Genomic DNA, 70,955 nt, shown 5'->3' with positions numbered 1-70,955 from the left:
CGCCACCTCCGGTGGCACGTCCAGTGGCCACTGGCCGTGATTTTTGGTGGGAAGGTAGATCTGGTAATGGATAACTCAACAGGACCAGTGGTGAGGTAAACGGTGGCTGGAATAGGGAGAAATTTGGGTTTGAAGAATCGACGCCGCTGCCGAAAAAGCCTCGATCCAGGCGCGTCGACGGTCGGTTGGTCGTGATTTTTGGCTGGCCTGTCGGTTTTCAGGTGGGCTTCAAGGTGAGGTGGTGCGTGTACTGTTCCAGTGGCTAGAAATGGGTGAACGACAGTGGCTGTAACACCCCGTCCCAAAGTATAACGAAAAATTTTCAACTTTGACCGTTGACCAAGGGGTCAAAAGTTGACTTTTTGTTCTAGTTGGAATTCCAGGTTGACTAAGGTACCGTTACGAAGTACACGTTGGCACGAGTTCGCAGACTAGTAGCACGTCAAAAACAGAGCTACGGTTTGAAAGTTATGGGCAAAACAAGTTGAGGTCCAAACTATCCAAGGGGTGCCGGAGTTGACTTTTTATTCATGCAAAGTTCTTTGACTCATGCATGGTTGTGAAGTACTAGTTGATACGAGTCCGTAGACTAGCGGCACGTCCGATTTGGACATGTGATTTGAAAGTTACGGACCTGTAGAGTTTTGAAACACCGTATTATTTTAATATTATTTTTGAACGTGTAACGATATGCGACGTGTGACTAAATAAATATGACCATGTGTCACCATGGTGAGGTGCCACATGTCAACCATGTATAATATCATATTATTTTATTATTATTTAATATAATATTGTTTTTATTATTATTTAATTATTTTTATTTTATTTTATTTTCCTTTTTCTTTTTCTTTTTCTTTTTCTTTTCTTCTCCCCACGTGGGGAAAAAGGTTCAGGGACACGGGAGGAATTCTTTTTCTTTCTTCTTCTTCTTCTTCCTCTTTCTTCTTCCTTCTCCTTCATTTTCTCTCCCTCCGGCCGTCTCTCTCTCTCCCGTGTTTATCTTTCTCCGGCCACCATAAGCTAGACGCGCTGGCCACCGTCCAAGACCACACGCCGGTGAACTCACCAGCCAAATTTGGCGACTGGTCGGCCGGCGACGCGCCCAGATCGGGCCTGTGAAGTCGGCAACGGCGGCTTGAAATTTTCCGGCGATTCTCGCCATTTATGGCCAGCCCAGTCCAAATTGCCACCCCTCTCCCCCTATTTTGGGTCCTCTGAGTTCAAAAATGGCCTCCAATTTCCAAAATTTGAAGTGGTTTATGAGATGCGAAGGAATCAAAACCGACCGAAGCTTTCCGGCCAAATTTCGGCCACCTCCGGCGGAATTGGGGTCGATGGAGACCGATAATGCGATCCTCGTTCCACGAGCTTCAATTCGGTATATTATTCGATCATTTTGGTTAACGTTTGTGTTTAACCCCCCGGGTACCAGGTATTATTTACCCGAATAAAATATTAATTTTTTTGACTGTGTGTGAATTGTGTTCTAGGAGCACGGGTGAGTCATGGAATTGATCTCATGGTGGATCTTGGATTAATTGCGTGCTCCAAGTGAGTGACCCACCTTTGAAAATATTTTTGGGGTAATTAATTATATTTATGTCGTGTTAATTTGATATCGGCAGTTATGCTCATGTGGTGTACTTTAAATATAATCGGGAAAAATATTATTTTATATATATTTACCCATTGGTGCTAAATGGAATTTTAGGGTCATTAAGAAATTCCTGATTATTATTCTATTGTGATTAAATGGTATTTATTATACATGAGCAAGTATTTTCAGCAATTAATTGTATCTGGATTTTATATTATTTTTGGGCATAATTGGTTTGAATATTTTGTGAAAATATTTGTTTAAAGTGGTGGTTTAATTTTTATAATTATGCCCTTGGTATTTTATTTGTCGAACCTTGTATTATGAGAAAAATTGTTGTTTTACTGTTATCGATGTTTTCGTACCGGGTTGTTAAAAGGAAATGTGGGATGGTAAATTTGAAATTGGTATATTTCCCACGGTAATTTTGGAAAGAACGGTACGGTTGATTTAATAATTATTTTAGACGCACTCATACAGTATTGGTGTTCTGGTATATATGTGGTTTAGCGCGCAAGTATTATGTCTCCCGTGAGTTGCCATTGGACCGTGGGCAGGCAGGTTTGATATAGTGCACATAGCCGTCCCCCTCCTTGGCCGGGATGACGGTTTCAGGAGCGGTACTGTCGGGACGCCGAAGTGCCGTTTGCAAGTTTCTCTCTTTAATCTCCCCGCTAGTCGGTGCTCGGGATGCTGGGTATCGGAGGGCATCACTGGTATATGGTGTGGTGCGTCAAGTACAAATTTTTCGGATAGAAATTTCAAACCCCAAAAGTGTTCAAAAATTATTTATTATAATTTATTACATTTTATTTATATTTGGAGTATTTATTTATTTATCCGTTGTTTATTAAATTAATTGATCCCTTGGTTTTCGGGAAGTACAAATAGCGGATTTTGTGAAAATGTTTTAAAAGGGAAACATTTCCAACGGAGTGAATAGTGAGGGTTTTGAGAGAAATTATTACCTCAATTGTTTATTTATTTATTTATTTAATTATTCGGTATTGATTAATTAAATCCCTTTATTTGGGCTATTATTAATATTAAAGGTGTTCAGTAGATAGGGTCACTCACTGAGATGATTAGCATCTCACGTTTTTAAATTCCGTTCCCCTAGGTCCAGGTTGGGAGACGTTGATCATCCAGGGCGAGCCCGACGTCTTAGTTCGTTGCCGAAAGTCCAAGAAGTATTTCTTCCCTTTTCCTCTCCATCTTCTATTACTTCTTTATCTGTCATCATATAAATTCCACATTCATTTGTATAATGCTCTGTATACTATATTGGACATGTAGTTATTATTTATGCACTGAGTTGTTGTTATTCTTTGAAGTGCTGTAAATTTGTGGATACAAATTGTAGTATTGTGGGAGGAATAAGGGGATGAATATAGAAGTGTGTTTTCGGTACAGATAATTTGTGGTAAGTCCTACCCTTAGGGGAGGTGCTGCCGGATTTTCCGTTGGAAGGTTTGGTGGTATTTCCCTGGGATCAGGGCTTGTCTAGGGTTCCGGGGAGGAATCTTGGACCGGTCCTGACAGTGGCCGGTTGGTTTCTCTCTCTAGCTCTCTCTCTCTCTCTCCCCCCTCCCTTCTTTCTCTTTCCTCTCCCCGGCGCCCGTGTTTTGCCAAAATAAAAGCCACCCGTGGGTGATACTGTTCACTCACGGGATTGGCTGAAATTGCGACACATGGCATATATTGTTCACTCAAGCCATATATATTAAAATAATATTGTATTCGGAAAACTTTGCATGCCCATAACTTTTTAACCAGATGTCCAATTTAAGCATGCCACTAGTCTATGAACTCGTATCGACGAGTACTTCACAACCATGCATGATTCAAAGCTGAACTTTGCATGAATAAAAAGTCAACTCCGACACCCCTTGGACAGTTTGGACCTCAACTTGTTTTGCTCATAACTTTCAAACCGTAGCTTCGTTTTTTACGTGCTACTAGTCTACGAACTCGTGCCAATGTGTACTTCGTAACGGTACCTCAGTCAACCTAAAATTCAATCCGAGTCAAAAAGTCAACTTTTGACCCTTTCGGTCAACGATCAACGGTCAACGGTCAACCTCGATCAAAGTTGGAAAATTTCCGTTGTATTTTGGGACGGGGTGTTACATTAGACATTAAAATTTAAAACTTTTGACATTGGACCTTCAATTTACAATTTATTTCAAATTAGTTCAATTCCCAAGTTGATTCGTAAGTTGATTTTAAAATTAACTAACAAAATATTTGAAAATATTGAGAAAATTGACTAGTTTTTTCATTAATCAATTTATTAATAATCTTATTTTTAAATTTAAAAAACTAGTCAATTTTTCAATTTTTAAACTTTATGTTAGTCAATTTGGAAATTAAATTAATGTGAAACAAATTAAAAATTAGAGTTCTATTATGTAGCGTGTTAAAGTTAAGGGCCTCATATGCAATATAATATTCTAGCCAAAATACATGATACTAAAATACTATTAACATATGCATCTTTCTTTTTTTTTTTTTTGGTCACTTCTACTTCAAATATAGAATGCTGTTATTCTCAATCTGATAAATGAAAATATAACTGTATTAAGTTTTGTTATTACTCACCATTGGTACTCAATAGTAATGGGACCCATGTTGCTTTTTTTTATAGTAGAAATATAATATCAAAAAATAAACCCTTTTTGGGTTGTTATAGGATATATAAGTTCCATTGGTACTCCGTCAATAGTGATAATAGTTATCTCTATTGGAATCATCTAGTGGTAAAGCCACTCTTTCATTGAGCAATAATCTAAATTCAAATCTTTCCACTTTCAATATCTATCTTGAAAAATAAAAAAGAAAAAGAAAAAAACAGTGATAACATATAGCATTTTTCAATTGGTTTATATTTGTGAACCAAATAATTATAAAAAGAACATTTTGGACATTTCAAAGCCAACCTTTTTTTATGAAAACATGAAAACTACAACTCTGCTGCCTTTAGTGGTACACAGATGAATAGTACTAATTAATGACTCACATTCTAAAAAAATTGTGCCAAAATTATTGCAATGAAAACGACTACCCAAATACAACAAATTAATCGACGTTTGTTCTTGCGAAAGTACTAGAAATTGTTGTACATAGTCGGAAAAATGAGTGGGAGGAAATGGAATGAAAAATAGGATTTGCTCCTTTATTTACTATAACATTAGATCATGAGACAAATAAAAGTTATACAGCAAAAATTATTCCTTTAAAATTTTAGACAATAAGAACCCCCTTCTTTTAGAAGAAAGGTAGACAAAGATGAAGAAAGTAATATTAATCCTAGAATCTAGGAGAAAACACACTTCCATATAATTCCTCTTGTCTTTGTTATTATGCAAAGTGAGATTACAAAGGTTCAGGGGCGGAGCCAGAATTTTGGGACGATGGGGGCAAGAAAAAAAGTATACTATGATAAAAACTAATATTCAATTTCGATATATCATCAACAACAAATTTATTTTTTTAAAAAGAAGGGTAAAATTATATAATAATTATATAACTTAGCGTATTAGAAAAAAAAATTATATAACTTACTTTATGTAAACAAATGCTTATTTGCAATATGAAAAAGTAATTTTTAATTAAATATATAAGACTATACAATAAAAGTAACTAAAAATTTAAGATTTTTTTTTTTAAAGATGTAAACATATATTAATAAAAATATCATTTAAATTCAAAATAAACATAAATAATTTTAACAAAACTGAGAAAATCCGAACCCAAAGAAAGAAAAGAAACGAAAAAGAAAAACAAAGAGAGAGAGAGAAGAAAGAACTCTGTTTAGTTTTCTGGAAACTTCGATGCAACTATTTTCATTAACTATATTGATATTTATACAAGAGACAAAATTGTATATGTTGTTGTTTCTTTTTTTTTTTTTTTTTATTAAACAGAAAGTGGTTACTGTTCATGCCATATCAGCAGAAGCATTTTGACGTGGCTACTTCTTACAACATTCCCCCTTCAAACTCTTTTTTTTTTTAACAAAAGAAAAAAGGAGTTTGACAAGACAAAAAAAAATATTCCCCCTTTGATTTAAACAACCTAAACACCATTTACAACTTTGAGTCTGGACTTTAAGTATAAGAACCTTGCTGTGCCTAAAGCCTTTGTGAAGACATTTGCTACCTGCTCTTTAGTTGGTACATATCTGATTTCAATAGACTTGTTCAGCACCTTGTCTCTAACAAAATGTATATCCAGCTCAATGTGCTTTGTTCTCTGATGAAGAATAGTATTTGAAGCTAAAGCAGCAGCACTCAAACTATCTGTCCAGATCAAATGTGTCGGCAATGTAACTTGCAATTCTATAAGTAGATTTTGTAACCAGCATAATTCTGAAGTTATATGAGCTAAGGCTCTATATTCAGCTTCGGTACTTGAACGAGCAACCACAGCTTGCTTCTTAGAGCTCCAAGAGATTAAATTGGAGCCAAGAAAAATTCCATAACCACTGGTGGATCACCTATCATCCCGATCACTAGCCCAATCGGAATCAGTAAAACCACGTATAACCAATTTCACAGAAGAATATAATTGTAAACCATGATCTGCTGTACCCTTTAAGTACCTCAACAATCTTTTACAAGCTTCCCAATGAGAAGAAGTTGGTGCATGAACAAATTGACTAAGCTTATTAACAGTAAAGCAGATATCAAGTCCTGTTATAATAAGATATTGAAGACTTCCAATGGTACTTCTAAAAAGTTCTGGATCAGATAAAGGATCACCTTCAGCTAAAGAGAGAGGCTTACTAACAATAATAGGTGAAGGATAGGATTTTGCACCATCCATACCTGTTTTCTTAAGAAGATCACTAATATACTTAGTTTGAGTGAGTAACATGCCTTTGGAGTTCCGCTTGACTTCAATGCCCAAGAAAAAATGTAAGTCACCCAAATTCTTCAAAGAAAACTGAGAATTAAGATCTGAAACAAGCTTTTGAATGATAGATCCATTAGATCCAGTAATGATAATATCATCGACGTATGCCAACACTAAAGTATAAGCTGATTTTGTTCTGAGAACAAACAAGGATGAATCTTAAATGGAATTTTGAAATCCTTTGACTAATAAAACCTGTTTCAGTTTATCATACCAAGCTCTTGGAGCTTGTTTTAACCCATACAAAGCCTTATGAAGTTTACACACATGAGTAGGAAATTTCTTACTTTCATAACCTTGTGGTTAAGAAGATAAACAACCTCATGCAAATCACCATTAAGAAAGGCATTTGTTGAAGTCCAGCTGTTTCACAATCCACCCTTGAGCAACAGCAAGACTAAGCACTAGTATTATTATAGTAGGCTTGACAACAGGATTGAAAGTCTCATTAAAATCAAACCCAAGTTGCTGATGAAATCCTTTTGCTACCAGTCGAGCTTTATAGCATTCTACAGAACCATCAGCATTTCTTTTAATACGAAACACCCATTTATGACCAATAATATTCATTCCTGAATAATAAGGCACCAAGGACCTGGTGTTGTTTTTAATGAGAGCTTCATAGTCTTTATCCATTGCATTTCTCCACCTAGGATTTGACAAAGCTGCCTGAACAGACTTAGGTTCTTTTTCTTCAACACCAGCACAAAAAAAGGATTGATGAACATTAAAAACTTTTGGTTTCAAAGCCCCTGTCTTTGATCTAGTTTGCATAGGATGAAGAGAAACCAACGTTGATTTTTGAGAAGAGAGTGGTGGTAAAACAACATCAAGCTGTACACCTGGTATAGTGGAAGAACTCGAAACAACAGGCACAGAGGCAACATCAACAGGCAGAGAACTTGTGGACTCAAGATGTAAAGAATCATTAGCTGTAACAGCCTCATCCGAAGACGATGATACACCATGAGTAGAAACTAATGGAGCTGTAAAGTTCAAACAATCTGATGAAGCAAATGTACCACCCAAGTTAGGGAGAGATGATGAAGAATTATGAGAAGTATGATCACCAAAAGAAGAAGACTTCAATAATATCAGTGGAGTATTTGATATTTCAGAAGCTGGAGGTACTGACTTGGACAGATGCTGTAGAAAACCAGTAGAGAATGGAAAATCCTGCTCATTGAAAATAACACTCCTAGCAATATAAATCTTACCGGTCTTACTTAAGCACTTATAGCCCTTGTGATAAGCACTATAGCCAAGAAAGACACACTTTTCACTATGACACTAAAACTTGTGCTGCTGATAAGGCCTTAAAAATGGATAACAGGCACTGCCAAAAACTTTAAGAAAACCATAATCTGGAAGTTTGTGAAACAACATTTGATAAGGACTTTTAGAACTAAGAACAGTAGTAGGCAACCGATTGATGATATATAATGCTGTACTAAAAGCTTTCCACCAATATAGTAATGGCATATGAGCTTGAGCAAGTAAACATAAACCCATTTCAACAATGTGTCTATGTTTCCTTTCAGCTTTACTATTTTGCTGATGCATATGAGGACAAGAATGTCAAAACTGAATTCCCTGACTTTGCAGATAAGGAAGAAAAGATCTATATTCGCCACCCCAGCCAGATTGCAAACACTTAATCTTAGTATTAAACATCCGTTCAACCATCAAATGAAAATTCTTAAAAATAGAAATAGCTTCAGATTTTACAGTCATTGGGTAAATCCATGTATATCTTGAATAATCATCCAAAAAATGAATGTAATATCGAAAACCACCCTTGGAAATAGTAGATGCAAGACCCCAAACATCAGTATGAATCAATTCAAGAGGCTTAGATGCTTTAGAGTCAGATGCAGGAAAATGACAAAGATGACTCTTACCATATTGACAAGCATCACAGAAAGAAAAAGTTTTATTAAGTTCCAAATCTGGTTTGTACAATGATACAACTTTGTGAACAATAGGTGCTGAAGCATGTCCTAAACATTGATGTAAAACATTAACATCAACAGCCTTAGCAGCTTTACATGCCAAACTAATATCTGAAACACTTGAAGAAACAAAAACTGTATGCTGATCTGAGATAGAACAAGAAGCATTATCACCAGAAGTACACGGATGAAATACACCATTCTGCTTATCATCTAAAAGAGAAGAACAAAGGACACTAGACAAGACACACATTTCCTTTTTTGGTACTGAAGATAGAATAGCATTATTAGAAAAAGAGAGCTGTCGAGCCAGGCAACAAGAATTCTTGTTCAGTGAGGCTTTATACGGCACTTGAAGTTTATAGAGTCCATCCCCAAGTACTCCTTTAAGAACTACCAGACCCGTCTATTTGTCCTTAATCAAGCAAATAGTAACATCAAATTCAACAATAACACTGTTGTCACAAACTAACTTTGATATGCTTAACAAATTCTTAGCAGTAGAAGGAACAACTAAGACATTCTTTAAAATCAAACCATATTTAGGATGGAAAATGGAATATATCAATGCATTACCTATGCTTGCAATGTCAAGACTTTGACCATTTCCAACAAGAAGCTTATTACTCCCATTATATTCTAGCTTCTGCAAAAGGTTATCACCATCACTAACCACATGGTTAGTAGCACCACTGTCCAAGTACCAGTTAGGATCATCCATTAGAACAGGAGTCATTGCCATATTAACAAATGCTGAACCATTTAAAGAAGACCTGTTAGCAGCAGAAGTATGAGTGGGAGAGAATATTGGACCACTGGGAGTATGACAGCCTGAGGAACTTAACAGAGGTGAAGCAGCTGATGATGAATATCCTGCAGCAACGGGAAACATGCCTCCACCACTTGGACAAGAATTATTAAAACTAGCACCAAACTGAGGAACAGTAAAACCGTACACTCCAGGTTGCAACATGCCAGAAAATGGAGTTGAAACACCACTAAAAACAGACAAAGGATTGTAAAACTGAGAAAAATTAGCATTCACACCAGTATGTTGAAATGCAGAAGGAAAATTAGCCAGAGCAGTGGGAGGACCAGAAAAACCTTGAAAGACAAAACGGCCAGAACTGGAATCACGATAATAGCACACATTTACTAAATGACCATAAATGCCACAAATTTGGCTTTGTGGTTTCCAAGATCTACCACTGCGACCTCGACCTCTTCCTCTGCCATAAAAACCTCTATTTCTACTATCATCTTACCTTCCTCGTTCACCAAATTTACCAAAACTAGAATCAACATTACAAAAGTATGTAGAAAAGAATGACCACTAGTAGCAGAGTGACCAATATTAGACAAATGAGAGGAAATGTGAGAGCCTAACTGCAACTGATTATTAAAGGCACTAGCAAGATTTGTAGAATTAAATGCATTCAGAGTAGTATTTTGCTCAAGAGTTGCTTCATAATGTGAAAGATATGTCCTTACCTCCTGTAAGCTTGGTAATGGAGGCCGAATGGTATAATTGACACGAATGTGTCTCATATTCTGGTCCCAATCCCATTAGAATACACATAATCAATTCCTTTTCAGACACAAAGAAACCAGCAGCACACAATTGATCTGCAATTTTCTTCATTTTCTTGTAGTAATCTATAATCCTCATAGATCCTTTCTTGGTGGTTTGCAATTGGTTCCTAAGTTGAAGCATTGCAATTTCAGATTGAGAGGCATAATTTTCTTCAATTGTAACCCAGAGTTGTCTTGAAGTTTTTAAGCCAATTAGATCTCCAAGTTCCTCAACTATAATGGCCGAAACCAACCAGCCAAGCAAAAATTGATCTTGCAAGATCCATAGCTGTTGTTCAGATGAAAATTTTGAAAGGCTGTCATCATTTACCTCCAGATCACCAAAGACAAAGTCGCGCATAAATTGAGGCTCATCAAGAAGAACAAATTTTTCAAGCTTATAACCTCTTAGAGTTGGTAGAATCTGAGACTTCCAGATGAGAAAATTTTCATCTGTCAACTTCAGAATACTGCTAGGAAACGGAGACACCGTAATCAACGAAACATCAAAACGATCCGTTATTGAATTGCCTAAAGAATCTACCATTTTTGTAGCCTTAGAGTTCACCATTTTCAGATCTATGGATCAAATATCAGCTCTGATATCATGAGAAAATTTGAAACCCAAAGAAAGAAAAGAAACGAAAAAGAAAAACAGAGAAGAGAGAGAGAGAGAAGAAAGAACTCTACTTAGTTTTCTGGAAACTTCGATGCAACTATTTTCATTAACTATATTGATATTTATACAAGAGACAAAACTGTATATTTTGTTGTTTCTTTTTTTTTTTCTTTTTTTTAACAGAAAGTGGTTACTGTTCATGCCATATCAGCAAAAGCATTTTGATGTGGCTATTTCTTACAACAAAAATACATCTTAAAATTTGTTTTGAGTGAAGAAGTTTGGAGATTTTTAAACATTGATTCCTTTTTTAAGCATTAGTTATGATTTTTTTTAGCATTAATTACATATCAATAATAATGAATATGATACTGCCTAACAAAAAGGAATCACTCTCCAAACAAAACTCATAAATTGCCTTAAAAAATAGGAATCACTCTCCTAACAAAACTTACAAATAGAGTAACTACAAATTTAAAATCTATTTAACATTTTTAACCTCGTTTATATGGAAGGTAAAACTTAAAATGTGGCCCAAAAAAGGTAAAATGAAAAAAGTTTCAAATTAAATACTAAGCTATACGTATAGGACTCCAAATTTGATGTGGGAGCAGCTACCCCATTGTCCCATGCTCAATCCACCTCTGGCTAGGCTTAAGACAAGAAGTTATAACCAGGTGATCATTCTATTGGTCAAGTTTCGACAACGATCCTTTTGTAGTTTCACCTACGAAAATTTGTTACGACTTTTTTTTCCTCTAAATAATAAAGTTCAGTGGATTTCTCACGACATCATGGGAAGCAAACCACCCACATTACCTCCATCCAAACACTTTATCGAACCATTCAATCGGTAAAAGTGATGGGCTGTATGTACAAAGGGCATGGACATAGTCAATGCGAGCTGATGACTCACGCTTACTAGAAATTCCTTGTTGAATACCAAAAATTACAATGATCTATCCCCATGACTATAAAATTTCAAAATGTTATAACTAAACCCTTCAAACTAATTTTGGAACTCCACGTGACTTTTCTTAACAAGATTGATTATGGACAGAAGTGATACTACAGATATTGTGTAGTTATTAAGTAATTTATCAAATTTATACGTGTTATTATTTAATTGGTTAATATATTTATATAACCTAGATTTGAATAAGTCAAATCCTTCAAGAGACAAATATAACTAAATATAAACCAATCAAATTTGACATATATATACTTAGTAGATAATTTAATAGAGTAAATGGTGCCTCTTGTATTATTTTTAGTACAAACTAACCACATTTAACATTCTAATAACAGTTGCACGCTAACAATATAGCTAACAAGCAAGGTCAGCCTTGGAATTTAGGAGCCTTAGGCCAACTTTATAGTCACATATTTTCTGTTACCAATTTACGTTGATTAAAATGAAAAGGAAAATAGAAATGCTCAATTGAAACAATTAAAATTAGGATTTTTTTTATAGTGATATCCAAATTTTTAGATATTTTTTAAATTGCATCTCGAAATTCACATTCGCCATTTATACTTTTAAATTTACAAGTTTTTTGCATCAATATCCCCAAGTGTAATTCTATCCACTTTGTGACGTTAAATGTCATGTGAATGTATGACATATGCTATATTAAAATAAGAATATTTTCAAAAGATCAAGTCATTTGGCACCATAATAGGGGGTGAAATGCACTAATGCTGCCCAAACTTTAATTATTTTTGTACTAATACCCCAAACTTTCTTACTTTTTCATTAAGACCTCCAATTTTAAGTAATTTTGCACTAATATGTTCAAAATTTTAAAATTATTGTAATAATATTTTCTTAAACATTACAACAAAATCAAATGAATTGATCTTTCAAAAATACCTTTTTATTCTAAAAAAACATATGTTATTTATGTGATATTTAATACCACAAAATAGACAAAATCATATTTAAAAGGATACTAATGCAAAAAAAAATATATAAATTTAGGGAGCATAAATGATAAATGTGAAATTCCAAATCATTTATAAAAAATCCTGAATTCAAAGTATCACTATAAAAAAGTCCTTTCGATATTTCAAACCTATTATATTCCAATCGTGGCTCAAATTGAGTCATCCTTACTTGACAACCTTACACTTTTAAAACATCTCCATTTTGTACATATTCATACAAAGCATGTATTGTTTTTAGTTTCATATATAATTATATATATAGGATTTAGTATTAATTATAAAAATGATATTTCATAAACTATGTGAAAAAATTATTGTAAATAATAAAAAATACAAAATACAAAACAAGATTAGATTCTAGGAAAAAGTGAAAGTCTGAAAGAGACTTATGTGCTGTATATATCATGAAATAAACATTTATTACACTAGAATAATACCTTTATTGAAGGAAAAAAAATGTAATTAAAAACTACTTAAAATATATATTTTTGAGGTCTAATCAAAAGTGGGGCCTGACGTCATTGCATATCAAGGTCAAAGTCAAGGTCAGCTCTAACGAGCTTCTGGCAGACTTTTAACAACAAACTAACGTGGCAACAAATTCATTACAAACATATGCTGATTTGCTTCGATGCTGATGTAGCCAAAACTTTATTATCTGTTTTTAATGAAAATGTTAAAGCATCGTCTAATGTATCGATATATTTACTAAAAACACACGTTTTGATGGATTAATTTATTAATGTAAAGATAAATAAATTTTTAAATAGATAAAAATTAATAAATATAAATCAATTAAACAATATCATGTTTATTTTTAGTATTATATATTAAGTAAAACAGATGATATTTGTAATATTTTTTTTTCTTTTAATATCTCCAATAACCTACCTCATCATCAATATGGTTTATTATCATTAGTAACTAATATAAATAAAACATATTCTTATATAGATATGTATATATTTATATACAGTCCGTTTATGATGTAGACGGTTCTCATGCGGATCACAATACTGATAACGGTTTTTCATAGTATTGGTGACGATTTTTTAAAAAACCATTGTTAATACTATGAAAAACCGTCACTAATACTGCAATCCTCATGCAGACCGTCCTCACCATAGAATTTCCATATATATATATATATATATTATATTTTCTCTTTTTTGGTGAACTGAATTAAAAACAAAAATAAAAATCAATTGACTATCTAACAGCCGTTTCGACTGAGCCTACTTCCTCATGGAGATCCGGAATGACTATAAAAGTCAACTTTTTCAGTTACAGTATGTATGTTGACCAGTTTGAATACGGAACCCACATGGTGACGAAAACCATATTAAATATATATATAAGATTAAAAGAATATATTCTTACCAAAAGTAATTAATAAAATAAGCTATTTTTCCCACATAGAATTAAAAAATTGAATAAAAAAAGAGCCATTTTAGTCAAATTAATCCTTTTATCTATCCATTACATGCATCAGGGTTCTCATCACTTTCTACACGATTTTTCAGCCACTAGTTCCTTCATCTACTAGTCTATAAATAAATCCTTTTTCTTCCACACCACCCTCAGTTTCTTAGAGTCCTCCATTAATGGCAATTGACATGGGGGAGACTTTGAACATAACACCAGTAGCATCATCAACCTTTATTTTTTCTTTGTTTTTGCTCCCACCTCAAGAATGCTATTCCCACGAATACTCTTCATTATTACCCACCCAAAGCCTCATTTCCTTTGCAATCTTCTTCGTTTTCTTTGTCACCTTTCTTGTCATCAAAACCAAGCTCATGATCAATATCTTTACCAAAAACAAGAGACTCCCTTCTCTTCCTCCAGGTTCTTCTCCATGGCCTATCATCGGAAGTGTCCCCGAAATGTGAAGGGACAGACCGGCATACCGGTGGATTCACCGTGTCATGGAAGAACTCGATACCGATATCGCTTGCTTTCGATTAGGAAAAGCCAATGTCATCGCTGTCAAGTCACTGGAAATCGCCAGAGAATTCTTGAAGAAGCATGATGCAGTTTTCGCCTCGGGACCTATAACCATCAACAGTGGTATTTTCAGCTATGGGTTTTTAGCCAAAGTAGTAACACCAATTGGAAACCGGTGGAAGAAGATGAGAAGGGTTTTGGTTCATGATGTATTCAACCATTCCAAATTGAAGTGGCTGCTCCAGAAACGGAACGAAGAAGCCGATAACCTCGTTCGCTACGTCTACAACCTTTGCTCCAATGGAGGACCTGCAGGGCAAGTGATTAATGTGAGAACTGTAGCACAGCATTACACAGCAAGCATGATGAGAAGAATGATGTTCAACAAAAGGTTTTATGGGAAAGGGAGTGAAGATGGAGGACCTGGTGTTGAAGAGCAAGAGCATGTTTCTGCACTTTTTACCGTGCTTTCCTACATGTATGCTTTCACTGTAGCTGATTATCTTCCATGGTTGAGGTTTTTTGATTTTGGTGGACATGAAAAGAAGGTGAGAAAAGCTATGGAGGTGTTGAAGAAATACCAAGAGGCCATAGTGAATGAGAGAGTACAACAATGGAGGGAGGAGAAGAAGATGGAGGTTGAGGATCTTCTTGATGTTTTTATTGCACTCAAAGATTAAAACGGAAATCCCTTATTGTCTGATGACGAAATCAACGCACAAATTACGGTTGGAATATCATCTTCTTCTTCTTTTAATTTCAATCATCCATTTTCTATTATCATGCATGCATATACACATGAAAAATCTCTTATGTAGCATGTTTATTTGTTTATTTATATATAGTAAGCGCCACTGTTACGAACTTGCATGCTCACTATGTTTCGGGCATAGCCAATCTCTCTATACCGAAACCTTAATTTATAACAATATCTTCATGCTAAGAAATTGATCTGCTGCCTATAATATAATGATTATGCTAGTTCACTGTAACAAAATTATAACAAATACAATCACATTTTGCATGATAGGGAATATATTTTATATATATATTTATATATATATATATATATATATATATGTCTCATTCAAGGAGGTTTTTATTTTGCCATTTTGAAAAATGTATATATATTTGGTCATATTTTTGGAAAATTTATGTGCTCAATAATATACAAAACTTGCATAGTATTGAAAGAACTATATATATATATATATATATGTTTAAAAATAACTACTCAATGATATAAGAAAACAGTGTTTTGAAGTAAGGAAATATCTAAGACGAAGATTGTGTTGGGTCCTGAGGACCAGGATGGCTGAAGATCAAAACCTAAATGTGTCAAGGGTTGATCATCGAAGCCAGGACAATAACGATGAAGGAGTTTGAGCCCTGATGTAGCTAACAGCCGCCTTCATAGTCGATTCATTAGGGTCATCACCATCTACCCGGAAGTATCCAGATATAAGAAAACAATAAATTTCCAAATATGTATTAGAAGGGCACACGATGACAACCATTTTTTTTTTCCTTTTTTGTTAATATTTTAATCCTTTTAGACATAATAATAATAATAATAATATTATTATTATTATGATAAGGCATTTTGCAAGCAAAAATGATAAATTTATATTTTATAAGTACTTCCACCTTAATATAATTTTGAGGGTCTGCTCTAATATATATCTTTGTTTTATGCGAAAGCAGGAAATTCTTCAGGCAGCAGTGGACAATCCTGCCAATGCAGCAAAATGGACACTATCGGAAATGCTCAATCGACCCAAACAACCTGAAAAAGCAGCGAAGGAATTAGATAGGGTTGTTGGCAAAGACAGGCTTGTCCAAGAACATGACATTCCCATTCTCCCTTATGTCACTACCTGTTCAAAGGTAGCTCTCCGTCTTCACCCGATTGCCCCATTCAATCTCCCCCATCTCTCCATTTCCAATTGCATTGTGGCCAACTACTTCATCCAAGCGAAGCAGCATATTGCTAAGCAGGTTAGTACTTAACCGGAACCCTAAGGTTTGGAAAGACCTTTTGAGGTTAGACCCGAAACGCCACCTCAAGGAAGGAATTGCTGCTAATCAACAAGTAAGCCTTGCAGAGCCGGAGCTTCGCTTCATTACATTCACCATCGGAAGGCGTAGCTACTTAGGCAATTGGCTTGGGACGACCATGACAGTGATGCTACTGCAAGGCCTCTTCAACGGTTTAGTTGGAACATGCCACCAGGTGTGGAGAAAATTGACCTAACTAAAGCCAACTCACTGCTAAAGGACACTCCTTTTCATGCTCATGCAAAATGTCGTTTGCCTCCAACTATTTATGATACGAACCTAGGACGACCTGCACCTAAACCCGTATTATATTAGCCCGGATCTAATTATGTTCAAGTTCTAATGGTCACCTTGACTCCTAACCAACCTGTGATTAGAAACCATGGTATATAATGAGAATGCCACAATAGGTGATGGAAATCCTATTGATAAGTCAAAACTAAAACACTCATTCACTAATGGTGTTTTAGGTGTTCAAAAGAACAACGAGAAATTCAATCTCACAAAATAAATTCTGAATATTATTAATGGTGTGTTCTTCCTAAAAAACAAGCCCTTTTATAGGCCAAGAGAAAACAAAATAAACCCTAATTACAATAGGTAAAACCGGCCATGCAATTAAGATTCCTAGTATGGCTGAAAGTCTCCTTCTTTCCTAATCTAATTTTGATTAATTAATTCCTTCATTTTGAATTAGGAATTAATTAATTTACAATGAAAATAATAAAATAATAATTTTTCTAAGTTGATTTTTCCAGTAAATAAATAAATAGAAACCAAATAAAAGACTAATTTCCTCAAACAAAAAGTTAAAATCAAATTAGGAAATTAGTTGACTAGTTTGACTACTAAGGTATCTTTGACCAATCTCCAGCTTGTTTGGTCTCCAAATCAGCTTCCATATGCCATTTAGGATGCCAAATATGATTAATAATGATGCCCACACGTACCCTTGATTGGAATAAGTCAAACAAGAAGAAAAGTCAAAGTCAGCGGCTAAACAATACATTTTCGGCCAAATTGCGATGCTGTCTGTAAAAGTCCTTTTTAGATGCTTTTGATTCTGCCTTGGCTGGATTCCATGTCCCCTTAATGATATTCATTGATTTCATGAAGTGTGGAACCATTCCTTGCTGCCCAGAGTTCAAATTTGCACGAAAATAGCTACCTGGGTCCAGATCGGTTTCCACCACTCAGATGCTTAGAATAGGCTTTGTATCTTCGGATATGAACAAACCCTCTTAAGAATGAATTAACCCCTAGATAAAGGCAGCAATGTTGTCCTGAATCTCTTAGCTTGAGCCCTAGTAATTGGCCCGGTCTTCATCCATATCGGATCAGCACCCCAGTGGGTTATCAGTTGTGCAGGCTCGGACGGATTCGCATAATTCCCCTCCTCTTGAAAATGATTTGCCCTCAAATCAAAGTCATCATCTATAGTAAAGGTAGATAAATCAATGACATTAAATGTAGCACTAACATTATACTCACCCGATAAATTAAGCTTGTAGACTTTTGCATTATTCCTCTCCAAGACTAGAAAAGGACCATCCCCACGCGGCATAAGTTTGGGCTTCCTTTGCTTGGGAAATATCTTCTTTCTTAAATGCAACCAAACAAAATCTCCTTGGTCAAATACTATCACAACAAATACTAGAAATGCAAGCTCATTTTGGCAAAAATCACACTTAGTAGTAGCAAACAATATTTCCCAAATTTTCAAATTTCCACTAAGTAAAGTTCTTAACAATATAGATAAAGTTCTACACAATAAAAACATCTTTAAATAAGCATATTTATAAATTATAACCAACATTGATTTCTTATTCAAAATTGCTTTGTTAACATCACCAAAACTTAAATAAAATTTTTATTTTTCTTTTCCTTTCTCTCTTTCCCTTTCTCTCTCTAGGCCACTACACATTCTTCCTCTCTCTTGGGTTTCTCACTATGCCTCTCAGCTTTCTCTATTTTTCTCACTCCACTTTCAGCTATCTCATGATTTTTCCATTCAATTTGTGTTTTAGAATGCTTACTTGGACAGCAAGCTCGGACTTACCTTCTTAGATGGTTGGTGAAGCCGTTACTTCCATATTAACCTTCTCCTTGAGTTTTTGGACCTCCCTCCTTTGTTGTATTTGTAATTGATCTCTATACACTTCCCTGGGAGTTAATGGCTCTAGGTTGACCTTCTTTCCTTTAAATCTAAAAGCAATACAATTTTCTCGACCATAATGAGTAGCATCTTTGTCAAATTGCCATGGTCTACCTAATAGAATATGTTCGACATGCATAGGCACAACATCACACAAAACAACATCCACATATTTATCTATGCTAAATTTTACTTTGGCTTGTTTATTAACTTTCATCTCACCACTATTATTAAGCCATTGTAATCTATACGGTTCTGGATGTTTAATAATTTTTAAGCCTAATTTATCAACCACAATGTTACTAATTACATTTGTACAACATCCACTATCAATAATCGTACTACAAATCTTACCTTGAATTTCACATTGAGTGTGAAAGATGTTCTCTCTTTGAATTTGTTCCTTATCTTTGTACACGGTTAGAACCCTCCTTGTAACTAAACTCAAATTAGCCCTAGATGCCTTGAGAGTTTCGGATTCATCATGCCCATTATCTCCAACTTCTTCACCATCAATTTCGGTTTCAGCAACACTTTTTTCACTTTCGGATTCTAGTTTACCATTACCCTTTAATACCATGATTCTTCTATTCGGACATTGGTTACCGATGTGTCCTCGTCTTTGGCACTTAAAACAAATAATTTCTCTAGATCCCAAAGGTTTAGGATCAGATTTTACCTCATTCTTTAGTGCTTGGACAGATTCAGCTTTGGACTCCCTTTTTGGCCGATTTGAACTTCCTTCTCCAACTTTTAGCTTTGGCTTGTTTTCAAAAGTAGGATTGTTTCTCCAGCCATTTGGATTTGATCTTCCGCTATTGGAAACACCTCCAAACCATAAGCTTACACCCCTCCTCTTGAATTGATGCTCCAATTTAATAGCCACATGCAACATATCCTTCAATTCCACATATTGTTGTAATTCTAGTTGATTGGCTATTTCACGATTCAAACTACTAAGAAACCTTACCATGGTTGCTTCTCTATCTTCATTTATGCTTAATCTCATCATAAGTATCTCCATCTCCTTATAATACCATGGACCTAATTCCTTGAGATAAAGATTGAAGTCTTTGATGCAGCAACCTATGATAATGTGATGGTATGAACTGCTTCCTCATGGCTCCTTTCATTTGTTGTCATGTAGTGATCAAGTCATCACCAACTCTTCTTTTGTTATTTTCCTCATTGGTCCACCATTGGAGTGCATAATGACCAAATTCCATTGTTGCCAATTTCATCTTCTTAGCCTCTGAATGGTTATGGCAATCGAAGATCATCTCCATAGGCTCCTCCCATTCCAAGTAAGCCTCCGGGTCACTTTTCCCCATGAAAGGTGGTATGTTTACCTTGATGTTGCCAAGATCATCATTTACCTCCTCTCTCCTATGCCTCCCACAACCTAGCCTCTCTTGGACAGCAAGTGTTTCATCCATTCCTTCCTCGAAATCATCTCCAAAATATTCCTCTTCAAACTCCTCTCTAGGTCGTCCACGACCTCTTCGACCTTGACCTTGACCTCCATGGTACTCTTGCCTCAAATACGATCCACCATGAGATGTTTCTATTTTGTCCATCCTTTGATTTATTTGGTCAAATTGAGCATTCATCCGCTGCAATTGTTCTAAGACAGCCCTCATGTCCGTTTGCTCACCACTCCCCGATAGCTCGGGAATCACCATGGAATCCTACGGATTCTTCTTCATTAATTCTTAGCGGTGGATCTCCTCTCCTCAACCTTGAATCTGCCATTTTAGTATAAATAGTACAAAATAAAATAAATTCTTATCAAAAATTACTCCCTCATGTGTTTCACTCAATCAAGGTCTTGACACTCGTATTTTCACACTAGTTTCGACTTTTACCCTCTTTTAAGCTCACACACTCTTGCCTTTTTCTTCTCAATAAATTATCTCAAAGTTCTAATTAAAATACCTACAAAACAGCAATTAGATAACAAGTATGATTTAATTTAACTTATCAACAAAACAGTAGCAAAAGCAAGCAATACCGAATGAATTGGCGAAATCTAGTTTTCGGCTTTTCTAGGCAAAATAAGGCAAATTAACAAGGAAAATTTCTGAATTAGCAAGAATTGGACCAGATGGTAAGAGATTAAGGATTCAAAAATAAAATTTAGGAAAAATAATTTCAAATACGAACAAGAATCAATTCGAACAAAATTAAAGAATAGTATTGGTTGTTGTTCTTGTAATTCAAGTTTTGTATCAAATCCTTTAACTAATTTTAATCCAAATAATTTAAGCACCCAAAATTCAAATATCCAGCAATAAAAATAATTCTCCAGCAGCTCTAAATATTGAATAAATAATCAACAAAACAGTAGCTCCAAGAAATTTCCAGCAACAAATTTCAACACCAAATTCAACAAACCGAAATTTTTATTTTTTTATTTGGCTTTTTCTTCTTCTTTTTTTTTTTCACTGAATATTAAATACAACTCCAGTAAAAAAATTAGCAACCAAATTGCAATTCCAATAGCAAAATCTCACCAAACCCGTGGCCTCCAACAACAAAAATACAATGTGCAGTTTTTTTTTTTTTTTTTATTCTGCAAACCCTTTTTTTTTTTTTTTTTTTTTACTCACAGATCATAAACAACTGTAGTAGCAAGGATCAATACCAAAAATTGCAATTCTAAAGCCACAAATTTACCAAACCCGAGACCACTTTTCAAACAAAAACAAATTGCACAAATTTTAGGTTTTAATGAAATATGCTTTCAAAACTCTCTCTTGGATTTTTTTTTTTTTTTAATTTATGAATGCAAATATTTAAGACTAAAACAGCAAAGAAAAAAAATCAAAAAAACCAAAATTAACAAGAACAATGATAAAAAAAACAACCAGCAAACTAGGAAACAAAAAATACTGTAAAACTAGAAAATCTAATTCAACTAGGAATGAATTATTATTTTTTTTTTTTGAAATATATAGAACATGTATGATGATAGAAGCAACCTTAACCTAATGCTAAAATTGTAGAATAACATAAAAACAAATAAAGCAAATAAAGATAGATCAAATCTGAACAAAATTCGGCTTTGATACCAAATGATACGAACCTAGGACGACCTGACCTAAATCTGTATTATATTAGCTCGGATCTAATTATGTTCAAGTTCTAATGGCCACCTTAACCTCTAACCAACCTGTAATTAGAAACCTTGGTATATGATGAGGACGCCACAATAGGTGATGAAAATCCTATTGATAAGTCAAAACTAAAACACTTATTCACTAATGGTGCTTTAGGTATTCAAAAGAATAGAGAGAAATTCAATCTCACAAAATAAATTCTAAATATTATTAATGGTGTGTTCTTCCTAAAAAATAAGCCATTTTATAGGCTAAGAGAAAACAAATAAACCCTAATTACAATAGGTAAAACCGGCCATGCAATGAAAATTCCTAATATGGTCGAAAGTCTCCTCCTTTCCTAATCTAATTTTGATTAATTAATTCCTTCATTTTGAATTAGGAATTAATTAATTTACAATGAAAATAATAAAATAATAACTTTCCTAAGTTGATTTGTCCAGCAAATAAATAAATAGAAATCAAATAAAAGACTAATTTTCTAAAACAAAAAGTCAAAATCAAATTAGGAAACTAGTTGACTAGTTTGACTACTAAGGTATCTTTGACCAATCTCCACCTTGTTTGGGCTCCAAATCAACTTCCATATGCCATTTAGGATGCCAAATATGATTAATAATGATGCCCACATGTACCCTTGATTGGAATAAGTCAAACAAAAAGAAAAATCAAAGCCAGCAGCTAAACAGTACATTTTCGGCCAAATTAAGATCCTGTCTGTACAAGTCCTTTTTAGATGCTTTTGATTTTTCCTTGGCTGGATTACATGTCCTCTTAATGATATTCACTGAGTTTATGAAGTGTTGGAACCATTCTTTGTTACCCGAAGTCCAAATTTGCATGAAAATAGCTATCCGGGTCCCTATCGACTTCCACCACTTGGATGCTTAGAACAAGCTTTGTATATTCGGATATGGACAAGCCCTCTTGAGAATGAATTAACCACTGAATAAAGGCAGCAAGTTTGTCCTCTAAACCTCTTAGCTTGAGCCCTAGTGATCGGTCCGGTCTTCATCAGTATCAGGTCAGCACCCCAGTGGGTTGTCGGTTATATGGACTCGGACGGATTCGCATCAATTTATCCAACTAACTAGTTAAAATTATGTATGATCTCCTAGATTGCTAGCTAGCTAGGAATTAAATAAACCTTTTTTGTTTTGTTATATAAGGATCTATACTATAAACTATATAAACACGTAAATATATAATAATATATATATATATATATATATGAAAATATTGTACTGGAAAATGTCAGGCAATTTATTAATTTTACTTGATTGTCGTGGCTTGAATGTCTCTTCCTCTTTTCTCTTTTCAAGTTATAATATATTTTTTGGCATGATTTCCAAGTTATAATTATATTATGTTATATTATATATGTTGTATGTAGGTTATATAGAAGGCAGAACTATTTAGGCTCAAGTTTCATTTTAGACTTTAATATATACTTTTCTAGCTACATCATTATCTGTAAGTTAATAATTAAAAAAAAATTAATGAAAATCCATTTTGTATGATGGGATATGTACTTATATTCTACTTGAATAAAATATGTGGATATTCCATTAAATAAATAAGTTTATAGATACGAATATTGGGTTCTACTTCACCATTTGACCTTTCTCACCCTTTGACATTTTTTTTCTTTTTTTTTCTTTCCCCTGATACTAGTTTTTGACTTGGAAATCACGAAAACCCATAATTTTCATTTTGTAAACGTCTCTATTTAAATGGAAATCATGTAATCGTGGTTGTTCTTCCATTATTTTCAAGATCAGAATCAACTGTAGATTACCCTGCATTGATGAGCAATGTGGGGCAGGAATTTTGGTAATATCTACTACCAGTGCCAATCAGGAAATTAGCAAAAACAATAAAACGAAGCCGAGAAAAGAGATGCACAGAGATGAAGCCACAAGAGCGAGACCGCTAGAGTTTTAATTTTGGAGGTATGTACTCCTCACCCTTCTGCATTGGGCCCCCTATGTTCCACGTCTTAAGTACATTGAAAATACAAAGAAACTTGGTACCATCTCAAGGTAAACTTCCATCTTAAATTTGGAATGAAAATCAGATTCCCAAAATCCAATTTTATGAGTACGCTCATGCATTTATTATTATTTTTATTATCATTTATATTTTTGGCTTTCCGGAGCATTTGACAAAATATTTGCACTATATCTTCCGTAATTATTTTCCCTCCTGTTAATGACCAGCAAATTCGTAAAAATGAAGCCAATGGGTGAGTATATAATGTATCCATATTTTAGTTTATTTTTCCTTTTGCTTTTTTCTTGAAAAAAAAAAAATTATCAGACGCTTCTCTTTCTTTTTTTGTAATTATTACTGTTATTAATTTTTTTTTTTCCAAAAAAAAATTAATAACAGTAATAATTACAAAAAAAGAAAAAAAATTAGTCGGAAATCAGGTCGAAATAATGATTTGTGCCGAAAATATTCAGAAGCTTGCTTACGTTACAAGCAAGCAGGGAGTTGGTTATTAAGGGCTATTTGAAGTTCAGGAAAGAAAAGACTGGTTAAATACTTGCTTTGTATAGGTTAATGAACTTTCAAAAATGGTATATATTTTTGAGTTTCTCAAAAAATGGGATCAAGGGGAAGAAAGCTATCGTCCTCATCACGGTCTGAAGTTGTGGGTTAATTCGAATGTGGCAAGTTTTATTTGTGCCTTGTGATGCATGTCATATTGCGTAATCGCTGTGCTAGAAGAGGCTACAAAGACTGTATATTTAATATGAACTCCTATAAGGATGTAAAGATAAGCTAAAAGTATATGAACCCAAATAATTTTTAAATCGATGAATCCCACTTGAGGCCCATTTTTTTCTTATAAAAAAACTACCAGCTGTTACATTGAGGCCTATTTTCTTCTTTGGTGAAATCTTGCATTATTAATATGATTAGGGGAAAATGCACAGCAATAACTGATATATATTCTGAAAGAAGTTCCAGAATCTGTCCTTTTTTTAAAGAAAATTATACTTCATTAATAGACAACACATTATCTAAAATAAGATACGACGAAAAATCTCCAAAAGAAAGAGAAAAACAGTGTACATTTATCTATGAAGGTATGTGTGTGTATATATATATATATATATATATGTATGAATCTCATAATTACTTTGGTCGTGGGAGGTTAAGAGGGTAGAACAATTTAATTTTTTGGTAGTATAGTTGACATTTTCGGCTAGTTTCAATGAAATATAACAGCAGGTTGAGCAAAAATAACAAAAAAAGAAAGAAAAAAAAATTGATGATTTAGGAAAATTATCCTTGGATATCTCTAGGAAAGTTATGAGATTTCCAACATGCACCCTGGTTTACAGAAGAGGTTCCCACTAACCTGTAAAGCACAAGGAAATGTCTTCACTAGTTTGTTCTAATTTTAGTACAACTATTTGTCAAATTTATACAAATCACATAGCTTATAAAATATTTGTATTACCCTTTTCTCTTATGTCATGTTGAATTCTGAAAAGATTATTTCAATTTTCAACAACCACGACAGTAAGCTTCTACTGGTTAGAATCAGCAATTCATTTCTGGGATACTCTTGTAAGAGTTTCAGCAAGCGTGCGTGTCCCCTGATCCTTATTAGGGAAAATTATTGACCGTTTAAGCATGAACATGAAAAACAACTTCATAATGGCACTAGCTAGCTGCTCTGCAACAAGTTCTATACCAATGGTATATAACAAGCTAATAGTTAAACGCTCTTGTATTTCTACATATGGCCAACAATATCAAACAACGATGCAATCAATCCTACGCTCATACAACAAGGCAAAATCAAGAAAATTCATTCGCTAGAATTTTCAATGTTCCCCTTGTATATAAAGCAAATTCGTTAGATCAGATGGTTTTGCATCTTGGGAAGAATTAAGAACTATTTCTCATCAGATTTAGGAACATAACCACATCCAGAGCCAAAATATGTACAATTTATTAGTCTTACAGTCAAAGCATATAAAGAAATCTCCTATGGTAACAAGTCATTTTGGGGCACATGCCTCTGCTCAGATATGAAAGCTATTTTAGCACACAATTCCTATAGAAAGAACTAACACAATGTTTAAGAAAATGAAGCTTCATTTTCCATCCTAGAGATGAAAAGAGATAAGTAACAAATGCCATCAACAAAATTATCAGCGTTCTAATCCTCCCCAGCCTTCACATCCCCATAACACTTTCCATTCCAAGCGCCGGTAAAACCAGTTAGGCCTCTGTAATCATTTGTGTACTCTCCAACTGCTCCTCTTTAATCCCATTGAGATGTAACCCTTTCTTTTTTATTGTCCTAATAATCTCCATTGCCTTTTCCTAATCCCCAGCTTTAGCATAGCTACTGATGACCAAATTGACAAGAGCATTTCCAGGAGGCGCGGACCCTCCCTTATCATCTTAAGAAGCAAATTTTTGGCTTCTTCAACATCTTTCATTCTGCACAGACCAATAATTACAGCGGAAGTCGGCTTTATAGCATATATCTGTGCTTCTTCATGAAAATCATCTAACATTTCCAGAGCTAACTTCACAGTTTGATCCTCCCTAGACAGTGAACCAATCAAAAGAGCAGCTGAACTACAAGTTGGATATTGTTCCCTTACCATAACTAATGTATAAAGCAAATGGGCATCTTTAGCCTTACCACGTTTACAAAGCCAAGATATAATCTCACCAACTTTGTCTCCATCAGGCAAAACTTGTGCATCGATCATCTTCTGACAAACAGACCAAGCAGAATCAAACATAAAGCGCCTACAAAGTGCGTCAATGGTGAGATAATATGTATCGCCATTTGCTACAATGCCAAAATCACCAAACTTGTCAAAAACCTCCAGAGCAGCCTTTCCGTTACCGAATTTTGAAAACTTAGCTACGACCAGGGACATTCAAGACTGTTGCAAAATCGTTTACTCTTTAAGTGCCAATTAACACTATTGCCTCTGTAACATATAGGTCAGAGTCAGAACGTCCGTAAAACCATAATAGTTCATAAGTGACTTGCTTTAGTTATAATCTAATAAATGCATGCAATTAAAAACGACAGAAATTTAAGGTGGACATTAACATTCTTATAAAATGCTCCTCAAGCATTCAAATCTTCTACTCAAAAATGGCTGGGTCATTTGCTTTTTCATGGTTGTCCTTTGCTATTTTCATGATTCTCTCATGGTCAAATGCAATTGATCATGAAGAAGATAAAAAAAGTCCATATTGTGTACTTGGGATCACTCATGAATGTAGAGCAGCAATATGACTCACCATTATCTTACCATGGAAGCATACTAAAACAAGTACTATTTGAGGGTAACTCAATGGATAATGTATTGGTTGCAAGTTATTCAAGAAGTTTCAATGGATTTGTTGCCAAACTCACTGATGAGGAGAGAGACAAACTAGTTACATTGAAAGGAGTTGTGTCTGTTTTTCCAAGCAGAACTCATCATCCACAAACAACACATTCATGGGATTTCATGGGTTTTCACCAGAAAGTAAATCGAAATCTCACAATCGAGAAAGATGTCATTATTGGTGTTATAGATACTGGAATATGGCCTGAATCAGAGAGTTTCACCGATGATGGTTTTGGTCCTCCTCCCCAGAAGTGGAAAGGAAGTTGTGAAGGTGGTAACAACTTTACCTGCAATAATAAGATTATCGGAGCTCGGTACTACCCAAAAGCAACACCCGGTATTGATTCTGCAAGAGACAACCAAGGACATGGAACTCATACTGCATCAACAGCAGCCGGAAACCAAGTAACGAATGCAAGCTTTTTTGGATTGGCGCAGGTTACTGCTAGAGGAGGAGTGCCCTCTGCCAGAGTTGCGGCATATAAAGTCTGTCATCCACACTTAAGTTGCAATGATACAGACATCTTGGCTGCTTTTGACGATGGTATTGCAGATGGGGTTGACATTATTTCCATCTCAGTAGGACCAGATTCTGCAAAAGTATTCATAAGAGATACCATTGCTATTGGTGCTTTTCATGCCATGGAGAAAGGGATATTGACTGTTCAATCTGCAGGTAATGCTGGTCCACAGCAAGGTACCACAATAAGCTTGGCACCATGGCTACTTAGTGTAGCAGCAAGCAGCACAGATCGTCTAATCGTGGACAAAGTTGTTCTTGGGGATGGAAATAATACTAAACTGGTTGGAGATTCCATAAATTCTTTCACATTAAATGGTACAAAGTTGCCTTTGATATTTGGAGAGGATGCTTCGATTAGTTGTTCTCCAGGTAGTGTTGGTTTATGTTTGGGTGACGTGTGCTTGGATGGTAGTTTAGTAAAGGGAAAAATTGTGTCCTTTCTGTATCCTGAAGGGATTCTTGAGGCTTATACAGCCGGAGCAACAGGGGCTGTCACTTGTAGGACAACTGAGAATGTTTCCTTTGTGCTCCCAATGCCGGCTTCTACTCTTTCTTTTTCTGACTATGAATTTATCACAAACTACATGAATTCAACCAAAAGGCCAATAGCAGAGATACTAAGAAGTGAAGAAACTAAGGATACCAGCGCTCCTTTTGTTGCTGAGTTCTCTTCGCGGGTTCCAAATGCTATTATACCAGAAATTCTAAAGCCAGGTTTAAGTGCACCAGGGGGAGAAATATTAGCAGCATATTCACCTGTTGTATCACCTTCTGTTAGCCCAGAAGACAAAAGGTCTGTCAAATATAATATAGTATCAGGGAGTTCCATGGCATGCCCTCATGTTTCTGGAGCAGCTGCATATATCAAAAGTTTCCACCCTGATTGGTCTCCTTCTGCCGTTAAATCTGCTCTTATGACCACCGCTTTGCCCATGAATAGTACAATTGCATTTGTAGCAAAAGAGTATGTCTGGAGTTGGGTTTCTTAATCCAGTACAAGCTGTTAGTCGTGGACTCGTATATGAAGTTTTCAATGAATCACATACAATTGTTGTGCAGTATTGAGGGAATTGACACACCAATATTAAGACTCATTTCAGGAGACAATAGCACCTGCCCTCCTACAAACTCCACTGATTTAAATTACCCTTCAATGGCAATTCATCTTTTACCCATGGAGCCTTTTGCAGTGAAGTTTACAAGAACAGTTAGGAATGTGGGTGTTGCTAATTCCACCTATAAGGTTAGCGTCTTCCCAGATTGACTTCTCAATATCAGTGTGGTGCCTCAAGTTCTGTCCGATTCATTGAACCAGAAGAAATCATTTACTGTGACTGTTGCTGGTGGGAAAATTAGAGATGAAACAATGTTTTCAAGTTCATTGGTGTGGTCTGATGGCAACCACACAGTGAGAAGTTCAATTGTTGTGTATGTTATATCCACAGATTATTATTAAAGGATCTTGACCTCAATTTAACTTTATATTTATGTTTCTTTTAAGTAAATATTACAATCCAATTGTTTTTTGTTATTACATTGAGCTAATTGAAGTTGCATGCTGATAAGCTTGAAGATAATTTGTTAAAATAAGTGGTTCTTTTTTGGGTCCAGCACTAGCAAAAGAGACTGTGTATAATTCTATTTTTCCTTTTGATGAAAAATTATATTCCCCATTTCGGAATCTGCATCTATTATATATGAAGGTACATGTGTATGTATTACGTATGTATCTTACAATTAATTTGTATATTTTTTTCTTGAATATAACAGAAAAAACCTGAAAAAGAAAAAAAGAAAGTATAAAGTAGATTTTGCATCTGAAAAACCTTGGCATAACTAAATTTTTCTTGTCACCTCTCATAAGTCGTCTTCTACTTTACTTATTATTAGGTCGCTTTGCATGCTATTATTCACCCTCAAAAAAATAAATAAATAAAAAGTAGCTTTACAAGTTGAGAGATGCTTAAATAATTTAGAATTTGTTATAATATGTATAAAAACTGATGGAGAAAAGCAATCACGTTGGAGGGTTAAATAGTAAATGCGCTTGGGAATTTCTTACGTGGAGTGACACGTGGCATTGAAAGGCCCAAACCTTCACTCATGCAGCCCAAAGGAATTAACCCAACCCTTTCAAATGGAATAACTTTGAAGAACTTCAAAATGCTGCTGGAGCCTGGAATTATGTTATAAAAACAATTGTTACACAAAAATTGGGGAGGGAGGATTCTAAAGTGAGCACCAAATAGAGTGATAATAAATAAATAAATAAAACTGTTAAATAGAAGATTGGACCGCGCTTGAGTGATAGGCTCTCTACGGTTGGGCAAAGTAGTTGATAAGTACAATGTTATATCCACAGATTACTACCATTAATCAGTCTTCTTGACCTCAAATTGAAATACAAAACTATACAGTGTGTTTTTGCTTTTTTCTTTAATAAATGTTGGGTTTCTCTTTTTGGGCATGGATAGGTGGAAACATAATTGAACAAACAGCTAAACACGTTTAATTAATTCTGATCTCCAACATTAAAATACAAAGAGAACGAAACCATCAGTTGATAACCCTACAATTTTTCCGGATCTCCCCACTTGAACCAGTAAGTGGGTAGAGATCACCCATTTTAACCATGGCCTTGGCAAAGTAGGAGAAGAAGCTGCTCTGGCTTTTCATATACTCCACAACCATAGAGTCTGTGGAGACACCACCACCAGTGCCATTGTTCTGAAGCTGGAACAGCTGCTGGTCGGAATGCAGTAGTCCCATTTTCATGAAAATGTTGATGTAGTATGAATTGTCAAAGGCTATGGTAGTTTGGATATCAAGAGGTGCAAGATTGTCATCTCCGGAGCCCTGAAGCTCCGGACATTTTGATCTCCTTTCTTTGGCAAACACATCATCAATGTCCAAATCATTGTACAACCTTCCCCTGAAGTTTGTGCACCTTGCCTTGCCAATTGTATGTGCTCCTGCATTAAAATAATCCATTTTCACAAATTAATTTTAATTAAAATATTAACACACAAAGTATATTATCAGTCAGAGAGAGAAATCGATGATATTAACCTGATAAGGCAACCATTTCCCTGGTTGTAAATCCGAACTTTCTGAAGATTGATATCAATTCAGTGAGGTTGGAGGTTGGAGATGGAAGATTCTCATTTGCAGCAGCTTGGCTTGCTGCTCTAGAATCTCTTCTACCAAGTTTAACTCTCCAACTTGGCCCTCCAAGCTGCATTCATGATCATACAGATTTCATTAACATTAATGGAAAAATGTTCGCATTTGCATGCATGAAAGAATTGAAAGTCGTAACAATGTAATGCTTGAATTAAAGCTGCTATACTTACAAACACAACGGAATCTCTGGCAACGATGGCCAGTATATCAGCACAGGAAACAATGCCAGGGCAAACATCCTCCACAGCATATTTGACAGCATCAATTACATGGAATCCTCTCACAGAATTCCTATTGGGAATGGCATTCTTCTCTCCCGTGAAGTTGGCTGAGTCATCCAGTAAAATCGAGCCGTCACATCCCTGTATTTAATATAAGTTAATTAGAACACATCAAACATACTGTTTATATATATATATATATATATATATTAGTTGATGTGGGGAACAGAACAAATCAAAATTGAGTATGCTCACGTTCACAAAACAATCATGGAAGAAGAGCCTTAAAAGAGATGCCCCGATCCTCTCCTTTTTCTCAAGTTGTGAATCGACTTTATCTTTCACCATGCTCAGTAATTTGGGACAGGAATTGTTGTAGTACCGGATTGACAGATGCACTGCAGAAGCAGAGCCAATGAGGACAGCAAAAGTAATAAACAGAGCCACAATGGAAGAACCGAAAGAAGAAGAAGCCATATTGGAGCAGACTAGAATTTATGATTGACGATATAAATTATCAGAGAACTATAAACATCCATTTATATAGATGAAATCAGTTGCATGTGCGATTGTTGTAGGAAACCAAAGCCAATGTTTTGATGTGATCACCTGAGGCTGTAATTGTTTTGAATTTATTGTTTTACTTTTGTGCTAACTCACACATGGAGTGTTTTGAAAATTTAAGGTCACATTTACTTCCCTCTTTCTTTTTGACCCTTAGTTCAGGTTGTAATTTTTAATGGCAGAGTGAGAACTGAGAAGTTGGTTATATTCATGCCATAAGGCCATTGGTGTCATGTTTTGAGTTATAAAATATATCTCATACTGGATAATTATCGTCTTATAAAGCATTCAAATCTTGTACTAGAAAAATGGCCAAGTTTGGGTCATTTAAGCTTTCATGTTTGTCCTTTGTTACGGTCACCATTCTCTCATATTGTCCAATGTTTCTGTGATTGGAAAATTATAGATGAAACAATGTTATCAGGCTCATTAGTGCGGTCTGATGGCACCAGCACAGTGAGAAGTCGTCCAATTTGTGATCAGCACTAACTAAAATTTTTTAACTTTTAAATTTCTCTAATTACTTTAAGATTGTTTGATTCCAACATACATCTTGCTTATTTTACAGTCCATTAATCTTCCACTTAATTCATATTTCAAAATGTCCGGCTTTTTTATGTCCTGCTTTCTCTTCCCTATGGGTTCTTTATGTAGCGAAAGCATGTTAGTCCTCTTCAACATATAGCATCATCCCAATTTTGTTATCTTGATCTAACTTTCTGTTCGTCAAATTCACTGGTGTATTTTTTAATTTCAGCTCATGCAGTAATCAACAGCACGATCTCATGGCAATTGTACCATCTGTGTCATGTTCAGTTGGAAAAATTCTTTTATTGTACCATGTGCTTCTCTTATTTACTTTGCGTGGACCGAGCGTTTTCTGAATTAGTATCTGAGTCACTCCGATGGTGCAGTCTGAAGGAATGTCTGAATGGCAGCCATTGTCCTTAATCCTAGGAGTTCTCTCTCTGGTTCTATATGTATATGTATACATTTATATGCATGTGAATATGACCACACATAAACATTGCTTGGGTTACAAGTTATCCACAAAGTCTCAATTCATCATTAGAGACCAAACGAAATAGCTACCTAGCATGAATGGAGTTGTGTCTGTTTTTCCAAGCAGGACATTAATTTGTAATTTGAATTATGTAGAATATTGCTGAAGAGTGAAAACTATAAGTGGAATAAGAAGCAGGACATCAAATTGGAGTCAACTACAGAAGGACATTAATTTGTAATATGAATTAAGTGGAATATTGCTGAAGAGTGAAAACTACAAGTGGAATAAGAAGCGGGACATCAATCCAGAGTGAACAACATTAATTAAAGACAACCATCTGAATCCTAAAATAATTAAGGATGCATTCAGCATTAGTAAGTATATATACTTTAGCTAGTTTTATTTCATATAGGAAAGAAAACTATAAATTGTATAGATGGATGGGAATCCACCTTTGTTCTTTTCCTGGGATTTTCATTCAAATGCGTATAGCATTATCCAATTTTGTTATAATGATCTGGTTATATGCTAATTAAGAACAAAGTTTGGTTTAGACAGTTCTCCAAGACTTGTGATTTCTAGAATATATTTTTATTTTTTTTGTTCAAATATAAATCAAAAATATGTAATAAAGAGAAAGGAAATGTTTTCCACATTGATTAATTATAAAAACGTTTCAATTTTTGACATTTCTCCACCATGCCACAGCTAGCGTTCCTTTATACTAAGGAAGAAAATAAATAAGGTTGATGGAACATTAATTTGTAATACCATACTTTCATTAATTAATCTTCTCTCTCGCTCTTGTGCATTTAGATAACAAAGTTGTTATATTTTAATCTAATAGATAATGCTACAAGAAAATATTGGTATTACAATTGAAGTTTGATGTAAGTTCCACACGTTTCTCAACCCATGTTAAGAAACATGAAAATTGAAAACTAGAATTATCTTCTTGTCTGATATAAAAACCTAAATATGATTTCTTTGTTTTTAGTTCGTCCAAGAAGAAAGTTCGTTTTTCAGAGAACGGTGTTTGGGCTTACAGTTTCAGAGGGAACCATTGGGCCTGCATGACAGGTGAGTCCTTGTTTGATGGACCCAACAAGGGTCAAGAAATCCACGTGGTGGGTCCATAAAAATCCAACAAACATGAAGGCTGTTGTCTTTTGTTTGGTGATTGAAGACTGTTGTCTTTGTGGTTCGATTGAGCAGCAACACAAATGAAGGAGGTTGTTTTCTTAATAAGGTTGTCGTTAAACGAATAACAAGAAATAGATGAAATAAGCCAAGGACAAAAGTAATCCTAGAATTTTATTTCGTTATTACAACATTTGATTTATAAATGTAAATAGAATTGATCAGTAAAACCTGAATTTCCATTATAGTTTTAAAATTTTTTTGATACCCTGCCAAAAACTATAATAAAAAAAAAAAAAATCAATCACTAAAAAAAAATGTAATAATTTTTTATTACATAATTCTTAAAAACCTGAATTTTCAAAAGTAATTCATTCATAACTGTATTATTGATATTGAAGGGAAGGAAAATAACTCAATACAGCTATCTTATAAGTCCTGGATTGGGTTAGCTGGAATTGTCAAAATGACAGCTTTATATGGGATAAGCAAGCGGCTGTCAAAATAGCAGCTTTATTATACACTAACCTGAGGGGAGAAAAATGAAACTAAGGACTAAAAAAAATAAAAATTGTAAAATAAACCAAAAAGAAAAAAAAAGGAGTAAACATTATCACATGAAACAGCTTGTTCTGGATTGAGAAACCCAACTCCTGATTCATACTCTTGCTATAAATGCACTTGTACCATTCATGGGCAAAGCAGTGGTCATGAGAGCAGATTTAATGGCGGAAGAGACCAATCAGGATGGAAACTTTTGATGTATGCAGCAGCTCCAGAAACATGATGGCATGCCATGGAAGTCCCTGATTTTATATTATATTTGACAGACCTTTTGTCTTCTGGGCTAACAGAAGGTGACACAATAGGTCAATATGCAGCTAGTATTTCTACCCTTGGTGCACTTATATCAGGCTTTAGAATCTCGGGTATGATAGCATTTGGACCCCGTGAAGAGAACTTAGGAATAAAAAGAGCACTGGTATCTTTAATTTCTTCACTATCTTAGAATCTCTCCTACTGGATTTTTAGTTGAATTCATGTAGTCTGTCATAAATTCATAGTCAAAAATATGAAATATGCAAGCCAGCATTGGGAGCGAAAAAGAAACATTCTCATTTGCTGCCGCGGCTGTATAAGCCTCAAGAGTTCCACTAGGAAACGGGCAGGCCACAATCTTTCCCTACACTAAACTACTGTCCAAGCACACATCATCCAAATATTTACCAACACTACCTGAAGAACACTGGTTGAAGCATCCTTTCCAAATATAAAGGCAACTTTTTGCCATTAATGTGAAAGAATTTACGAAATCTCCAACCAGTGTAGTATTATTTCTATCCCCAAGAACAACTTTGTCCAAAATTCGATGATCTGTGCTGCTTTCTGCTACACTAAGTAGCCATGGTGCCAAGCTTACTGTGATACCTTGTCCTGGACCAGCATTCTCTGCAGATTTAACAGTCAGTAGCCCATTCTTCATGGCATGAAATGCACCAATAGCAGTGGTATCTTCATGGAACTTATCTGTAGAATCCAATCCTATTGAGATGGAAATAATGTCAACCCCATCTGCAATAGCATCGTCAAAAGCAGCCAAGATGTCTATATCATTGCAACCTAAGGGAGGATGACAGACTATATGTGGCAATTCTGGCAGAGGGCACTCCTCCTCTAGCAGTACCCTGTGCCAACCCATAAAAGCTTTTATCCATTACTTGGTTTCCTGCTGCTATTGATCCGGTATGAGTTCCATGTCCCTGGGGGGGCGTTTGGTACACAGGATAGGTCCGGATCGGACGGGATCGGACAGGATAGGTTCGGATCGGACAGGATCGAATAGTGCAGTACTGTGTTTGGTATAGTTCTGGACTGAATGTTGGACTAGTTGGCCCATATTTGGTACAAGATCGGAATGGATTGGATTATTTTATAATTATAGTATTTATTTTGTTATATATACTGATTGATCACACTGATTCAACATTAGTTGTTGGGGGAAAACTTTTTTTTTTTTTTTTTTTAATCTCTCTGGGTCTGAATTGATCAATGAAACTGATTATTGGTTCTAGCCAGACATATACATGCACAACATAAAATTAAATAAAATAATTCAGGTTTTTTGGTGATGCACCAAGTTCTTCAGTTCCTTTGGATTAAAAGATATGAAAATTCATTAACTAATTCAAGTGTTTTCTTCAAAAGAGTTGAACTGATATTTTATTGAGGAAAAGAGAAGAGCAGATGGTGATGAATTTATTTTCATTGGAAAAACATAGAATTTTAATGCCCCAAATCAAAGACAATCTATTTACCCAAAAAAAATATATATCATAGACAATCTTAAAGGACAAACCATTGCTCTGACTCAATATTTTCTGTTGTTTTTCATGGCAAACTTACAAGAAAGGAAAATTTTAATCTTGAAATTCAGTTGTGATAATAAAATTCATACATTTAAGGTGATTAAATAAAAGCATTCTGCACTATCAGCTACCAAAATCAGTTTCAACACTAAGCTAATAAAGCATTATGAATTGTACTATGCTGCAACACACGTCTCTTTAATGGTGGTACTAATACATTCATATGACTGATTACTCGTTAAAACAATGGTGGAGCTGTTGTAAGAAGTGCTGAGCATGCAGATACATTTCTTTAAAGATGCAACAGCCTTGGAGGGTAGGTAACTGTGGGCGGGTTCGGGATGGAATCATTCAGACCAAGATCATCAACAGGTGGTCGCTGCCTATGGTGATCAGTGACTGATTGGTAAGCCATTGCCAATGCAAGAACCTGCATATGAAAAAGATGGTATTAGTTGAGTTGGAATTGAAAATCAAGTTGTCTTTCTTTTTTTTTTTTTTTTTTTTGCTTTTTGGGCAGAATTAAGCTTACAATGCTGTCTTGGTAAGGAGGAGCATAAATGCCAGTGGTGACAGCAGTTCTTCGTAGACAGTCAGTAGAAGGTGGATTAGATATGTTGGTAAATGCTGTTGGTACAACAATCACAGGCAAGCCAACAAGATTTCCCATGCAAACTCTTTCCCAATCAGTTGCACTGCCAATCAATGCATCGACAGTAAAACTCTCTCTAACCTCTTGAATCAACTTTCCTCGAGATTGCTGTGCCTGTTTTAGGTGTTGCAAATGGTTCAAGAAGTAATAATCATAAATTCAACCTATAACAGAAAACTTGTCAAATATGAACCCCCATATGTTGTAATTGAAATTTCAAGTTCTCTTCTCCCTTCTTCTACACCTCGTTATGTAACTTTTCAAACCATCTACACATCATGGAATACAATTTTGGATTCAACTTCTAATAACCAGCCTCAATTAGTTTCTTTTTCTCTTTTTAAGTCTAACTTAGTTTCATTTTTTTCAGATTGTCATCAATTCCAAAAACTTAAACTGTACATCAAAACCCAAAAAACAGCTAGAATTTATCATTGTTACCAAAAGATTAAGCTGTTAAAAAATGAATATGCATGTATATAGTATATAAAGTTAACACGAACATATACTTAATATATTTGATATTTAAGCCAAATATGAAACTATTAACAGAAAAATGTCTTTAGTTTCAAACTGTAAGCATATGCAGAGAAAATCCACTGTCATGAAAGTTATCCAATATTTTTAACATGTTTATATGATAAAACATGAGAAGAGACTTACGTGAATCAATTAGAAAGCAATTTTCAAAAAATAAGCTCCTAAACACTAAAAGCTGATTAAAAAGTAGACATTAAAAAAACCTGCACATAGTCTACTGCTGGAAATACACGGGCACGTCGCAGTTCAGCAGGCCATTGATCTTGGTTTTCATAATCATCATCCTGTCCCAACCGCTGCCACTCATCAAAATGAGCCAACATATCAACGTCCATAGTAAAGTTCACAATGCCTTGAACAGAGTCAACCGCATACTTCAGCTCGAAAGGGACCATCTTAACACCTTTTGATGCAAGAACATGTACAACCTGGAATGTATTTCCGAATTAGTATATTTTTGAGATCCACATAGTGGAGTAACAGAAAAATAATATATCTTGGATTTAAAAAAAAAAAATAGAATTATTACCATATCAGCATCATCAAGATAACCAACACTAAGTTTTGTAATGTCAATCGAGAATGGATCATCAAGGGAAATGTCTTTTGATGAAAGATCATCTGGATCTTTTCCCCTAATAGCATCCAGAATAATTGCACAATCTGTTGCACTTCTGCAAAAAGGATACACTCATCACACCGGCTCGACCAACAAAGCCAAATGTTGGGCGCAATGCTGTCACGCCACAGCGAGCGGCAGGCAGAGTCATCGAGCCAACTGTTTCTGATCCAATTGCAAATGGAATCATACCTGTCAACATTTCTCTAATAAGTCAATGAATACTCTCCTTAAGAGTCACGTGGAATGTGTTGTACCTTAATCAATTGTGGGTTTAGCAAAGGTACTAAGAAGTGAGCGTAATATTTAAAGCTCAACTTCTTTATACGTGGTTGGGAATTTCCACTATAAACTCAAAACTTTCAGCATTATCAGTAAACTCAACATTGCATTAGAACTTGGTTGTTTAAAATAGTCTTGTGCTTTTGACCTCATTAACTCCTGCTAATGATTATTTTTCTGTCCATGTTAAGAGGGTCTCCTGATAGCTTAAGTATATTTTTTCATAATTTATTAAACACCATGAAAATATTTCTGAAATCTAGAAAGATAAAATTCTAAACAGCTGAAAATGATACCAGCAGAAGTACAGGCAGCTGGTCCAGCTGATGAACCTGTAGAGAATTCCTCAATGTTCCAAGGGTTCCTTGTCCTACCACCAAACCATATATCATCATATGCCAGTGATCCAGAAACAAGCTTCGCAACAAGAATTGTTCATGTTTAATTCAAAAGCTACTTTCATATGTCATTTTAGTATTTTTTTAGTATGAATAAGTTGCAATCTTTATACAAATTTGTTCGAAGACTAAGTTAAAATCTTTTATAATCATTTTTAAGTTTTCTTTTTGAACTTTTGCAGCAGATTAACAAGAGACTAAGACCAGCAATATCGATGTAAATTGAACAAAATGCCTATGACAAAGCAAAAAACTTATTTCTCATATCTAGATTTATGGAGGTTTTTGGACTGTAAACGAGACACCATATTTACCAGGTGATGATGGCAGATCGATGAAATAGAGGAAGGATGCAGCAGAAGATAAACTCACCGGCCAGAAATGCTTCGAAGGGTAGTTTGCCTCCAAAATCAAGCTTCTTCCTCCTGAATATCAAATCAAGCCCTAACATAAATAGATCGAAGCTTATTTCGCAGATCAACAAATGACATTTCCCAAAAATATTTCATAATTTTTTAGCTAAAAATTAAGGTAAAAAACAAAGAAAAATAACTAGATGATGATGATGGAAGATTGCCGAAATAGAAGAAGAAGACATGCTCACCGGCCAGATGCTTCGAAGGGGATGGTGATGCGAGATCGACGATGCTTCGAAGGGGGTGGCCAGAGATGCTTCGAAGAGAGCTCGGTGGGACAAAAGTGACCCAGTCTCCAGATGGGTCAGATTTATCCCCCTCATTTGGGATAAAATGATCTACGGGACAAAGCTGTCCCCCTTCCATTTTCACTTTCCAAACACCGGACTGGGACTGGGTCCTGTCCTGACCTGCCCAGTCCGGCGTAACAAACACGCCCTGGTTGTCTCTTGCAAGAATCAATACCAGGTGTTGATTTTCGGTAGTACCGAGCTCCGATGATCTTATTATTGCATGTAAAGTTGTTTGTCACCTCTACAACTTCCTTTCCACTTCTGGGCAGGAGGACCAAACCCATCATCATTAAAACTCTCTGATCAGGCCATATTCCGGTATCTATAACACCAATAATGACATTCCCTTCGCTTGTGAGATTTCGATTTACTTTCAAGTGGAAAACCACAAAATCCCATGCGTGTGTTTGTGGATAGAGAGTTCTGCTTGGAAAAACAGACACAAATCCTTTCATGCAAGCCAGTTTGTCTCTCTCCCGATTGGCGATTTTGGAGCAAATCCATTGAAACTTCTTGAAAAACTTGCAACCAAAGCATCGTCCATTGAATTACCCTCAAAGAGTACTTGTTCTCGTATACTTCGATGGTAAGATGATGGTGAGTAATATTGGTCCCCGTAATTCATGAGTGACCCCAAGTACACAATTTGGACTCTCCCATCTTCTTCATAAGCAATTGCATTAGACCGTGAGAGAGTAATGAGCATGACAAAGGACAAACATGAAAACGTAAATAACCTAAACTTAGTCATTTTTCAGTAGAATATCTGAATGCTTGGGAAGTATTTTATAAAATTAATGTCTAGTAGGATTAGTAATTACCAAATATATGTCTCCAGCAGCAGTATCAACTTACTCTTTCCACCATAAAATGCTGTCGTTTTTAATCAAATGCATTTAATAAGGATATATCTAAGCAAGTAACATATTATTATGATTTTATGCACGTTTTCGGGCTGACCTATATGTTACAGAGGATAGTGATAATTATCACTGGAGTAAAAGATCTTGCAACAGTTGTCAAAGTCAATTTTCCAAGACCGTGCTTTCAAGACATAACCCACTCTTAACAGAAGACCTAAGATTTATATTGTGTCTCTTCCATTCTAACAACTTCTACATTATTAATATAATTAGGACTAGCATGCACGGCAATAACTGATATTTTAGAACAAATTTCGGAACCCGCCCTTTTTTTAATAGAAAACTCTACTTTGTTAATAAACATTATCTACAGTAAGAGATGCGAGAAATATTCAAAAGAAAGGGAAAAACAATGTACATTATATATGAAAGTATGTGCGTATACATGTATGTATCTCATAATTTGGTAGTGGGAGGTTAAGAGAGTAGAACATCACAGAAAAAATTTGGTAGTATTGTCGACATTTTCAGGTGGCTTTAATGAAACATAACAAGTTGAGCTAAACTAACAACCCCAAAAATTAAAAATAAAAATAAATAAATAAAAGAGTGATGATTTAGGAAAATTACCCTTGGATATCTAGGAAATTTATCAGATTTTCCAACATGCACCGTGCTTCAAAGAAGAGTTTACCACTAACCTGTAAAGCACAAGCCAATGACTTCACTTGTTTGTTCTTGGTACAATTATTTGTCAAATTTATACAAATTACATCGTCTATAAAATTTATATTTTCGTTTCACTTATGTCATGATGATTCTAAAATGTTTATTTCAATTATCAACAACCAAGACAGTAAGCTTCTAATAATTAGAATCATCACCATATTTCTGGGATACACTTGTAAGAGTTACATCTAGTGTCTAGTGACCCTTGTAATGGAAAATATTTTGACAGTTCAAGCATGAATCAGGAAAAACAACCTTCAAATGGCATCAGCTAGCTCTCTGCAATAAGTTTCCTTCCAGTAGTATATAACAAGCTATTAGTTAAACCCTATTAGTTAAAACATATGTACTGAAATATCAAACACTGATACATCAACCCTACTCTTCATACAGCAACGCAATATCAAAAAAAATTCGTTCCCTGGAAGTTTCAATGTTACCCTTGTATGTATAAAGCAAATTTGTTAGATCAGATGGTGTTGCATTTTGGGAACTGAGGACTATTTCTCAATTCAGATTAGGAGCATAACCACATCTAGAACCAAAAGATGTACAATTTATTAGTCTTATAATCAAAGCATATAAAGGCTCTTATAGTAAGGAGTCAATCTGGGGGAAAAGCCCAACTTATGTCAATTATCTCGTTGTGGGAGAAATGAATACAGAAAAACTGAAAATTGAATGAAATGATGTTAACAGCAGTCACTTACTCCCAGCCTTTGGGGCACATACCTCTGCTTAGTCTCAAAGCTATTTTAACATACAAATCCTACAAAAAGAACTAACACAATGTTCAAGAAATTTGAAGCTTTCATTTTATACCCTTTTTCCACCCTATAGATGAAAAGAGATGAGTACCAACTGTCATCAACAAAATCAACTGCCTTCTAATCCTCCCCTCCTTCACATCCTGATAATACTTCCATGACAAGGGCCAGTAAACAAGTTAGGCCTCTGTAATCATTTGTCCAGTCCCCAAAACCTCCTCATTGAGCTCCTTGACTGCTTTTATTAGTCCCCTCGTAATCCCATTGAGATGTAACCCTTTCTCTTTCATTTCCTCTAGCAGCTTCTCCGCTGTTTCCCAATCTAAAGCCTTAAGGCAAAGAGATTGTATCAACTTTTGGTACTCATCAACAGTAGCTTGAACCCCAAAATCTTCCATCTCACTCATCAGCTTCAAAGCCTTGTCAAACTCTTCCAGTTTGCAAAAGCCACGGATTAGCGTATGGTAAGTCACAGGGCTCAGTTTAGAATGCTTCTTTTTGGCTTCAGAAAGGATTTTGCAAGCCTCATCCATCTGACCTCCATTTGCATAGCCACTCATAATAACGGTGTAAGTATAGACATCTGGTTTCAACCCCCTACTCTCCATTGTCCTAATCATCTCCATTGCCTTTTCCATATCACCAGCTTTGGCATAGCCATTGATCACTGAATTGAAAACTGCATTTCCAGGAGGTGGACCCTCTCTAATCATCTTAAGAAGCAAATTTTTGGCTTCTTCAACATCTTTCATCCTACAAAGACCACGAATTACAGCTGAAAACGGCTTAATGCCATATTTTCGTGCTTCTCCATCAAAATCATCTAACATTTCTAGAGCTAATTTCACAGTTTGATCCTCCCTACACAGTGAACCGATCAAAAAATTGACTGAACTACGAGGTGGATACAGCTTCCTTTCCTTAGCTAATATATAAACCAAATGGGCATCTTTAGCCTTACTACCTTTACAAAACCAAGATATAATCTTACCAACTTTTTCTCCATCAGGCAAGATTTCTGCATCGATCATCTTCTGAGAAACCAAGCAAGCAGAATCAAACATAGAGCGCCTACAAAGTGCTTCAATGGTGAAATAATATGTATCACCATTTGCAACGCAGCCAAATTCACCAAACTTGTCAAAAACCTCCAGAGCAGCCTTTCCTTTACCCAATTTCGAAAACTGAGCTATTAATACATTAAGGCTCTCCACATTCAAAACTCCTTCAATTTCCTTCTCTCCTATCTCCTTGATCAAATCCCATAAATAATATGCTTCCTTCTTCTTGAGATTGCTGCATATAGCAAGAACAAGAGCATCAACAACACGTGCGGTCACTTTGAGCTCAGGTTCCTCCTTCAATCCCCATCTGAGAAACCTGATCAAATTCTCGCCCAGAACAAGTGGGGTTTCTAGCACTCTGATCACAAACTCTTCATGCAGAGTCAAACCCATGTCGTCGAGACTCGATTCCAAAGACCCATCAGGACTACTCTGAAGCAAAGACAGCAAATTTTCCAGTTTCTCCAAATCAATCTCGTGAACCTCTTGTTCCTCTTCCTCCATTTCTTCCCCATTATCTTCCACTATATTCTCGTGAGATTGATCGTAAACCCCATCAAAACCATCCTCGATGGAAACATCGTTCACTTGGGCACCATCATTTTCACCGAAAACCACCGAAGCCTGCTCTGCTTCAGCAGAAACGAAGCCATTCTCGGTGGGTTCGGATAGATTGTGGTCAGAATCACTTGGGGTTGCAGAGATTTGAGAGAAGAACCTCGGCTGCTTACAAACATAGGATGATCTACTGGAGAAGATCGGGTGTGAAATGGGGTTTAGAGATTCGAATGAAGGAAAAATAGGATTTTGATTTTGAGCTCCACAGAGATTCCGTAACAGAGCTTTGCTGGAAAGAGAGGCTCTTGCCGCCTTGACTGACCTCCACATGATGCTTTCTCTCTCTGTCTCGTTCTGGTCTCACTGCTTGTAGAAGCTGTGTGAGACTGTGGGGTTGTTAGTGGAGCATAAACCCTACTTGAGAAAAACGAATTCCAAGCGGGTCTTTGATTTTGGGTACGACCCGGTTTTCGCTTACAGTTTCTCGGGGCCTTCATTTTATTTATTTATTTATTTTCAAATTTATAATTTTTCCTTTTATTATGTTTTTAAAAAAATAGAAAGTTAATTTATGATGACCAAATAAAATGGGAATACGAAATGAAAGGCGATAATCCTGAAAGCGGTGCAAAGGATAGCATATACATATATATATTTATATAATTCTTGGACGGAACTAATAAAACCTCAAAGCCAAACAGACGCTGCGATTCCCATAGTTTTCCAAGTTTCGTCTTTTTCGCTTGCCGTTTAGGGGAGGGGGCTTCAAACGGTAGAGGTTGCAGTGTTGAGGAAGAAGAGACTCAGAAATCTGAAAAAAAACGAGAGATGTCAGTGCAAAACGGTTTCGATAATTACCAAGAACAGGACCAAACCGGTGCGCTTCCATACAACGATCGTTTTCCAATTTATCTTATTCTATATCTGTATTTTCTCCTATTTCTATATCCGTTTTCTTTGCTTTTGTTTCTACTTTTTTTTTTTTTGGTTTTTCCTTGTCTGTTTTGTGCGTTATTCATGGAGGAAAACGTTGTTTGGTTGAGTTCAGAGCAAGAATTTTAACCCTTTTTTTTTTTAAAATTTATAGGAGAAGTTTTTGCTTCTGCTTTCTTTGTCAAATGGTTGGGTTTTTCAGAGGGGGTTTTAGGTTTAGTAGGTTGGTTTTTACTGCTACAGTATAAAAATGGAGAGAAGGGTTTTGGTTTATTGGTCTTATTGATGGTATGTGTAAGGGGTTTTTTTGCTTTTTTGTTGTGGGGTAAGAAAATTTACCGAAATCTAAGAAAAAATGGAAATAAAGTATGGAGAGCAATTCTCTACTGTGATTTGTTTCCCTTTTAACGCTGTGTGCGGTATAGAATTTTATAGATATGCACTTTTTTGTATACATGGACATTTATGCTCTTTAGCTTTAGAAGAGTTGCAGAAATAACAGGTTTTCTTGTGTATGTGTAGAACAAAGAGTGGATGGGAACTCAGAATCCGTTATGGAAGTGGGATGGTATATCCTTGGTGAAAATCTGCAGCATGTTGGTCCCTATGCATCTTCGGAGTTGCTAGGTGAGTTCTTTATATATATATATATATATATATAGTGAAATAGGTGTGTACAACTGCTGATTTTAGGAACTATGGGTCAGTTCTCTTGAAATCTGTGCTAGTGTGAATGGTCTTGTTTACTTGTTGAATGAAGAAACTGAAAGAATGTCTCTGGTCTTTTTTGATCATTGCAAGATCCAATTTTATTATAGTGATCTAACTTGTTGTTTCTCAAATTTACTAGTGCATTTTTTGAATTTCAGTTCAACCAGTAATCACTAGCACGATTTCAGGACTGTTGTTCCATCTGTAATGTTCAATTGGTTTAGTGAACTATTGAACCATCTGCTTTGCTTATTTGCTTCGCCTGGACAGAGCATTTTCGAAATGGGTATCTCACTCAGAGTACCATGGTGTGGTCTGAAGGAAGGTCTGAATGGCAGCCATTGTCCTCAATCCCTGAGTTGATGACAAGCATATCTCAGCAAGGAGCATATTCTTCTAATATCGGTAGAGCTCTCTCTCTCTCTCTCTCTCTCTCTCTCTCTCTCTCTCTCTCTCTCTCTCTCTCTCTTATGTGTTTATATATTTGCATTTGTCTATGCCGGACATGTTTTCATTTGTGTGTATTTATGTATGTATATTTATGTAATACATATACAGGAACTATGGCTTGAGGGTGTCACCTTTTTCCATGAATTGGGTCTTACTGTTTGCTCAATGTGTTTTGCAGTATCCTCCAATGATGATGAGTTTGAGAAATGGCAGAAGGAGATCAGAGATGCAGAAGCAGAGGCAGAAGGGGGATCTCTTTCCGGTGCTGTTGCAAGTGCCTTGGGAGAAGACAATAATGAGAGACCTTCAACACCACCAGAGGGTGAGGAAGAATTCACTGATGATGATGGGACTACTTACAAGTGGGATCGGAGTCTTAGGGCCTGGGTTCCTCAGGTTGGTTCTTGGACATATTCATTGTTTCTACACATGATTCTTTCATTTTTACTAAACATACATATAAATATATAGATACATATGTGTGCATCCATAAATATCTTTGGGAAATGCCCTTTTGATTAGTCTGCATATTATTTAAATCCTAAATTAGTCATGTTATGGGTTTTTAAATTTATTTTTGACTGTTTAAACATAACAGGATGACACATCTAGCAAGGGTGAGGGATATGCAGTAAATGATATGACTTTTTTGCAAGAAGAGGAGATATTTCCAACTGTGAGCTTTTCTGACATATCTCCAAGCGAAGAGGTTAATGCGACTGTTAATTTATCTGATGCATCTGTAAAGGAAGATGTCAATGGCAACAGTGAGGTAGGAGAAGGAAAACAAAATGCTAAGAGAAAAATATCGGACAACGAAGCTCCTAAGAAGGTCAACCCTTTTTTATGCTTATTTTGTCTAGTTTGGTACAGTATAAATGTATCTGACATGGGAATATGATCCTGAAACTAGTGATGACCTTTTCAACATTGCTAATGTTTATTTTATTTTTATTTTTTGCAGGAAGCTAATAAACCTCCTGATAGCTGGTTTGAGTTAAAAGTCAATACACATGTCTATGTGAGTGGGTTGCCTGATGATGTTACGGTTGATGAAGTAAGTAAAATATGTTTTGTTTTATCTGAGTATGTTTCTGTGAAAAAACACTTATTTTTAAATATTATGCAGGTAGTAGAGGTATTTTCCAAGTGTGGGATAATAAAGGAGGTAACCTTTTGCCATCCTTCTATGTATTAAATAACTTACTTGAAGTTGTTTGTAATATACTTCTATACATCTAAGAATATTAACTTTTTTCTTTTATTACAACAAAAAGGTATGTGAAGTGGCTTTATTTTGCTGTGAAAGATAATATTTAAGTAACTTATAGGTTAATGGAAGAGTAATGTTTGGACATTGTATGCTATCACAAAACTAATTGTATGGGTTGGGTTACATGCATTTTTGTTCTCACTGCTCACTGCATGCCTAATACACTGACAATGAAGTATGGAATTTTTTTATTTTTTTTTTTAGTTATGTTTTCTCATCTAACTAAACACATTTAATAAATTTTAGGACCCGGAGACAAAAAGGCCCCGTGTGAAGCTTTATGTTGACAAAGAGACTGGAAGGAAGAAGGGAGATGCACTTGTTACATACCTGAAGGTAATCTCTTTTGCTCTTACAGTGTTTGCAACATTTGCACTTTTCAGAGCCCCATATCCTGGTGTTTATTATAGTATATGAATACTCTAGGAACCTTCAGTTGATTTAGCCTTACAAATTTTGGATGGAACTCCTCTACGTCCTGGTGGTAACATTCCAATGTCGGTCACACAAGCTAAGTTTGAGCAGAAAGGTAACAACTGTGATCATTTTAACTGTGTAGAAGGGTGTCATTGACTTGCTTGTTTTTTACCCTTTTTGCTGAATATCTAGGATTTGCTGCTCTCTTTTATGTATGCTATAAGGCAGTTATTTTCAGGTCTTCTTATATAGTTAATGAACCTTCCTTTGCACTTAACACAGGGGATAAATTTATTTCTAAGCAAGCAGACAACAAGAAGAAAAAGAAACTCAAGAAAGTGGAGAATAAGATGCTTGGTTGGGGTAGGTTCTTATCTCATTTTTCTTAAATGCTTTCTTAGATTGATGATTTGATAATCTGACCTCATATTGCAAGTGCTGCTTAAACATTCTTTACCCCAGCCGCTGCGCGGCACCCCCCCCCCCCCCCCCCCAGGGGGCGGCCCGGGGGCTGCTCCTCCCTTTCTTTTAAGTTAATTTAACCTTTTTGAAGTTAGTTGTTTAGTACTTATGTTAAAAGTATAAACTCCTTTGTTGCATTTTGAAACATCAAATTGCTTTACCAAATTTTGTTCCAAACACCCTTTATTCAGGTTTTTTGGGTATTCCCCCCCCCCCCCCCCCCCCCCCCCAAAAAACAATTTTCCATCCTTCACTAATGATGATATCAAATTTTCTATACATGAAACAGGTGGTCTTGATGATGCAAAGGTGTCAATTCCAGCCACTGTTGTTCTTCGTTACATGTTCACTCCTGCTGAGATGAGGGTAAATTACTGACTGTCTATATTTGAAACACTTCTGCCTAGTAACTGTTGTCCTGGTCCCGATGGGCACTCATTAAACACCTTTTTTAGCATTGTAATGGAATCCATCTTTAAGCGTTTTGGTTGAAGGATAACAAAGGAAGAGTAATATGCTATCTATAGCAATGTGACTACGTTAATGAGAAACTTAATGCTGACTATTTTGACCATTTATTAATCACCTGAAAAGTTAGAATAGGAAAAATGTTAGGCTTTTAACTTATATTTTAGAGTATTTATTACTCTACTATTTCGAAGTCCCAAGTGTTTTAGGTTATTGCAATTCAAAAGTTATTATACATGTAATACAAGTGATGAGGAATGTTCCATGATTTTTGTGTTGAATTGTGAATTAAAATTCTCCTAATTTTCCAGGCTGATGAAAACTTACAATCAGAACTGGAGGCGGATGTTGAGGAGGAATGTGCAAGGCTTGGTGCAGTGGAGTCAGTTAGGGTAATCTAGTTTTTTTTTTTTCCTGAAGTAACTTGCCATTATCTTATTCTCTTATTCAGTATGGTTTGTCTTGAGCCTTTGCCAATATCTAATCCACCATCAGTGGCACTGTCTTGAGCCTTTTCCAATATCGAAGGCACCATCAGTGTTTTCCTTATTGCATGTTTTCTAGTCGGTTCAATAGTGTTAGAATGTGTGATCAAAAGAATTTCTGGAATTTTCTCATTATATGATTTATGTAAACTTGAACTCATCATCATCGATATCCTTGAATTAAATACCCAAAATTTACTTTCTTCTTTTTCATCTGCTTTCCTCTTGCTTAGTAGTTTTCCACCCTGGAGGCTTTTGTTGGTATTTGATGTGCTACTGCTGATGGATATTAGCTCCTATTAAATTACCATTTGCTCTCAAAAAAATTTCTTTCCGAACTTTTCTCAGTGTCAGTTTGGTTTTGGTTTCAGGTGTGCGAGAATCATCCCCAGGGTGTTGTTTTGGTTAAGTACAAAGACAGGAAGGATGCTCAAAGGTGCATAGAATTGATGAACGGAAGATGGTAATTACTAAAATCCTACATTATTTTGATTGCTTCATAATGAAGAGCAGATTGCATGAAGTTGGAATTAGAACATGTACCTTGCAGAATTAATGACATACAAACATGGTTTATGACGATTTCCTTACTTGTATGGTTAGTACTAGTAAGAAGTACAAGGATTTAAATGGTCCATTGGTCCACAATTGGTATGGTTGACTAGAAAATGGTAAATTACGTCAAACATCCCATGTAGTTTATATTTTTCATATGTACCATCGGGTTTGCTTTCCTTTGGACTTTTCTTCTATTGCAGCATAATATGCGTTTGTCTTTATTAGGAAGAATTGGTCAATTTAACAAATGACGCACTTAATGATACTATGCTTGTTATTAAACATTATATCATCAGTTGATTTTCTTTTCAAGTCCTATCAATTTTTTCCCCTAATCATCTTGCATAGCTCCAATAAGTTCATGGAATATTTTATTGTGTTTGAATATCTATAGGGAAATGATGTTTCTTTAATTATCTTTTCTTTGGTTCTAATTGTGGTTATAATATTTCATTTCCCTTTAGGTTTGGTGGTAGACAGATACATGCCAGTGAGGATGATGGTGCTGTTAACCATGCTTTGATTCGAGATCTGGATGCAGATGCTATGCGGTTAGACCAGTTTGGGGCCGAACTCGAAGAAGCTGATTGAATTAATATTGATGCATAGTAATTTTTCTTGGAACTCCTATGCCAGTTTTCTTTGTAAATTCAAAGACCTAAGCATCTTTTAAGATGTGTTGTACTTGTTGCATACATTAGGCACTAGTTGTGTAGCTTTGATGTATGATTCTCTTATAATAAGGAATGGTCTTTTGTAAAGCTATTAAAGAGAAATCTTGTTGGTTAACATGCTATCCAAACCAAAATCTTGTAGGCTAAAATTTTCGTTGTTAGAGTATTAACTATTTGTTTTTCTTTAATTTGGTGGTTTTGGTTTGGTCAAACTATTGTTTTATGAGTACTTGTAGTCATCTAGATTGCAATTAAAAGATTTCGTGTTTTTGTTAACTCGGCCATACCCCAAATAAAGTGTCGAAATGAAGAGCAGCGTACAATTTCAAATTTTGAACTTTCTTCTGATACAAAATATAAAATTTGTAGTGATGTACTGCTTCCATTCAAAAAAAAAAAAAAAAAAAAAGCCCCAGTAATAAAAATATCAAAAAAAAAAAAAAAAAGCAATACATGTTGCATTATTTATTAAAAAACAACTCGTAATAACTTTTAGTCGTGAAAAACATATTTGCAGTAAGCATTAGTAAATAGAGCTTGTATTGGTTGAAGAAATTCTCTTGAGCACTTACCGTTAATTCCATTCTTCATCTGCAAAGTGTTAATATTTTGACATAGAACAATTATTAAATAGAAAATGTGTTTTTTTTTTTTTTTTTTTTTTTTTTTTTTTGGGTACATCTTTTTGGTATTTGCCAATTGGTTCAAGGACCTATTCCAACGGTCCAACCATGACAGAAAATACTTCTTTCTTACCTAGACCACATTTTATTTGTTTATATTTGGTTCCACAATTCATAGGGGAACCTATTCAATTGCCAAATAGCATGATGAACAATTTCTTCTCTTCCTTTTTTTTTTTTTTTTTTTTTTTTTTTTTTTTTGGGTCATCAATATTTGAGGATTCCTTTCCTACCTACTGTGTTGGGATCTCTTGCTCCTTTTTTCTTAAACTTTTGTGGTGCAGCCGTACATGTAACCCATCATTGCTAAATAGGGCTCCAAAAAGAAGTCAAAACAAAGATGATCAAATAGAGATCTATGAATCAGGACCCAGGACCCACAACCCAAAACAATCCAACGTCCCAGATCAAGCTCAGACAACTCGTTCACCCACACATACAAAGAACCTAAAAAAGATAATGTGCCTCTCCATAAACAAAAAATAAAAAATAAAAATAAAAAACTAGCCGTTACAGAACCTAACTCTGGGGCCTATACTTTTTTTTGTTTTTGTTCTATAATTAATTTTTTTTTTTTTTTTCTCAAGACCTCAACGGTCATATATCACAAAGTCCCTAACAGCTAATAATATGACCGTTACAATTTCCACAGTATGACTCCTCACTCTATATCATCCCCCCATTTCTCCCTCATTCCTCTTCAAACAAACACATCCACCATTTCCTCCTCTCACCTTTCCAAACCCTCTCTCTAATCTTTCTGACCCTCCGGCGACCGGAAAATCTCATTGGAAACTCCATAATCTTCCTATAACTCCATCGAATTCCGATCAACTCACCGGATTCCCCAAATGGGTTTCTCAGTCCAAACCAACCCACCAAGCTCAATAGGCGATTCCCACTACCACACCCACAAAGTCTTCCTCTTCTGCAACTACATTCTCCTTGGAGCAGCCTCCAGTTGCATCTTCCTCACCCTCTCTCTCCGCCTCTTCCCTTCCATCTGCGGCTTCTTCTTGATCCTCCTCCACGTCTTCACCATCGTCGGCGCCGTCTCGGGATGCGCGGCGGCTTCGGCTGGGATGACCGGTAGGTGGTATGGAGCCCACATGGTTGCCACGGTTCTCACTGCGATATTCCAAGGCTCGGTTTCGGTGCTGATCTTCACGAGGACGGCGGATTTCCTCGGGAATTTGAAATCCTATGTGAGGGAAGAAGATGGAGCTGTGATTCTGAAACTGGCAGGTGGGTTGTGCATCTTGATCTTCTGCTTGGAGTGGGTGGTTCTGACACTGGCTTTCTTCTTGAAGTACTATGCTTATGTTGAAGGAGGAGATGGCAGAGTCAGCAGCAATGCCATTGTGAGAAGGAGTGCAAAAGTTCAGCAAGATGATGATTTGAAGGACTGGCCATGGCCTTTCCAAGTCTAACGCGATCTCTCTGTTTTTATGTTCTTGGCATGGTCGTGCCAATTACCTCTGCAGATACATAGTTACTATTTTTTTTTATTATTGTTTTATTTTCACTCTGTTGCTTGTAATTTTCATTGGAGTTTCATGGTTTGATTAATTTTATTTATTCTTTTGGTTTCTTATCTACATCAAATGGGGATATAGAGCTGTAATTTTGTTCTATGGCTCTTGCTTCCTTTTGCTGAAATTGGTCCATTCTTTATATGAAATTTAAGTAATATGAGATCTCTGTTTTGTTTGACTGGTTTGTTCTTTTATCTTGATTAATATGAGATCAGAAGATAGATGGGATTATTCTACTTTCTTTTTTTTTTTTTTGGTTAATACCCTCTCGAGTTGCTTAAGACTCTGGAGTTGAAACTGTCATTGTTGATTAACTGATGTTTGGAGTATTATTCATTCTTAGGCTATTTATTCTTTATCTGAAATTAAATTAATATGCAATCTCTACTTTTTAAATTAAACAAAGGAATCTCTATTACTTGTTTCTTTGATAATTTTTTTTAGCTCCAAAATGTTTAGGAAGACTAATAAAACTGGCATTTACTTCTATCATCAGCCAATTCTTTGGATGGATAATAAAATAGGACATTTCAAGGAATGCCCTCAATTTAAAGTGAGTTTCTCGACAAACATCCTCTAATACGAAAAGTATCTTCTGTGGAAGAAAACCATCATAATTGTATGAATCTTCAAAATGAACTAAAGTTCTTTTAATTATGTTTTTGTAGAATAATCACTTCCTACATAGAGCTAGATTTGGCAGTCGAAACATATGTCAGCAATTTACACCACAATAAATCAGCAAGAAAACTTAGTAGAAACAAACTACAAATAAAACATTCTATTCGGCTCTCAAGCATTCAAAAAACATGAAACATTTTCTAGTTATATAGACTTCAAAAACAATAAACGAAAAACCTTCTAGTTTCTACGCTAAAGAGCGTAAAATACAAAAAGAACACACACGGAGCTGTAGTTTTATGGTACTCCTTCGATGCCCACAATGCAAGAAAAACAACTTTATCTACAAAGCAGCTCTCCCAACCCAAAGGTTGAATCGTAGTTTGGGGATTTCTATCCTCTTTATCTTTTATACTCTATGAGAAAGAGATAGGTGAGTCGAATCGTAGTCAACCAGCACCTAAATCTTAATTGATCTATCAAAAACCCAACTGAATGGAACTGGAGATAATTCCTTGGCCCTTCCCTGAGCCCTCTCCTCCAACCTTCTAATCCTCTGGGGCAATCCACAAACAAATTCCTGCGCTCTACGTCCCTCGCCAGAAAGACCAGTCATGTTCTCTATTTTCCATCTTCCAACCAGAAACTCCAAAATATCAGCATAATCCTTGGCAGTATAAACTCCAAGCCGTTGAGCTACAGCTGAGAAGTGATCAAAAAGGTTATCATCTTTTCCATCATACATCAAGTGGGCTGGCATCGATATTTTTTTCTTCATCATGTCAGCTAAAGACATGACGGTGGCATCTGGGTCGATCTCAAAGAGCTTCTCAACAATCTTTGTGTAGGCAGTTTCATGGCGTTTTTCATCAGCAGCAATCGTACCACATATCTGTGCTAATTTCAAGTCACCATGATCTTTTGCTAGCCTGGCCGTATTCCCATGGGATATGAATGTTGCCCTCTCTTGAAATGAAGTGTAGATGAAACCAAGGTAGGGGTTGTTCTCCGTTTTAGGATCCTAGTAAGTAGACATAATATAAAAGCAGAAATATAGTGGTTAATTGGGTTTAAACAGTGTATTCCACAAAAAGAATTCAAAGAGATAAGAGGTCACCACGAGATCAGTTAAAAGTGACCCTCAGATTAGTAGAGAGTTAACCAAGACAGTAATAACCCATGAGATCACAATGAGGAAAAGAAAACACTGATAACCAACAAGACATGTAGACCGAACTTTGCAATAACTAGATTCTCTAAAGATAGTTGCCAAGGTTTTGCTCATTTCCTTGATCACCACATAGATGATGAAATGATGCAGAGGCATAAAATTCTAGACAACTAATACCAAGTAATGATTGTATTGATTAACCTGAATAGTAATCGTAGTTGTCACAAGAGATTGAAACAGTCACTAGCTAATGCAATAAATTATAGAACAATCTACTCCTACCGAATGCCGAAGATTATCAAAGTCTCCAGTCCATGCAATCCTCACAAACAGAACTAGAATATCCCCAAATTGTAATCGATGGGAAATAATTATCTCACAAAAAAGGAGAAAAGAACTCACCATGCCTGACCCAATGAGATACTGAATGGTCTTCTCAATTTGCTTCATGTCTACTCGTCCAGAGAGATAAAGATATTTGTTAAGGAGATCTCCATGCCTGTTCTCTTCCGCAGTCCATGCCCTAGTCCATATGGCCCAAGAAGTCAAGCTTGCACCAGTCTCATCTCGAACTCCATCTAGGGTATTGAGCATAGTCTGGTAAGTTGGAAGGGCTTCTTCAGTAATCATATCTCCCACTAACACAACAAAATAGTCATCAGGAATTTCCTTTGCTCTCTCCCTTAACTCTTTGACTTGCTCATAAAACCCATCAGATTCAGGCTCTGGCAGAAAATCTTGTGGCTGCCAACATTTCTCAACAGGTTTTAAGTGCACCAAGACATTATCCTCAGCCCAACCTTCTAATGATTTGAATATCTCAATCTTTTGAGGTGACATGGAATGAGTCACTTGAACATGTACCTCACGTGGAGGGCAGTAAGGTTTCTTTGTATTTCCTGTATCTCTATTTAACAAAGTGAAGAAAAAGATATAAGAAACATAACCTTCTAATAAACCTTCTAGAATAAATGAAATAGTTTCCAGTGTTATAAACTTGTCATATTATTTCAAGTAAATACAAGGCAAAAACACATCCATATCATGTTGAAGGCTGATTTATGATATATCAAATTACATTCTTATAGAAGCTGTGTCAACTTTTGAAAAAAACTTGTCAAATTTTAAAAAATAATAATAATCCTAGTTGCCTAAAGCAAATTGTTCATTTCTCACCTTTTTCTCACTCACTAGAATTATGCATAGACTACAATCAGCAATATCAGCAGGCAAACGGAACACAGAATCATAAAAAAAAACAATTCTGAAGGATAATAACAAGTTTATAATACCATAAAGCAGGTCTGTCTGTTTTGCAAGCCTAAAAACCAACCAGGTCATATGCTCAACACTCTGATACTGAAATATGACTTTTGGAGAGACTTCTCTTGAAAAATAGTTCAAATGCACATCTTGATTATTTTATTTACATTGAAACCATCTCTAGTTTAATTTAGATAACTCAGCTCAGTGAGCACATTAAATAGGTTAACCAAATAAAATGCGTCTAGCACAAGATAATCACTCAACAACACAATCAATAAAAAAGAATAGCACATGAATAAGCATTTAAGAGACAGAAAGGAAGAGAGGGAGCAAGAGCATTTTGTTCATCACATTCACAAGCATATAATTCTAACAACAAGATTAAAAACAGTAACAGTAATAAGATGAAACGTGACTATATATACTATAAATATTTGACTGGCATGACAAAATGTAAGTGTGGAAACACAATAGAGATGCCATTTTGTTCGCAAGTTCCCCCATTTCTAAGTAGCCCACCAAAGAAAAACAAGACCAAACTTGACCAACCACAATCATGTAGTGAACAAAGAAGTCCAAGACACACACAGCTACTAAATTGTGAGCAGAAAAACTATATTACAGCCATTAGATATACAAGAATGTACTTTTGCTCATGTTAGCACAAATAAACTGAAGCTATAAAAAAGGGACAAAGGTGAAGTTCTTTGCTGAGAATTGCAAATGTTGTAATGAGACAATAACTAACTATGCAACGACAGAGGGTAAAAGGTGGGAATAACATGAGATAATTTAGTATAATATGGTGCATAAACCCACAAACACTACGTAGTATATGATGGTTATGGTCATCCAACATTAAGCCTTTTCATAACTTTACAGTATGTATTCATGTCCGTGAGAGAGAAGCGACAAAAGAAATTGAAGGACATGACACCTAAATCGTATCAAACTGGCAATTTTAATGTAAAGAACATGCATAAACCATAAAATCAAATTCTAATAAGCCCAATTAGTTAAACTACTAAAAGATGGTCCATAGAGCACTCAACAACTACAAATCAAACAAGAAACATAAAAACTTATTAAAAAATTAAACAGGATAAAGGAAATCAAATTTTTAAACACAACCTCGTGATGGGAGCCACACTAACTTAAAAACATGAAACAAGCTTTAAGAAATGTTAGAAAAGAATTATACTCAGTCAGGGGAAAGGATAACAAAAAAGAATTATACTCAGTCAGGGTAAAGGATAACAAATTGTAGTAATATTGGTTTTCATATTAAAAAAGCAAAAAGAAATGAGAAATAACATTGAACAGCCATCTACTCCCAGAAAAGAATGGCATAAGCATAGAGAGGAAAATAATATACAGAACATAGTAAATATATAATGAATAATAAATAAAACTAGTCAACCAACAGGACCCAGAAAACCCAGAAAATCAGACCTAACTCTCAACTAATAAAAAATATATAATAATGTAAGCATGGCCTGCCTTAGGTTGAAAAGGACAAATGGAAAATCCCACATACATACTTCAGAATTCAGATCACAGCTGGAAAACAATAGAATGATCAACAATGTTGAAAAGATATCACTATAACATGAAAATTAAGAAGAATTAACAAGTAATCATCAAATACCGAATTCCTTAACATTTCCAACAAACATTTTACAAAAACAATTCCCGCATGCAGATCCAATAAAACATGTTCCTAAAATTTAAAAAGAATATTATATATTAAAACTAGGTCACAACTCACAAACCCACCTCAAGAAAACCAACATAAAAGTAAACACCAAATTGACAAAAAAGAATCCATGAAAATTACATCTTCATTACAAATATGTATCATATATGAATTTCAAACACTATGCAAAGTTGGAAGAAGAAAAAGAAAACAAATTGGAAAGCAACACTTTCTGCTGACACCCAAATAAATCCAAAAGACTTCTCCAAATGTAACACGACTCAATGAGAACAAAGAAACAGACAAACAGCCGCTTCATTAAACTCTTTATAACGACACAAAAATCCAAAAAGCTAAAACAAAAACCCACAATATTCATCCCCTCATTTAGCTAAATTAGCATAAGAAACCAATAACCCAGATCGAAAAACCAGCTAAAAGTTCAAACTTGCCAATAAAGATTTTGAACATACACAAAATCTTGAAAATCTAACAATGACCCAGCAAAGAAAATGCATTGGAAAACTTAAAAACAAGGGGAAGAAATGAAAAGTTAAAAACTTACGTAGAGATTGAGTGGAGAGTGGATGCCATAGAGACTCTTGGAGATCTGAAAGTGCGGTGTTTGAAAGGGATTCTATGGGACGGTAATACCACGGTTGAATTCAGTCTGAGAGCCATTTTCTTTCTTCCTTGAAAGAAAAAAAAAAAAAAAAAAGAAAGAACAGAAAAAGAGAAAAGAGTCTTCCTTTGGATTTGGTTATTGGAGCTTGATCACACAGTTTATGTGTGAATATATACGATGACCCAAGAAAGAAGCAACTCCACAGAGACTCAAAAAGACAGACAGAGAGAGAGACGAAAGATAGAGAGAGAGAGAGAGGGACAGCCGCAACCAAATGGGGAAATGCTATGCGAGAGAGACGGAATGCCGATTAAAACAGCCCGCTTTTCTAAACACCCACCGCTTTACAACTTATTTACGTTGCTGCCATTTTTTTTTAATTTGGCGGGCAAATCTTTTTTTTTTTATTTTTTTTATTTTTTTTGTTTAACTATTAGGACCCGTGGACAATCCATGGAATATCTTAGAGATTATACAGAAAGTTCATCACACCTGTTGCTCAACCAAAAAATAAAATAAAATAAAATAAAAATGAATTTTTGCATCTACATTTTACGTAGACACTTCTTATTTTTATTTATCAAACTAAAATTTTTGTTTTTTAGAAAATTTATCCAAACGAACCGATTTTTTGGTTAAAAAAAAATTAATTAATATAAACTTCCATTAATGTATAATAAATATTAAATGTACCAATACAAGTTATTGACATAAAGTTTTCTTCTTCTTTTTTGAAGATTTTAGTGTGTGTGAAAGTGTTTTTTTTTTTTTTTTTTTTTTGGGGAAAGCAAGTATGTTATTGTTAATTAATTTTATAAATTTAGATACTTTGTTAATAAATTTTGTCAGCATTTTCTGTACATATGATATATATCTCTTCCATAAAATTTTTAAATATAAATATTACAAATATAGAACTTAAAAAAAAAAAAGAACTTAAAACTTTTATTTTAAAACACATGCAAGTTAAAAATATAGAGTTCAAATATTTTTCAATCCTATCTCCCAATTGCCAGGTACTCTTCACAAAAATATAAAATATAAAATAAAAATAAAATTGAAACCCACATATCCTGATTTACTAATTTAATTACCACATTCATAGTTCATAGCATTTTTTAGTAATATTCATCCAAAGAAATTGATTTTCAAATTGTGTTTCCAGTTTGTCAAGCAGGCATGATGGATCCAAAATAATTAGACTTTATCAAGGTCTTCCTAACCTCCAAAAAAGAAAGAAAGAGCTATGTTTAATAAGGTCTAAGCCTTAAAAATAAATCATATATATATATATATATATATATATATATATATATATATATATATATATATATATATATATATATATATATATATATATCTCATGTACTAAAATTTAATTTTAACTAATTATATATTTCAATTAATATTAAAAAGTGTATAAGAAGATACTTGAAAGACTTATATAATTTACAAATAGCAATCCAAACCTTCAAAAGGGTAAGCTAGGTCTTAATTAATTAGATTTTTTCTTAAAATACATATTTAGTGGCTGTATACAAATTATTTCTTTCCAGCAAAGGGCATTAATTAGCCCGACCAATGATTCCAAAAGTCATGTATTAGAGGACTTAAATTTTGTTGAACAGTCTCTTTTTGTTCCCCTCAAAATGTTGATATTTTCCTACCAACGTACGGTTTAATTTGATTTATCGATGCGCCAACCCACAATTAATTTGGACCTTTTTTTTCTTTTTCCCAAAAAAATTAATAGATTTGTTGAAGTTATATGAATTTGGACGGGTTGAATTTAAAAAGCCGAAACTATCAATTTCATAATTGTCGTTTTTATTTTTTTTCATGAATAAAAATAAAAGAACAAGAAAACACTTCACTTATACTACATGTGCAAAAGCACGTTTTCTTCTTAGCTTTCAAAAAGAAAACTAGTGTAAAATGTTTCTCTATACCCATTTCAACAAATATATTGTTGATATTTTTCCACTCACTAATTATCTAATTGTGCTTTTATTATCTTATTAAGTCGTGATTTAAAAAAAAAATCAAGAACATTAACTTAAATATGACAATAAAAATTGGAAAAAAAATATTCAAATTGTAATTCCAAAACATGAAGGCACAAAAACAAAATATATATATATATATATATATATATATTGAAAGAAAAAAACCGGTTTTGTAATTTCTGTTTTTACTTTTTGGAGTTCAAATTATAATGAAAATCGGATTAAGTATCTTTTCACTGAGCATTTATTTTTACCATGATTTTCGATAAAAAAAAAAGAAAAAAGAAAAAAGAAAAGAGAGAGAAAGAGTAACAATATGTAGTTTTTCTTTTATTCTTCATCATTATTGTTCCTATTAAGAAAATCAAATAAGTTTTGGTCAATTTATTTATTGTTAAATCTAACAAATCAAATTATATTACTTTAAATTCTTAAATCTTCAAAATCAACAGAGAATTAATGTAACCAAAACCAATCAATTTGAAAGTGGATTTACAATTTTCCACTTTCAAAAATTCAATATATATATATATATATATATATATATAGAGATAGATAGATATATAGATATATTAAAAAAAAAAAAAGCTTAATTCCTCAAATGTAAATTAGAGGTGAAAGAGGGGTAAACATAGCAATATGTACAAGTGCCAAACGGTTGAGTAATGTATTAAAACGTCACCAAAATCTGGTAGCAAATATCTGGGTTGAAACATTTGTTTGTATTCGAGAAATTTGGTTGAGTGGGACCCACACGAGAAATAAAATTCCACATGGAACCTCCTCAGCTTCTGTTTCCTCCTCCGGTGGGCTCAGCACCCACACGTCTCTCTGTCCCACTGTTTTTATGGAATTTACAAGGCAACTGGAAGATGATCTCCTGCATTCATTTTCTCCTCAAACTTCTTGCGTGTCTTCTATCTATCTATTGCTCTGTTTACACCGTCTTAAAAATGTCCTTTTCTTTTATTTTAAGAAAAACATAGCAAATAAAATTCATTAAATAACTATGATTTTTTTAAGGTTCCTCATAAGAAAGATGAAAAACAAATGATGTAATTTATTTTTAAAAATAAAAGTGAAAGAAGGAAATTCTTCAATTGTTTCGTTTTAATGTCACAAAAACAAATCGAAAAAAAAAAATGTTTTTTTCCCTTCTACTTCAAATGTGAAAATGTTATTTCTCAATTGAATAAATTATTTGTGAAACAAATATTTAAAAATAGAATAAACATTTTCGATAGTTTCAATGTTGGAACTTAAATTCCAGACCAACTATTATCCTTAACCATACCTATCAGCAACTATTATCCTTAACCATCCTAATGTTTAAAAACTTCCATCCTCAAAGCATGCCATGAATGAATCGTTAATAAAAAATGAATCAATACTCAAAAAACGTGCCAGAAATTATTGCAATGAAAACAACCCAGATGCAATGTGTTGACTTTGTATATGGTAGGAAAAATGGGTAGGAGGAAAGAAAAAGCAGAGAAAATAGATATTTCGATACAAAACAGAGTTAAAGAGTTAGTTTCTTATCTGGCACAAATACAATATTAAATGAAATAAGTAAAAGCGTGTTTACATACATATAAAAAAGCGTGTTTACATACATATATATATATATATATAAATTATATCTCTAGAATGGTAGCCATTGGTTGGAGTAAAGAATAAGAAATTTTTTCATTTTTGACAAACTGCTATAAATATATATATAAAACACATTTTTTTCATAGTTATTGTATTCATCATTTTCTTTCTTTCTTTCTTTCTTTCTTTCTTTTTCTCTCCTAGAATATTTTCATAAATAAGAGAATTACAAGTATGCAATTACAGCAATGCTTAATATGTCTAGACCTTAGATTATTAAAAAAAAAACAAGGAGCTTCTTCAACCTGGTCGTGGTCGGCTCTACTGAATGAAGGTACTCCACAGCTCTTTTGAAAAAGAGAGAAAAATTCATCAATTTATGAATGTGAAAAAAAAAAAAAAAAAAGAAATGCCTAAAAGTTTCTGACATCATTAAGTTGTTAAAAACATAATAGTGAAAAAGAAAACTTAAGTTTCCAACTGTAAGCCATATGAAACAACAACGCTAATTAAAGAGTACCGACAAGACTCTGATTTCCGTGTCTAATTTTTCCACCAAATTTTCAACAACATTTGACTCGAAAGTGCCTACCCAAAATCTCATTTTGTTTGGAAATTCACAAACTAGCAGAAAATTTCAAATTTATAATTCCACATAAACCGGACACTACTTTAAAAATAGAGTAACAAATGAAAGACATCAAACTGAACATTATGAACACTGGTCAAGGAAACCTTCTGATTCAAAAATTTAATTCAATCTACATGGGGATTATGGTTACATGTAAATCTGTAAATGCATGCCATGTAACATGCAGCACAAGCTGTGAAATATTATAAAATATAACAAAAGGCATTCGAGAAATAGCAAGTAGCTTATAGGTGTTTATATGCGCAAACTCTACTGCCCCTCCATCTCAGAACCTGGTTTCAAAGATGGGTCTCCCTAGAGCTTTCATTTTGGTTGATGCTTTTACCAGTGGGTGGCAAGCACCTTTTCGAGAAAAATGTAGCAATGCTTTTGGTCCGACGTGAACTATTTTCTGCCAATGATTAAATAAGACAAAGGTTTATTACTAACAAGAAAGAAACAAATTAGACAGCCAAGTAAAGTCCAAGCAGTTGGTTTCATAGTTCATACCAGGAGATGCTGACATGCCAAGTTTGTCCAAGATTTCTTTCTTGACCTGCAGTACATGATGTATGTATATCAAACTATTAATCAAAGCTACATTTGCTTTGTTTTAATGAAACACTTATAGCATTTAATTTTCTAAATACTTCAAAAATTATCTTAGCCAGTGGCATACTGGTTTATTATTCAGTAAAATCCAAAATGTGATTTTTGAAGTTGTCTTGTGAACTGAGTAAAAGGTTCCATCATAAAAAGAATGCCATGTTCCTCTTACTCCCAGTCCAACTCACTACTCTTCTTTTTGAGGTGCATTCACCATCAATGCAAGTTCATTTCTTTCCTATGTACATAAATTGTGATATAATATGAGTTCTCACTGCTAAGACCTGAAATTAAGTCGACTAAAGTTAAAATACTACAACTAGATAACTAAGAACCGCCAAAACCAACTTGATTATCCCAATTATATGAATTTTGTCAGGTCAACAGAAAAAAACTGAACTTTACTTTTTAGTGTATCATACAGGGCATGACAACCAAATATTCTTGACATTGTAGTCTTTACTATTAGAGAAACTACTGCACATATTGTCACTTCAACAAAAATGCCAATCTTGATTGTTTAAATAGATAGAGAAAAATATAGACCAACTCTACTTGAAATCATCAGATGGATCAAACAATAAATATAAAAGTTCCATCCAGTTCAATTGTGTACTATCTACGTCTCAGTAGTCATCCTTACTATCAGAAGCACCACTAGAATGAAAGCAAAAACAGCCTTCTTATGCAACCATGAAACTTTCAAAAAAGTACTAACCTGCCACCGATTATCTACAAAATCTGATATCTCACGCACTTTATTCCTTAATTGAGTCTTCGAAATACCAGGCAACTTCTGTTGCAGAGATTCAACCACCTTTTGGATACCTTGTGAACATGACTGAATAGCAGACACCTGCAATATTACAAAAATTAGTCACTGCAGCAAAAGGCAAATTGCTTATAGAACAAACAAAATCCCTATATCATCACCAACTTCAAATATTTGATACTTTATTGCACATAAACTCCAAAAAGCTCCTAGAAGGTTGCTACTCAAAATTAGATTATAAGGACTTACTATTGTAGGCAAATCTGAGTCTGGTATAGCAGTCGGAGTAGAGACTGGCGTGATACAGCTCTTGCCACTTGATAGGCAAGCTTCTCGGTCATGGTCTTGTTCATTATCCAGTGAGATCTCTGTTGGTGGTCCACCAGGGAACATACGCATACTTAGAGCTTGCAAGCACATCTGTTCCATCCTAGATGTACCAGCAAGATCTTCTGCATTTAACAAAGAGTCCTTCTCATGCAACAAGTTCAATATAATCAAAGGTTGACCTTTCCGAAGAGCATGTTCTGTCAAATTGTTCAAATATTTTTGTTGCCTAAGCAAGGCAGAGAATTCTTCACTCTCTAAGTCTTGCTGACAGCCAGATGAGCTATTGGCCTCGTCAACTCTAATATCAGTTTCCATCCTGTCAATCTCTACTCCCTGGGTGTATCACACAAGTTAGGAGTTACCAAGTAAATATCTTGTGATAGAGTGAGTTAATTTTTCAAGTTTGCAAAGCTCTTAATTTTTTTCAGGCATAATGTGATATCAAAGTTAAGTCACAACAATATTGTAAAAAGTATAAGCTTCCGAAATCTAACAAGGTAACTAAGCCAAAAATTGATTTCAAAATAACCAGAAAGGTGACAAGTTAAAATATGTTGACACAAAGTTGAGAAGCATTTGAAATTTTCAAGTCTCAAAAAAAGTGGACCCCTGTAATTAGAAAGATGAGAATAGTAGATGTGAAATAAACATTGAACGTAATCACTTTTTTCTTCTTCTTTTTTCGTAATTTTTAATTTCCTTTAATCAAGCACATTGCCTGTAACAGTCAACAACTAGAAGCAGATCAAGTTACACAACTTGAAAATGTTTTTAACATACGAGGTGAAAACAATTACAAAATCACAAGCTTCTTCTGAGATGTGCTTTTGTGGCATACATAGGTACCAAAGACATGAAAATTCACCATAAAATTGAAATTAGCATGCATAACATTGGCAAAAAAATGAATATTAACTATTACTTTTGAGTAAAAGAATTAGAAAAAAAAAAAATGTTATTGGCAAGCAACAGTTTGGAACTTGGACGTGCAGAATGAAGACACTGATTTAATGGACATATTCAAACATTTGCTGGAACATGATGGTTCAGTGGATCCTCAGAAGTTCAAAGAATCTCAGCTCACCTCATTTTCCGAAAGATACCCATCAGGTACGAAAAAACCATCTTCACTTTCATCTTCATCATCAGCTTTTGAACATCCCTCTAAAATTTCCTCTTCATCATCCTTGTCGCAATCTGAAAGGCTTTCACCAGGATCCTCCTAGACAATAAGCAGGTAAATTGGCACTTACCACTCCACATCCAGACTCAAAAAACACGTAGGAAACAAAATTGAGCAAAGGACAACAACAATACCTCTTCCCATTCCTCATCACTCTCAATTTCGTAATCCAAGTCCGGGTCCTTCCTTAAAGGATGGCGTGGTCCAACAACATGACTGAAAGGAGACATTAAAATACAAATAATAAGTGGCATATATACAAGCCACAGACATCATTCTGTCAGGGCTTGTAGGCATTGGTTCATTAAATTAGCAATCCTGGTCAAAGCATTTCTTCAAATTATAACTCGTTATACTTTCAAGTGGCCATCATTTTCACATATATTACTCATATAGTAAGTGCAGGTTAGAGGTGGACTGAGAAAGGATACAACACATGCCCAAAATGTCATAATTCTATTTACAACTCATTTCACGCAAAGAATTCAAACAAATGGATAATTTAAACTAATCAATTTCACAGAAATGGATAATTTAAAATAATCAATTTCACAGAAATTGCTTATATAGTAATTAGTAAGTGCAGGTTTGGAGTTCAACTGAGTAAGGATGCAACATATACACAAAATGTCATAATTCTAATTACAAGTCATTCCATGCAAAGACTTTTAAGTAATGGATAGTTTAAACTAATTTTTGCTTGAATATTATATTGATTTAAAAGATGTCTTTTCTCAAAGCTACAGCCTACAAGACTTGTTCTAAATTAGAAATTTGAATAACACAGGAAATTACCTTTTCTTTGGCCATGTACCATAAAATGCAGGTCTATGGCTCTTATCAAATTGCAGCAACTGCTTCCCCCGTTTGAACTTCTGGACATCAGAACAATTTGCACTAGTCTGACATGATATTTCATCAGAAGTCTGTTCTTCTAATCCATCTGCAAATTTCCCTGCGCTCAACTCATCATCATGAACTATTCTACTTGTAGTGAGCTTAAGTTCCACAAACAGATTAGTCTTAGGCTTTTGGCGTTTGCCCCAATGCTGGTTTCTGTTTGGATGAATAGAATGACCCAAGAGCCGCCACGAAGAAACATGTGACCTGCAAAGGATGGAAAAAAATTTTGTTATCTGTAAAAGATGAAAATGTAAGCAGCTTAATTTTAAGAAGAGAAAAATTTAAACCCACTTGCGGATATCCTCAATATTAATATCTATACTTGACGACAGAGTACAATCCATTGATAGAGTAACTGCCTCAGGCATATTTTCACTCTTTTTACTTGGTGAATCAGGAATGGTTGCTTTAGTTGAAGACTGGTCCTTCTGGCTTGGGCTAGTTTTGCTTCTCTTAAGAAAGCGTTCCATGATTGAAGCTTGCTTTTGTATGGAGAGTTGCCTTTTAATTTCAGCTTCTTCCTTCTCTCGACGTTTCTGATCTCTCTCTGCTTCCTCTTGTTGCTTCCTCAGTTGTTTCCTCATTTCAGATTCTTCTTTCTCGCGACGCCTTTCATCTTTTTCTGCCTCCTCTTGCTGCCTCTTTAGCTCCTTTTCCTGAAATATTTAAACAGTCAATAACAAGACTAACTAAGTAAAGAAGATATCAAGAAAAGTTGAAGTTCAGCGACCCTCTTCTGTATTAGCTGAACAAAAGTACAGCATCAGTATATTATAACAATTAACTCTGAATCTACAGAACTACATCAAACAAGCAAACTATAGTAGTGAAGGAAGATAGATTAGCATCACTATATAATCCATTTGAATATTTTACATAAGATACCATGGTATCTCCAGTAAGTATCTTTGTATATATACATATCCCAAATATAACCCTTCAGAAAACTAGCACAATTCAAAAAGCTGCACATACACTTTGACATTTTTCTTTTAAAAGCACGCGTTCCAATTTCCTTTTCTCTTTTTCAGCTTCTCGTTTATCCTTCTCCAGTTGTTTGATTAGCAATTTTTCTTCCCGTTTTGCTTCCTTTTGAGCCCTAATAACATAGAAAGAAAACTCAATGTAAGAAAATAAGAATAAAATTCAAAAGAACAAAAACACCAAAACTAAAAGAGTTACTACAGATACATACAAGTTTGTACCATTCTTCTGCAGCAGGCCATTAACCAATAAACGAATCTTTGACTCACATAATACTTTACTAAGCTTTTCTGATGCCTTTATGAGGTCGTGTTTGAAATTTTGGTCACTCTCCAACTTTTGTAATGCCATTATCATTTCTAAAACAAACCACAAACAATAGCGATCTAGTTTAGACACAAAAGACATAATCTTGCTCAATGTACACAATAAATCTTGCTCAATGTAATCACGGCACAGTAATGAACAGAACATCAAGACAAAAGACATAATTGCAAAATAAGATACAGAACTGATTCACTTGATAAATAGATACAACCAAGAAACCAAGCAGAATAACTTCATATTTTCAGCAAATTCTCATTTAGACAGTAGTTTAGACGAAAGAAATGAGCAACAGTTGACAAAAGATAAACTACAGCCAGTCTGCTTTATGGGGAATTGGTAACTATGTTTGCTATTTCCAATTAAAGTATATGTTGGTTAGACAATGCCACCATTTTTCTACTGCCTAATTATCTCATGACCTAAAAAGTATAATGGAAAACCAGAAGCATCTATAGAGCAAAGGAAGTAAACCTACCAGAAACAGCTGTAATCCTCTCATGGATCTTTTTTCGACAGGTACGCCTAATATTCAATATTCCACGTGCAGATTCTGGCATCAGCTTTAAATCTCTTGCCTATAAAATGAGTAAACACATTAATTCTCAAACTGAAAAAGATGAAACATACCCAGTACCACTACAATGTTGGCAGACAACAAATATTAAAATGTAAACTTGAAATACAACAAATGCAATTTCTTATTGAAAACAAAATTCAGAGAGCATAAAAGAAAAAACGTAAATTAAACATACCAAAATAAGTTGAAACAACAAAGAAATTGAATAAACCACAGAACATAGTTGCATAAAAATTAGCTAGAAACGAACTCTCTTATGAACAAAGATATTTGGACAAAGGCAGAATGAAATAAGATCTAATAAAACTACAGACAAATATGACAAATTGGTACAACAATATTTTAAAAAAAGAAAAAATCGATGTGCCCGATAAGGGAACAATCTAATTAGTAAACAAAGTGAGGAAAAAATCAAGACTACTAACAAGTACAGTAAATCCAAAAAATTTACTCAAACCCGACTTATATTCTAAGTTCAATATAACAAATACACCCAATGCATATTGAGGGGAAAAAAAAAAAAAAAAACAACGCAAAGCATTAACATTTTTAAGCAAAATCAGAAAGAAATAGAAGCCATCACCTCCCAGCACCAAAGACAAGACTTGGAGTCGTCCTCTAAGAGATCGGCATCGGCATTGGACAGACCGTACATAATCCGCTGACCAACAAGTAGAACAGTGTTCTTCACGGACGCCATTGTCACACTCCCACAAACTCCATTTCCCTTCACTTCCTCGTAGATTTTGTCGACGAGTTTCGACAAAGGAAGTCCTTTCTCCTCCATCAACGAAGCCACGACCGCATTGACACTGCCACCACACAGCTTCAAATCCAAACCCACTTTCTGATCCATCAATTCCTTGTAGTATTCAAACAACCCATCAAGCTCTTTGCGAAGAGCTTCAATCTGAGCCAATTTTTCCTCCGTACCCAAGCTTTCTAGATCCAAACTAGCCCTCTTTCGCTTCTGGGTCTTCTTGGGTCGATCTTGACCGTTCATTTCCTGGTCATTTGGATCAGCACCGGCGATGATTTCAACCATTTCGCACTTCTGGAAAAATCCGAAGCCCTCCACCAAAACACACCGAGTCGACTCAACCCGAGAAAGAATTTCCGAGCCTAAATCCAAAACCCCGCTATAGAATCTGAATCTGAGAGCAAATCGACCTGGAGAAACAGATAAGAAATGAAATGTGTTTTTTTTTTTTTCCCTGAATTTTTTGGGTTTTGTTTTCCTTCTTTTTCGCTTCAAGGGTTTCTAGGAAAATGGGTTTACAATTACTGAAGAAGGTGGAAAAATCACAAAAGACAGAATCAAATTTTCTCCAAAGGAAAACCAAAAAACTGTTCTGTTTATTCGCAGAAATTAATTAAAAATGTATTTGTTTTTTGGAAACAAAAACATCTTTTTTCTTTTTTTTTTTTGGGGTTTCCCGCCAAACGGAAGGGCGGGTTTGGCTCCAAAATTGCTCAAATAATGCGTTTTTTTAAAAAAGCTTCCTGGTATTTGATAGTTGGCGCCTTAACCACACTCGGTGCTATCGTGCACCGGCAGCGTAGAATCTTATGATGGACAAGTGCGTAGAGCAGGCATTTTATAATAATAATAATAATAATAACAATAAAAGTTCTTCCAAAAAAACTAAATAAACAAACAAACAAACAAACAGCGAGACTCAGAAAATTTCTTCCTATACCAATTTTTCTCCATATCAAAATAATTTGATTACTTTGAATAAAAGTTGTACATCTATTTGATATTAGTCTAAGTTGATTTACACTTATTAAGAGAAAACTATATAACCATGAAATTAATTCACTATAACCTTTTTTGCCAGTTGAACCAATGCATTAATATTAATGTAAAGAAGGTAATAATAAATAATACCATATTAATATATGTTTGAACATCGATTACAACGATTGACTGAAAATTTAAAAAAAAATAAATAAAACAATTGCAACGAACTGATAAGTGGCTCATTAGAATGGATGAACAATATCCCTAGAAAAACTTATAAGAATTGAGATTGGTTTAGAGCATCTTTGATAATATACCATTTTTAAAAAATAGCATAGATTGTCTATTTTACTACTTTAATAATGCCTGATAAATTGTATCAATGGTATTTATTGTGCTAAATTTGACACAAAATTGTAATTGACAAAATTTAGTAATAGGTCCCACCATTAAAAAGTTGGTAGAACTATAGTTTTATTGAATTAAATTTATTTTGTTAATCAATTAAAATAATATTTAAATATAGATATTATAAATTTTAGCTTTTATGCACGTTTTCCCTCGTGTGGGTTCTATAATTTAATTAAAATAAATTTTAAAAGTTGGTAATGTTATTTTATAATATTTACTATTGAAGTAATAGTGGATAAATTTCTCATTGATATTAATATTCATTTTAAAGCTCATGCTGATGGTAAAGTTTGAAAATGACCATTTCAATATTGAATTTGTTATCAGAGATATTTTTATTTCTGTGCATTTTTTAAAAAATTAGTATTTGATTTTGTGATCCAAATTTTTATTGATCTAATTCGAAAAGCTCGAGCTGCAATTTGTTTGATGAAATTTATTTTGAGAAAAAAATTAAAACATTTTAAAGTTTATTTCGTCCGTACAATATATATATATATATATATTTTAAGAGGTTTTCTGATGTATTGAGTTTTTACCTTTCTGTTTGCTTACATTTTATATCAATCTTTATCAATAAAAGTTTTATTCATATTTGTCCGTAGTTTTTTCTGATCAAAAATTTTCCACGTAAATTTGTGTGTGTGTTTTCTTTTTATTCTTCTAATGCTATTGTTTTTGTCTTATTTTTCATAACAATTAGAAATTAATAAATCTACTATTTGCATCAATAATTCCTAAATGTAATTCACACTTTAATTTCTAAACATTTCTTTTGGCACTCATATTCCTAAACCAATTACAAAAGTGCACCATTAGTCTAATTTAAATTTCTCTCCAATATATTAATAGAAAAATCATGTGCTTTGTGTCACGGTCCTACATTTTACACAGCGGAAATAGACCGTGCGGTGCCAAGACTCTCTAGTCATGGCTAGCCTTCTCACTATCCGAGTTCATATATCGACCCATCTGATACCAATTGTACACCCCTGAGGTTCACCGACGAGGACTATGATTGCTTCCCGGCATCACGGCTAATAGCCTAGATGCTCACCCCATCTATTTCTTCTCATAATCATCATGGCTCATGCCGCCCAGCAAGCTAGCCTGATGGCCTCACGCCCACTCGGTAGCTTGTTACTCAATCTTGTGCCAAGATCTAGCCAGCAACCCAGCTCTCCTTTCGGGCATTGGTCCATGCACATCCCGAATAGCATCCGACCCTGGAGCATGCACGCCAGCATCGTGCCAACATGTCACCCAAGGTAGCAACACAAGATCGGAAGCCCACATACGAATGTCACCCAATGGAACGGTATCGCCCCGTCCGTGCCTATTTAGCTTTCGACCCTCTTGAGCGAGGTAGAACCTGAGCCCCCGCTCACTGGCACATTTACCAC

At 34.8% G+C, this 70,955-nt stretch overlaps 8 protein-coding genes and 4 pseudogenes across 10 annotated transcripts; 4 read left to right on the top strand and 8 right to left on the bottom strand.

Moving 5' to 3' along the window:
- The first annotated feature begins 14,406 nt into the window (after positions 1-14,406).
- On the top strand, positions 14,407-23,305 carry LOC107410643 (tryptophan N-monooxygenase CYP79A68-like; annotated as a pseudogene).
- A 2,761-nt stretch (positions 23,306-26,066) lies between these two features.
- LOC125420955 (small ribosomal subunit protein mS80 (rPPR6)-like) lies at positions 26,067-26,805 on the bottom strand. Its single transcript, XM_048468635.1, has 2 exons — positions 26,228-26,805; positions 26,067-26,136 (listed from the first exon to the last, which is right to left on the bottom strand). Exons 1-2 carry the CDS (start codon positions 26,803-26,805, stop codon positions 26,067-26,069), a joined length of 648 nt encoding a protein of 215 aa, XP_048324592.1.
- A 300-nt stretch (positions 26,806-27,105) lies between these two features.
- Positions 27,106-29,249, top strand: LOC107410642 (subtilisin-like protease SBT4.3; annotated as a pseudogene).
- Positions 29,250-30,099: 850 nt separating this feature from the next.
- On the bottom strand, positions 30,100-31,685 carry LOC107410668 (peroxidase P7). The gene is made up of 4 exons (XM_016018121.4): positions 31,453-31,685; positions 31,147-31,338; positions 30,863-31,028; positions 30,100-30,765 (listed from the first exon to the last, which is right to left on the bottom strand). Exons 1-4 carry the CDS (start codon positions 31,672-31,674, stop codon positions 30,350-30,352), a joined length of 996 nt encoding a protein of 331 aa, XP_015873607.1. The 5' UTR covers positions 31,675-31,685; the 3' UTR covers positions 30,100-30,349.
- A 2,649-nt stretch (positions 31,686-34,334) lies between these two features.
- LOC112490612 (subtilisin-like protease SBT4.8) lies at positions 34,335-35,657 on the bottom strand. The gene has a single exon (XM_060811844.1). The coding sequence runs from the start codon at positions 35,604-35,606 to the stop codon at positions 35,091-35,093; it is 516 nt and encodes a 171-aa protein (XP_060667827.1). The 5' UTR covers positions 35,607-35,657; the 3' UTR covers positions 34,335-35,090.
- Positions 35,658-36,271: 614 nt separating this feature from the next.
- On the bottom strand, positions 36,272-38,798 carry LOC107410641 (uncharacterized; annotated as a pseudogene).
- Positions 38,787-41,457, bottom strand: LOC132799331 (subtilisin-like protease SBT4.12; annotated as a pseudogene).
- A 205-nt stretch (positions 41,458-41,662) lies between these two features.
- LOC107410656 (small ribosomal subunit protein mS80 (rPPR6)) lies at positions 41,663-43,928 on the bottom strand. The gene has a single exon (XM_016018107.4). It carries the CDS (start codon positions 43,782-43,784, stop codon positions 42,012-42,014), a length of 1,773 nt encoding a protein of 590 aa, XP_015873593.1. The 5' UTR covers positions 43,785-43,928; the 3' UTR covers positions 41,663-42,011.
- Positions 43,929-44,133: 205 nt separating this feature from the next.
- LOC107410639 (splicing factor U2AF-associated protein 2) lies at positions 44,134-50,073 on the top strand. Of its 2 annotated transcripts, none has more exons than XM_016018094.4 (14): positions 44,134-44,331; positions 44,910-45,014; positions 45,369-45,503; positions 45,727-45,944; positions 46,147-46,380; positions 46,513-46,605; positions 46,678-46,716; positions 47,068-47,157; positions 47,248-47,350; positions 47,521-47,601; positions 47,990-48,066; positions 48,480-48,560; positions 49,025-49,116; positions 49,676-50,073. In XM_016018094.4, exons 1-14 carry the CDS (start codon positions 44,283-44,285, stop codon positions 49,800-49,802), a joined length of 1,524 nt encoding a protein of 507 aa, XP_015873580.1. In that variant the 5' UTR covers positions 44,134-44,282; the 3' UTR covers positions 49,803-50,073. The 2 variants fall into 2 exon arrangements, with proteins under 2 accessions (XP_015873580.1, XP_024926271.1); XM_025070503.2 differs by having other exon boundaries at positions 44,313-44,331; positions 45,257-45,503.
- A 1,181-nt stretch (positions 50,074-51,254) lies between these two features.
- On the top strand, positions 51,255-52,281 carry LOC107410666 (uncharacterized). Its single transcript, XM_016018119.3, has one exon. It carries the CDS (start codon positions 51,420-51,422, stop codon positions 51,996-51,998), a length of 579 nt encoding a protein of 192 aa, XP_015873605.1. The 5' UTR covers positions 51,255-51,419; the 3' UTR covers positions 51,999-52,281.
- A 577-nt stretch (positions 52,282-52,858) lies between these two features.
- Positions 52,859-57,757, bottom strand: LOC107410674 (stearoyl-[acyl-carrier-protein] 9-desaturase, chloroplastic). Of its 2 annotated transcripts, none has more exons than XM_016018129.4 (3): positions 57,423-57,757; positions 54,298-54,802; positions 52,859-53,745 (listed from the first exon to the last, which is right to left on the bottom strand). In XM_016018129.4, exons 1-3 carry the CDS (start codon positions 57,536-57,538, stop codon positions 53,185-53,187), a joined length of 1,182 nt encoding a protein of 393 aa, XP_015873615.1. In that variant the 5' UTR covers positions 57,539-57,757; the 3' UTR covers positions 52,859-53,184. The 2 variants fall into 2 exon arrangements, with proteins under 2 accessions (XP_015873615.1, XP_015873616.1); XM_016018130.3 differs by lacking the exon at positions 57,423-57,757 and adding an exon at positions 56,938-57,074.
- A 4,011-nt stretch (positions 57,758-61,768) lies between these two features.
- Positions 61,769-68,877, bottom strand: LOC107410659 (chromatin assembly factor 1 subunit FAS1). The gene is given in 13 exon segments (XM_016018111.4): positions 61,769-62,024; positions 62,027-62,127; positions 62,226-62,271; positions 63,040-63,177; positions 63,343-63,756; positions 64,508-64,645; positions 64,741-64,822; positions 65,402-65,713; positions 65,801-66,165; positions 66,485-66,608; positions 66,705-66,852; positions 67,296-67,395; positions 67,981-68,877. Coding segments are annotated over 13 exon segments (2,469 nt in total). The 5' UTR covers positions 68,443-68,877; the 3' UTR covers positions 61,769-61,985.
- Positions 68,878-70,955: the final 2,078 nt, after the last annotated feature.

The sequence above is a fragment of the Ziziphus jujuba genome, chromosome 10, assembly GCF_031755915.1.
Source record: "Ziziphus jujuba cultivar Dongzao chromosome 10, ASM3175591v1".
Lineage (NCBI taxonomy): Eukaryota > Viridiplantae > Streptophyta > Magnoliopsida > Rosales > Rhamnaceae > Ziziphus > Ziziphus jujuba.
Note: the sequence above shows the minus strand (reverse complement) of the source record. Positions and strands in the feature narration are given on the sequence as shown.

Coding starts and splice junctions, on each gene's coding strand:
- LOC125420955 (XM_048468635.1), bottom strand. CDS start 26,805: ATGTCCCTGGTCGTAGCTAAGTTTTCAAAATTCGGTAACGGAAAGGCT. Junction 26,137..26,227: donor AAGCTGGGGATTAGGAAAAG/GCAATGGAGATT, acceptor AAATGATTACAG/AGGCCTAACTGGTTTTACCG.
- LOC107410666 (XM_016018119.3), top strand. CDS start 51,420: ATGGGTTTCTCAGTCCAAACCAACCCACCAAGCTCAATAGGCGATTCC.
- LOC112490612 (XM_060811844.1), bottom strand. CDS start 35,606: ATGGGTTGGCACAGGGTACTGCTAGAGGAGGAGTGCCCTCTGCCAGAA.
- LOC107410668 (XM_016018121.4), bottom strand. CDS start 31,674: ATGGCTTCTTCTTCTTTCGGTTCTTCCATTGTGGCTCTGTTTATTACT. Junction 31,339..31,452: donor TCCATGATTGTTTTGTGAAC/GTGAGCATACTC, acceptor TATTAAATACAG/GGATGTGACGGCTCGATTTT. Junction 31,029..31,146: donor CCAGAGATTCCGTTGTGTTT/GTAAGTATAGCA, acceptor TCATGAATGCAG/CTTGGAGGGCCAAGTTGGAG.
- LOC107410656 (XM_016018107.4), bottom strand. CDS start 43,784: ATGTGGAGGTCAGTCAAGGCGGCAAGAGCCTCTCTTTCCAGCAAAGCT.
- LOC107410639 (XM_016018094.4), top strand. CDS start 44,283: ATGTCAGTGCAAAACGGTTTCGATAATTACCAAGAACAGGACCAAACC. Junction 45,015..45,368: donor TGCATCTTCGGAGTTGCTAG/GTGAGTTCTTTA, acceptor TCGCCTGGACAG/AGCATTTTCGAAATGGGTAT. Junction 46,717..47,067: donor AGTGTGGGATAATAAAGGAG/GTAACCTTTTGC, acceptor AATAAATTTTAG/GACCCGGAGACAAAAAGGCC.
- LOC107410674 (XM_016018129.4), bottom strand. CDS start 57,538: ATGGCTCTCAGACTGAATTCAACCGTGGTATTACCGTCCCATAGAATC. Junction 54,803..57,422: donor ACTCTCCACTCAATCTCTAC/GTAAGTTTTTAA, acceptor TTTGTTAAATAG/AGATACAGGAAATACAAAGA. Junction 53,746..54,297: donor ATCTCATTGGGTCAGGCATG/GTGAGTTCTTTT, acceptor TCTACTTACTAG/GATCCTAAAACGGAGAACAA.